We start from the raw sequence: 72089 nt of genomic DNA, 5'->3' as shown, positions 1-72089 counted from the left end.
TTAGTGATGCTTAGGGCTAGTGGCCGGCAATCACCTTAGTATTTCCTGTTTTTCTTGTTATTTAATGCTGGCAAATTATACTGTATTTCTTGTCTTTCTGATGCCTGATTCTGTATTTTTTTTTTCTCTCTAAGGTGCAAGGTGCAGCTCCATCCAGAGGGTGGATGTGGTATTTGTGCTGGAGACCCTCCTGTCCTGTGCACCAACAGCTTTTCCTGTATATTCATTTTGTGAAATGTTCTGTAAATTATGTCTGTAGCATGGCCAAGCAGATGGTCACCCCTTTGAGTCTGGTCTGCTTGAGGTTTCTTCCTCAGAGGGAATTTTTCCTTACCACTGCTGCTCTAGGGGTTGGTAAGGTTAGACCTTACTTGTGTGAAGCACCTTGACTCAACTCTGTTGTGATTTGGTGCTATATAAATGAAAATAAATTGAAATTGAAAAAATTTGTACTCTGCTGTCTGAATGTCTGTCCCTCCTGACTCTACCTCAAAGTCTGGCTTTTTCCCCCCATTCACCCTGATTCGGTCTCATTCATGCTAAGTGTGACGGGGGCTTTAGAAGAAGCCTAGCAGAAGATGCTAGCTGTTTGAACCTCTTCACATAGCATAAATTTGCAGTGACATCCTCAGTAGAAGTAACAAAACTGTTGATCTCATGTATCTGTGACGTCAGTCATAGAAGCGGTTAAAGCTTCCCAGCATCCAAATACTCAGAATGTAAAAACAGAGGAGGAACCTACTGCCCATCCATAACTGTAAGTACTTGAAGTAAGCAAGTGAGCAGTAGGACCCCAATTCAGACGCACTTTATCACCATCATCTTACCTGTCTGCAGAGAGTATATCTGTTTTCTGTAACAGCATGCTGTTTAAAACCATTTCTGATGTCTGTTTGTATAATGCTACAGCCCCTTGGATGTCACTGCTGTTTTTTATGTATGTCTAATGTCTTCTTTGAATTTTTCTGGGAAGTCCTTCTTCTTCGGGCTCCAGCTGCATCGTGGGATAGCACAGCGAAGTCACATTACGGAAGTAGTAGATCACGTGGATACCATTTGAGTACAAGTAAATGCATAGAGTATTCTGTACCCTATGGTGTGTGACAACCTGCTATTTTTTTTTTTTACTATAAAATCGCAATTTATTAAGCACAGTTGGATGCAGTGCTTGCGTTATTGTACATCATCTGTGCACAGATTATGTGAGGAGACAAAGGAACTAAGGTAAAAATTGGAACATAAACATCATATAGTCCGGCTTTACCTCTGCTTTTTCAATCAATCAATTCAATCAATTTTATTTATATAGCGCCAAATCACAACAAACAGTTGCCCCAAGGCGCTTTATATTGTAAGGCAAGGCCATACAATAATTACAGAAAAACCCCAACGGTCAAAACGACCCCCTGTGAGCAAGCACTTGGCGACAGTGGGAAGGAAAAACTCCCTTTTAACAGGAAGAAACCTCCAGCAGAACCAGGCTCAGGGAGGGGCAGTCTTCTGCTGGGACTGGTTGGGGCTGAGGGAGAGAACCAGGAAAAAGACATGCTGTGGAGGGGAGCAGAGATCAATCACTAATGATTAAATGCAGAGTGGTGCATACAGAGCAAAAGGAGAAAGAAACACTCAGTGCATCATGGGAACCCCCCAGCAGTCTAAGTCTATAGCAGCATAACTAAGGGATGGTTCAGGGTCACCTGATCCAGCCCTAACTATAAGCTTTAGCAAAAAGGAAAGTTTTAATCCTAATCTTAAAAGTAGAGAGGGTGTCTGTCTCTCTGATCCGAATTGGGAGCTGGTTCCACAGGAGAGGAGCCTGAAAGCTGAAGGCTCTGCCTCCCATCCTACTCTTACAAACTCTAGGAACTACAAGTAAGCCTGCAGTCTGAGAGCGAAGCGCTCTATTGGGGTGATATGGTACTAAGGGGTCCCTAAGATAAGATGGGACCTGATTATTCAAAACCTTATAAGTAAGAAGAAGAATTTTAAATTCTATTCTAGAATTAACAGGAAGCCAATGAAGAGAGGCCAATATGGGTGAGATATGCTCTCTCCTTCTAGTCCCCGTTAGTACTCTAGCTGCAGCATTTTGAATTAACTGAAGGCTTTTCAGGGAACTTTTAGGACAACCTGATAATAATGAATTACAATAGTCCAGCCTAGAGGAAATAAATGCATGAATTAGTTTTTCAGCATAACTCTGAGACAAGACCTTTCTAATTTTAGAGATATTGCGTAAATGCAAAAAAGCAGTCCTACATATTTGTTTAATATGCGCACTGAATGACATATCCTGAACAAAAATGACTCCAAGATTTCTCACAGTATTACTAGAGGTCAGGGTAATGCCATCCAGAGTAAGGATCTGGTTAGACACCATGTTTCTAAGATTTGTGGGGCCAAGTACAATAACTTCAGTTTTATCTGAGTTTAAAGGCAGGAAATTAGAGGTCATCCATGTCTTTATGTCTGTAAGACAATCCTGCAGTTTAGCTAATTGGTGTGTGTCTTCTGGCTTCATGGATAGATAAAGCTGGGTATCATCTGCGTAACAATGAAAATTTAAGCAATGCCGTCTAATAATACTGCCTAAGGGAAGCATGTATAAAGTGAATAAAATTGGTCCTAGCACAGAACCTTGTGGAACTCCATAATTAACTTTAGTCTGTGAAGAAGATTCCCCATTTACATGAACAAATTATAATCTATTAGATAAATATGAATCAAACCACCGCAGCGCAGTACCTTTAATACCTATGGCATGCTCTAATCTCTGTAATAAAATTTTATGGTCAATAGTATCAAAAGCAGCACTGAGGTCTAACAGAACAAGCACAGAGATGAGTCCACTGTCTGAGGCCATAAGAAGATCATTTGTAACCTTCACTAATGCTGTTTCTGTACTATGATGAATTCTAAAAACCTGACTGAAACACTTCAAATAGACCATTCCTCTGCAGATGATCAGTTAGCTGTTTTACAACTACCCTTTCAAGAATTTTTGAGAGAAAAGGAAGGTTGGAGATTGGCCTATAATTAGCTAAGATAGCTGGGTCAAGTGATGGCTTTTTAAGTAATGGTTTAATTACTGCCACCTTAAAAGCCTGTGGTACATAGCCAACTAATAAAGATAGATTGATCATATTTAAGATCGAAGCATTAAATAATGGTAGGGCTTCCTTGAGCAGCCTGGTAGGAATGGGGTCTAATAGACATGTTGATGGTTTGGATGAAGTAACTAATGAAAATAACTCAGACAGAACAATCGGAGAGAAAGAGTCTAACCAAATACCGGCATCACTGAAAGCAGCCAAAGATAACGATACGTCTTTGGGATGGTTATGAGTAATTTTTTTCTCTAATAGTTAAAATTTTATTAGCAAAGAAAGTCATGAAGTCATTACTAGTTAAAGTTAAAGGAATACTCTGCTCAATAGAGCTCTGACTCTTTGTCAGCCTGGCTACAGTGCTGAAAAGAAACCTGGGGTTGTTCTTATTTTCTTCAATTAGTGATGAGTAGTAAGATGTCCTAGCTTTACGGAGGGCTTTTTTATAGAGCAACAGACTCTTTTTCCAGGCTAAGTGAAGATCTTCTAAATTAGTGAGATGCCATTTCCTCTCCAACTTACGGGTTATCTGCTTTAAGCTGCGAGTTTGTGAGTTATACCACAGAGTCAGGCACTTCTGATTTAAAGCTCTCTTTTTCAGAGGAGCTACAGCATCCAAAGGATGTAAAACTATTGACGAGATACTCTATCTCACTTACAGAGTTTAGGTAGCTACTCTGCACTGTGTTGGTATATGGCATTAGAGAACATAAAGAAGGAATCATATCCTTAAACCTAGTTACAGTGCTTTTTCCTTCCTTAAAGTAAAAGACATGGTTGAAATCCTTAACATTACTTCAAAGCTGATGAAATTTTCTACCCCGTCTTTTTCCCAACCCCCAACTGTCTGTCTTCTGCCCATTTTGTTCTCCGTAGGGCTCATTGGGCCCTGACTGGAGTGTGTCTGCGTGCATGTGTGTGTGTCTGTCAGGAGCAGATTTCACACTCAGCAGCCTGATGGTCTCATCAACCACCATGTCTGCCAAATGGATGTGTGAGGTGTGTGTGCATATGAGTGTGTGTTGAGGTGTGGTTGTGGCATGGTGCTCACATTAGCAGTCGTGCGTGTCATCACCTTATAGTGCTTGCTTGACTTCATTGTTGTGTGTGTGTGTGTGTGTGTGTGTGTGTGTGTGTTGATCTTGTGGCCTCACTTGAATATTCAAACAGGATTATGTGTATTGAGAGAATCAGCAATAAACAATTCTTTGACAGACAAATATGACAGAAAGGGGAAAAAAAATTAACGCGCGCATTCACGTTAATGACTTCTTTGCTGTATGTGAGTGAATTTTTGTGTTCATGTGCATATCATCAAACTAAATCTGCATTACGTTTGTGTGCCTCCTCAAAAATCTGACTTATCAGGCCTCCAGTGGGTTTGTGTGATCCTCACATCTGAATGTATCGCTCACAAGACAGTGGGCCTGATTTTGCTGTTTTCAATTTAATAGATACATATGCTTCCCATAACATCATTGTTTGAAAGCTTTTCCATACCTTGGAATATCTTAGAGGATCTCAACTCAACCCAAACTCAACTGAGTTTGGGTTTTCAACATGTTCAAAAATTTGTTTGTTTATTTTTTTTGCACTGCAAACTATGAAAAACTTTCCACGGAGCCTGTAATGTTGTTGTACTTGCTGTGACATCACTGGGAGGTTTTCAGGATGCGCCAAACTTGTGCTGAAGTTATACTGTGTGCATGCTAAGAATTGGACATCTTTATTCCAGATATTCTGACGAGCTGCAGTACACAGATACACCGTATTTTGTGCTCCCATCACAAAAAAACATTTTGTAACGGTATCACGAACCATACTGTATGTTAGTTTACATTTACACTCTGTCTTGCGGTGTTAAAGTGCCTGATCAGCTCTCTGAGGCTTGGGTTAAAGTTACTGTATGTTAGTTTACATTTACACTCTGTCTTACGGTGTTAAAGTATCTGATCAGCTCTCTGAGGCTCAGGTTAAAGTTTCTGTATGTTAGTTTACATTTACACTCTGTTTTACGGTGTTAAAGTGTCTAATCAGTTCTCTGAGGCTCAGGTTAAAGTCACTGTATGTTTACATTTACACACTGTTTTACGGTGTTAAAATGTCTGATCAGTTCTCTGAGGCTCAGGTTAAAGTCACTGTATGTTTACATTTACACTCTGTTTTACGGTGTTTAAGTGTCTGATCAGCTCTCTGAGGCTCAGGTTAAATGTATGTTTACATTTACACTCTGTTTTACGGTGTTAAAGTGTCTGATCAGTTCTCTGAGGCTCAGGTTAAATGTATGTTTACATTTACACTCTGTTTTACGGTGTTAAAGTGTCTGATCAGTTCTCTGAGGCTCAGGTTAAATGTATGTTTACATTTACACTCTGTTTTATGGTGTTAAAGTGTCTGATCAGTTCTCTGAGGCTCAGGTTAAATGTATGTTTACATTTACACTCTGTTTTACGGTGTTAAAGTGTCTGATCAGTTCTCTGAGGCTCAGGTTAAAGTTATTGTATGTTTACATTTACACTCTGTTTTACGGTGTTAAAGTGTCTGATCAGTTCTCTGAAGCTCAGATTAAAGTTACTGTATTTTAGTTTACAGTTTTACACTGTGTTATACAGTGTTAAAGTGTCTAATCAGTTCTGTGAGGCTCAGGTTAAAGTCACTATACGTTTACATTTACACTCTGTTTTACGGTGTTAAAGTGTCTGATCAGTTCTCTGAGGCTCAGGTTGAAGTCACTGTACGTTTACATTTACACTCTGTTTTACGGTGTTAAAGTGTCTGATCAGTTCTCTGAGGCTCAGGTTAAAGTCACTGTATGTTTACATTTACACTCTGTTTTACGGTGTTAAAATGTCTGATCAGTTCTCTGAGGCTCAGGTTAAATGTATGTTTACATTTACACTCTGTTTTACGGTTGTTAAGTGTCTGATCAGTTCTCTGAGGCTCAGGTTAAATGTATGTTTACATTTACACTCTGTTTTACGGTGTTAAAGTGTCTGATCAGTTCTCTGAGGCTCAGGTTAAATGTATGTTTACATTTACACTCTGTTTTACGGTGTTAAAGTGTCTGATCAGTTCTCTGAGGCTCAGGTTAAATGTATGTTTACATTTACACTCTGTTTTACGGTGTTAAAGTGTCTGATCAGTTCTCTGAGGCTCAGATTAAAGTTACTGTATTTTAGTTTACAGTTTTACACTGTGTTATACAGTGTTAAAGTGTCTAATCAGTTCTCTGAGGCTCAGGTTAAAGTCACTATACGTTTACATTTACACTCTGTTTTACGGTGTTAAAGTGTCTGATCAGTTCTCTGAGGCTCAGGTTGAAGTCACTGTACGTTTACATTTACACTCTGGTTTACTGTGTTAAAGTGTCTGATCAGTTCTCTGAGGTTCAGGTTAAAGTCACTGTACGTTTACATTTACACTCTGTTTTACGGTGTTAAAGTGTCTGATCAGTTCTCTGAGGCTCAGGTTAAAGTCACTGTACGTTTACATTTACACTCTGTTTTACGGTGTTAAAATGTCTGATCAGTTCTCTAAGGCTCAGGTTAAAGTCACTGTACGTTTACATTTACACTCTGTTTTACGGTGTTAAAGTGTCTGATCAGTTCTCTGAGGCTCAGGATAAAGTCACTGTATGTTTACATTTACACTGTTTTACGGTGTTAAAATGTCTGATCAGTTCTCTGAGGCTCATGTTAAAGTCACTGTACGTTTACATTTACACTCTGTTTTACGGTGTTAAAATGTCTGATCAGTTCTCTGAGGCTCAGGTTAAAGTCACTGTACGTTTACATTTACACTCTGTTTTACGGTGGTAAAATGTCTGATCAGTTCTCTGAGGCTCAGGTTAAAGTCACTGTACGTTTACATTTACACTCTGTTTTACGGTGTTAAAGTGTCTGATCAGTTCTCTGAGGCTCAGGATAAAGTCACTGTACGTTTACATTTACACTCTGTTTTACGGTGTTAAAGTGTCTGATCAGTTCTCTGAGGCTCAGGATAAAGTCACTGTACGTTTACATTTACACTGTTTTACGGTGTTAAAGTGTCTGATCAGTTCTCTGAGGCTCAGGTTAAAGTCACTGTACGTTTACATTTACACTCTGTTTTACGGTGTTAAAATGTCTGATCAGTTCTCTGAGGCTCAGGTTAAAGTCACCGTACGTTTACATTTACACTCTGTTTTACGGTGTTAAAATGTCTGATCAGTTCTCTGAGGCTCAGGTTAAAGTCACTGTATGTTTACATTTACACTCTGTTTTACGGTGTTAAAATGTCTGATCAGTTCTCTGAGGCTCAGGTTAAAGTTACTGTATGTTAGTTTATAGTTTTACACTCTGTTTTACAGTGTTAAAGTGTCTAATCAGCTCTCTGAGGCTCAGATTAAAGTTACTGTGTGTAGATTTTGAACACAGCCGCAAACACTGCATTCATCCCATTCCATTTTAACAATATTTAGGACTAGTATATAACAAATTGCATGATATATAAAGAGATAATAAAATATGAAGTGTGCATCATATTTAAATTAAATTGGCTCCAGTTGTTGCTCTTACACTAGATAAAAAAACATTTCAAGTCTTAAATAATTTATTTGATTCTGCTTTGCTTTAACAAATTTCCAGCCAATTCTGAATGTGAAAATAGAATAATAGATCCAACAAATGTTTCATTTCAACACGGTGGACTTACAAGAAAACCAAATGTCGAATTCTATCTGATGGGAAGCCATCCGGAATTAAAATATTTGGGAAATACACCACAACCCTTCAAGTTTAACATATTCAAGGGTATTTCATCAGATAATAATACCATTCAGTATTTCAGAAATGTGAAACACTATATTGACCGAAATAGTAATCATAAATAATCTAGTGTGTGTGTGTGTGTGTTCATTTTTAGCAAAAAGACTAAAATGTCAACTGAAATGAGACTAAAATAGATTCAGTTCTCTTTTGACTTTGATTAACATTAACAGACTTTCAGTCAAGTAAAACATGACTAAATAAAAATGGTAAGTATCCGGAAAGTATTCACGGACCTTCACTTTTTCCACTTTTTGTTATGTTGCAGCCTTATTCCAAAATGGAGTAAATTTAATTTTTCCTTCAGAATGCTACTCACAACACCCCATAATAGCAACATGAAAAAAGGTGTTTGAATTTTTTTGTGAATTTATAAAAAATAAGAAAATCACATGTTCATAAGTAGTAACACCCTTTGCTCAATACTTTGTTGATGCACCTTTGGCAGCAATTACAGCCTCAAGTCTTCTTGAATATGATGCCACAACCTTGGTGCACCTATCGTTGGGCTATTTCACCCATTCCTTTTTGCAGCATCTCTCAAGCTCCATCAGGTTCGATGGGGAGCGTCAGTGCACAGCCATTTTCAGATCTCTCCAGAGATGTTCAATCAGATTCAGATCTGGGCTCTGGCTGGGCCACTCAGGGACATCCACAGAGTTGTCCTGAAGTCACTCTTTTGATATCTTGGCTGTGTGCTTAGGGTCATTGTCCTGCTGAAAGATGAATTGTCGCCCATGCCTGAGGTCAAGAGCGCTCTAGAGCAGGTTTTCATCCAGGATGTCTCTCTGCATTGCTCCATTCATCTTTCCCTCAATCCTGACTAGTCTCCCAGTTCCTGTTGCTGAAAAACATCCCCACAGCATGATGCTGCCACTACCATGCTTCACTGTTGGGATGGTGCCTGGTTTCCTCCAAAAATGATGCCTGGCATTCATGCAAAAGAGCTCAATGTTTGCCTCATCAGACTCGAGAATTTTGTTTCTCATCGTCTGAAAGTCCTTCAGGTGCCTTTTGGCAAACTCCAGGCAGACTACAATGTGCCTTTTACTACCCAGCTAATGTGTAACATTTTGGTAATGTTATATTATTCCTAATGTTATTACTTCCTTTTATATATTGACAAGTCATGTTTACAGTTGAGGGAAATTTGACAAATATATTAATTCTAGTCTCTCTGTCCAGTGTTTTTTTCATGTTTCTTGCTCTTGGTATTCATCTTGTGTGCTGACGACACACCTACCACTTCCCTCACAATATGAATGGTTCAGTGTTATGTTTTTTAACATTAGCTAATAAACCATTCATTTCTACACTTCCTGTGTGGTTGACTGTCTGCATTTTGGTTTCCATGTAACACAAATCTCAAATGCAAAACATTCTATACTTACATGGTATGGACTTCATCACAACATAGACCTAAAGGCCCAGTCAGGCTGGGCTTATATCGTTAGTCGCAGCATTGTTTTGCGGGTTGGGTGGAGTGGACAGACTCTCATGATTGTTCAGGTGGGTGCGTATTTAAAACCAAAATAAAAGCTCCTGACCTGCGCATCAAACATGCAAAAGGAAAGCATCACAAACATTTAGAGAGAGGAGCCAAAGGGAGATGACGTCCTTACTTTTGAAGAGAAGCTCCCTTCACGACCTTTGTGGGACTCAAACAGGTTAATTGAACCTCCTTCATGTCTGCTGTCATTTGCCAAAAAGCTGGTTATAAATGAATAATCCACCTCATTCATGCTGCAGCCATCCTCAGTCACTTTTCCCTCCAAACTTTCAGAAAATCTACTGAATGGCAGTGGACGTATAAAGGGCCAAAATAAATGAACAGTTCCCCTTGTTTCGAGTGCCCACTGTTGTTACAAACTCACAAAACTCTGAATATCTGCTGTCATTTGCAGAGAGCAAGAACAGCAGCAATATAGATAAGCGGGTGAGCAGTGTTGCCACAGTACTTTGTAAACTAAGTTACTTTATACACTTACATTACACAGTTACTCTATACAGTTACTTCATGAGCAACTGCGGACAACTTGTCGGTAGCTGGTGAATATAACTAATGAAGCAACTAGTAATCTAACTTGGTTATTTTTCAAATTGAGTACCTATTACCCAAAATAACTATTAGTTACTTTGCTGATTACTCAATCTTGTATGTTGCTGTCCATTCGGCTGCTCCCGGTTTTGGTCGGGGTCGCCACAGCGCATACAGCCAGATCCGCATGGTAATTGGCACAAGTTTTACACCGGATGCTGTTCCTGATGCAATAATGTGCATAGATGTCCTGATGCATAAATGTGTTTTAATTAACTTCTACATACAGAGTAATGTATAAGTATGGCTCATTAATTTAACTATTTGAAAGTAACAGCAGGCAGGAGACTGCATTTATAGTAAACACGTTAAATAGTTAAATTTCTTTCAGATGTGCAATGGTGTGCAAAATGTTCAATACCCAAATACAAAATAGAACCAAATGACATTCACATTATCTTACAGAAAAATAAAGTTGTAATCAAAATTAAATACTTAAATAATAAATACAATACTTAAATAATCTCCAAAATGAACATAGAAAATGTGTGTGCATAGCAATGCACAAACATTGTACTGGGGGCTACTGCTTTAACTTTGGCCTGCAAACCACTGAGAGCTGAGCTACTTTTCCCCACCTTTTGCACCAAATTAATCTGAGGAGTTGATCTGCCCTGCTGTTTAACTCTAAGTTTTTCTTCGTAAGGAAGACTATCAAATGGCTTCGCCAAAATCCGGTCCACAACATTCAAATTGTCTGCCATTATGTGCAGCTTGCTACCTAGCTAGCTCACTAGCTGGAACTGGCGCAAGGCTAGTGTGAAATTTGTCCGCCTGTGAGAGCTTTGTGACGGTGGAGAAGCTCAGCAGCACCCGCTGCTCGGTAGGGACAGAAACTGCGATAGAAGTCAGAAAGAGTGATAGAAGTCAGTCTCCAAACAAAAGCAGCTACAAAAAAAAAAAAACAACAAAAAACACCAGAAATAGAAGCTTGATTTGTCGCTTTTTTTTAAACAAAAAAAATGCCGCTAACAGGATTAAGAAAGTCCCCGGTTCAACTCAGAACAGAATGAAAATGCTTCCACGGATGTTTACACCAAAAGATCACTGATTCGCTCATTTCGCTGTCAATCAAAAAGGGATTCAGCCTCAGACAGATCATCCAATCATCATGCAAAAGCTGAGCGTCCGGGCCAGCCGAGGCCAGCCCACTGCCCCATAGACCCCCAGACACGCTGAGCGTCCGATGGGCGGGACAAAGCCCAGCATTTATCCAATGACTCGTCTCATTTCGCTGCATGCTTTGTGTTGCTATTGAACTCTGTGGACCGTTTAAAGCATTGTGAAGCTGCGGGTTTGAGTGAGAGGAAAGCAGCGTCGTTACCAGTGATAAGAAGCTGATTCTGAACAAAAGCTGAGCGCGTTGTAGCGCATATTTAGTCAATGACACGTACACACAACAGGATATATTTGATCACTTATTTTTTGACATTTTAGGGGAAGCTGAGCTTCCCTTGCAGTCTTAGAGCAATCGCCTCTGACTTTAAGACACCTAAAGCACTTTACACTAAACGAACGGAGCATTTCGCAAATAATGACAACAAAAATTGTAATATTGGACATGCAAACCTTCCTTTGTCTTGTTGTTTTTTCTCGTCTTCCAACTTGTTTTTTCTTTTCTCCGCTCCAGAGGGATAATTTCTTTTCTGAGACCTGACTTGCACTCACTTGTTCCTCATGATTAGTCATTGACCACCTGACCCAAGCGGTGCATCTAAATTTGCCAAACGGTGGCAGCAGCCAGCAGGAGGCATCAATTAACCTAGTATTGGTATTTTGTCAAAATGAATTTATTTTTTTCGGGTGTAATACAATTTCGTTTAAATTATTCAATATTATTTTAATTTCATGTATATATTTACTTTTTTATCACAACGTCTCAGTGCTCTTGGGGCCCCCTGGTGGCGTGGAGGCCCTAAGCGACCGCGTAGCTGGCGTATGCCTTGGGCCGGCTCTGGCTACACAGTTGTGCCAAATTTAAGGAAAAGTAAAAAAACTTTCCAAGCATCACCACCACCAACCACTGCAAAGCAACCAAACACAGTGCTGTTTGTGCTCTCAAATGCGAAACGCTTTACACACTGCTTCTCCGCGAACATTTCAAATAAGATAAATAAAATGAAATACACGCCAGAAATACAGATTCAACCTGTAATATTTTATTTATTTATCTTTTGTCTTTTAAACGTGTTTTATGTCAAGCAGGGCACTTCTTGCTGCAGGGGTGAAAGGCGCTGTGCTCCGGCTAAAGAGCTACTTAAGTATCAATCGTTTTTTTGTTATAATTTTGTTTTGACCTTGATGTTTGTCTCTGCCTCTGATACACCACCTCACCGTATGTGCTGCACTCTGGGTTATACTTTCACCTCTGCAAACAGTCATTACGCAATCAAATTTCTTCGACTTTTATATTGTTATAACGAGTAACGAAGATGTGAAGTAAAAGTTATTTTGCCAGAAATGTAAATAACTAAGTAAAGTACAGATATATCAAAATTATACTTAAGTACAGTAATGAAATATTTCTACCATGGGTGCAATTTGGTGGGGGATAGGGGGGACCCCTCCACCATTTCAACCAGGGGGGGACAGAATATGGTATTTCCCCCCCACCTTCTGACATATGTGTGTACTTGAAACATGCTATGCCAGTCTTATGTGCAAAACCATGTCAGAATAGTATCTTTGTTTCTGCAAGTTTGTATTTTTAGCAGCATTGACTTGTTTACAACACCTGTTTCTTGTTTGTCACATTTGGAATTTTCTGGGACTGCATTTGCCCAGATTTGAAACCAAAAATAGTTGCCTCTAGGGACTAGTGTCTACACATAAGTATCAATGGACCATATGCTAATTTACTAAATTCTGAAAGTTAGAAAAGGAAATCAAAAAAGTTATCTGGGACCTCAGAAAGCCCATCTGCAATTATTGCTTGATTTCCAAAATCAGTCTATGCAAGCGAAATTATGTTCAGTATGAGTGTTGTCATTAGTGCCACTTCGAAAATTAAATTCATGATAAGTAATTTATCCTAAACTTATGATCTGTTGTTTTTTCAAACTTATGCAAAAACAAATCTTGAGGAAAAAAAATACAGTATGCGATAGTTAATAATTATTAAAAGCCTGTTCTTTCATATTAATGAATACATTTTACCACATTGCAGTTGTTTTTTTAATTAGAACTCAACCTATCATTCTTTTTGAGTTCTACACATGTGGTGATACCTTATTTACACCAGGATGTTAATAAAATCAGTGCTGGCTATTCTCAGAATAAAGTACTTATATCCACAGTTTCAAATTGTATAAGTCAAATGGCGTCCACTTTATGGTCTTCTCAAAACATTAAAATTACTGTTCTGGAAGCTCAGAATGCATCTGAGCTTATCTAGAAACCGTTGGCTTCTGGCGGCCTATAGCAGCCCCCAGACCCCCCGCATATGGGTTTCGGCCCTGCAGGCCTCGCACTTTGTCCCCCCCCAATTTCTAGTTCTAAATTGCGTCCTTGATTTCTACTTTGTTACATTACAACACTGGCCAGATGCAACAGGGTCAAAATATCCAGTGGAAGAGAGGAAGTAAAACGGGTAGATACACTGTAGATATAATGTGTGGCTAGGGATGGAGCCAAAACTTTTCATCTCTACTACAAATTAGTGATGGTAAATGTGAAAGAAACACTACTCTAAAATAACCAGCTAAAAACATTGTTCTAGAGTCCATATGAAAGGCAGACATCACAAGCTGTACTCACAAATGCTTCATGATGTTTCAGTTGATTTACCCTCACTGGTGAAACATATGAAGACACAAGAGAATGAACTGTTTTTGAATTTCAGATTTAACGGCTACAGTCACCATAGGGTTTGTATGTGTTGGGAAAGTGAAATGCACGGACCCACGCCAGGGGGCGTAAATGAATGGCCAATAGGAATTCAAATAAATGACAATTTATTATGCAAATGTGCAACACAACCAAATATGCTTAAGTCAATCAGTAACCAAAAGGGTGACGCGTGGGCAGGCCCGAGGGTAGGAGACGCCTATCCAGAGAAGAGCCGGGACCCACGAAGTTCCACCGCCAACGGAGACCCGCAACACACCAGAGCCGCCAAGTCCCGATTCCCCCAGGTGGCCACCGCTCGTGGCTGTCAGACCCGGTACTGCTGGCAGGAACAAAAACAGGTTAGGGTGGGTGTGTGAACAACCAGCAAACAGTCAGCAACTCACAGAAATCCTCTTGTAGGAATAAATCCAAATACTCCCAGAGTGCAGAGGAAAAACTGGAGGACGTGCAGTGTCAATTACTATACTTAGTAAGTCAGAAGTGAGGAGTGGAGACGCCAACTCCTCCAACTTCCACAAACTCGGCTACAAGCTGCAAGTATAAGTCACAACTGCAAAGACTTCAGTAACAATGAATGTGCGTACTGCACAAAACGGCTGAGTCGTTTTACCTGCATGGTAAGCTGATAACTCGGCAGAGTTATGGTGTCTTTCCCAGGCTTTTAATGAATGAAGTGATGACTTTGAGGATGCGGTATGGTCCGATGTATCGGTCAGTTAACTTTGGGGAGTCCGTGTGCAGAGGGATGTTTTTGGTTGATAGCCACACCTCCTGCCCGGGCTGATAAGCTGGGGCCGGGGCTCGTCGGCGGTCTGCATGGACCTTAGCCCACGTCCGGGCCTTCAAGAGAGCAGAGCGGGCTTTCTTCCACACCCAACGGCATCTCCTGAGGTGGGCCTGGACCGAGGGCACCTCGACCTCTCCCCCCACTGCCGGAAACAACGGGGGCTGGTACCCCAAACAAACCTCGAATGGGGAGAGGTCGGTGGATGACGAGACCTGACTGTTGTGTGCATACTCGATCCAGGCCAGATGTTGACTCCAGGCCATCGGGTGCGCAGAGGTGACACATCTCAGCGCTTGCTCAAGGTCCTGGTTGGCCCGCTCTGCTTGACCATTGGTCTGAGGGTGGTACCTGGACAACAGGCTCACCGTGGCCCCCAGCTCCCTACAGAAACTCCTCCAGACCTGCGAGGAGAACTGAGGACCACGGTCCGAGACGATGTCTGTGGGGATACCATGCAGACGCACGACGTGGTAGACCAGGAGGTCTGCAGTCTCCTGGGCAGTCGGGAGCTTTGGGAGGGCCACGAAGTGGGCCGCCTTGGAAAACCGGTCCACTATCGTCAGGATTACTGTCTTACCCTGGGACGCAGGGTGGCCTGTGACAAAATCCAACCCGATGTGGGACCAGAGGCGATGAGGCACAGGCAATGGCTGGAGGAGCCCCTTTTCTGGCTGATGGGTTGCCTTGCCCCTGGCGCAGATGGTACAGGTCCGGATGTAGTCCCTGGTGCTGGCTTCGACTGATGCCCACCAGAACCACTGCCAGACCACTGCCACGGTTCTTCGCACCCCTGGATGGCAGGAGAGCTTGGAACCATGGCAGAAGTCCAACATGGCAGATTCCGGAATGATGGTGTCTGGTGGGTCCAACAGTCTTGCTCCAACTTCCTCTTCATGCACCCGGGACAGGGTGTCAGACCGAATGTTTTTGGTCCCAGGGTGATAAGTGATCTTAAAGTTGAAGCGTCCGAAGAACAGTGACCATCGGGCTTGTCTGGGGTTCAGACGCTTAGCGGTCTGGATGTATTTCAGGTTCTGATGGTCAGTGAGAACCACAAATGGGACCACAGCTCCCTCCAACAGATGTCTCCACTCCTCAAGGGCCTCTTTCACCGCCAGGAGTTCCCGATTGCCAACGTCATAGTTCCATTCCCTTGATGAACCTCCTGTAAAAATTGGAGAAACCTAGGAACTGTTGCAGCTTCCTACGATTTACCGGTTGGAGCCAATCTCTCACCGCCGCTACCTTAGCCGGATCGGGTGCGACGGAGTTGGAGGAGATGATAAACCCCAGGAAGGACAAAGAAGTGCAGTGGAACTCACACTTCTCGGCCTTCACAAACAGACGGTTCTCCAATAACCGCTGCAGGACCTGACGGACATGCTTAACATGAGTCTCAGAGTCCGGGGAGAAGATGAGGATGTCGTCTAGATATACGAAGACGAATCGGTGCAGGAAATCCCGCAGAACATCGTTAACCAAAGCTTGGAACGTCGCAGGGGTGTTGGTGAGGCCGAACGGCATGACCAGGTACTCAAAGTGACCTAAGGGGGTGTTAAATGCCGTCTTCCACTCGTCTCCCTTCCGTATCTGAACCAGATGATAAGCATTTCTAAGATCCAGTTTTGAGAATATTTTGGCTCCATGTAGGGGCGTGAACACTGAATCTAATAGAGGTAACGGGTATCGGTTGCGAACCGTGATCTCGTTCAGCCCTCTATAATCAATGCATGCACGGAGACCGCCGTCCTTCTTGCCCACAAAAAAGAAACCTGCACCTAACGGGGATGAAAAATTATGGATTAGCCCGGCAGCTAATGAGTCCTGGATGTAGGTCTCCATTGATTTGCATTCAGGACGTGAGAGGTTGTACAGTCTGCTGGACGGATACTCAGCGCCTGGAACCAAATCAATGGCACAATCATATGGTCGATGCAGGGGCAGGATGAGTGCCAGATCCTTACTGAAGACATCAGCAAGGTCATGATACTCCACCGGCACCTCCGTAAGATTGGGGGGGACTCTGACCTCCTCTTTAACTTCATCGCCGGGTGGCACCGAGGATCTTAAACACTCCCGGTGGCAGGTTTCGCTCCATTGAGACACAACCCCAGACGGCCAATCAATCCGGGGACTGTGCTTAACCATCCATGGAAATCCCAAAATAATCCTGGAGGTAGAAGGTGTTACAAAGAACACAATCTCCTCCCTGTGATTTCCAGAGACAACCAAAGTTAAAGGCTGTGTCTGGTGTGTGATTTCTGGTAGTAGGGTGCCATCTAGTGCCCGCACCTTCAATGGTGAAGGAACGGCCACCAGAGGGAGCCCTACCTCCTTAGCCCACCTACTGTCCAGTAGGTTTCCTTCCGACCCGTGTCGATCAGTGCTGGAGCGGTAAGGGTTAAATCCCCACAGAGGATTGTGACTGGGAGTCATGCGCATTTGCGTGGGACACCCGTATGGTTAGTATGGCTCACTCTTAGCCCAGTCTCTAAGGTTGAGCCTTGTTGTTTAACCGCCTGGGGCCCCTTATTCTGTGCATGTTCATTCGAGCCGCAGTAAACACACTCTCCACGTGCCAGTCTCCTTTGTTTTCCCTTTTCAGTCACTTTTGCCCTGCTCATTTCCATAGCAATGTCAGCAGGGGGAGCTGGTGTAACGCAGAGAGCCCTGGCTTTGGAGCAGGGAGAGGACAGCACTAACTCGGATCTGGATGGGAGAGGGACAGCGCGCATCTGGCCACGCCCTTCGTCTCGCTCCCGCTTGAATTCCTCTAACCGATTGTCCAAGTAAATAACCAGATCAATAAGCCCATCTAAATCCTGCGGCTGATCCTTAGCCACCAGATGCTCCTTTAGGGCCAGAGACAGCCCATTTACAAAGGCGGCGCGGAGTGCTACTGAGTTCCAACTGGCCCTTGCTGCTGCAACACGGAAGTCGATTGCATAATCAGCTGCACTCCGGCATCCCTGTCTCATTGACAGCAGCATATTTGAAGCGGACTCGCCTCTATTGGGATGATCGAACACCTGTCGAAATTCCCTGATAAACCCAGTATATGTTGAAAGGAGCCGTGAGTCCTGCTCCCAGAGCACCGTAGCCCAGGCGTGTGCCTTGCCCCGAAGCAAATTAATTACATAAGCCACCCGGCTGTGGTCTGACGCGTACATCACGGGGCGTTGCGAAAAAACGAGCGCGCACTGCATCAAGAAGTCCGCACACGTTTCGCCACAACCCCCGTACGGTTCCGGGGGGCTAATGTAAGCTTCGGGTGACGGGGGGGGAGACCTTTGAATGACCACTGGATTTTCTGTGTTTAGCGACAGGTTCACAGGAGGAGTGGCTGCAGCCGCGCCTGATGCTCGCGTCTCCACCTGAGCGGTGAGAGCCTCCATCCTACGGCTGAGCTGAATGTCCTGCTCGGTTAATAGATCCAACCGAGCAGTGAGGTTGGTGAGAATGTGTTGCTGCTCACCCAACGCACCTCCTGGTGGAGCCTGCGCACCTCTGGTGGTGGGCCAGCAGTACCTCCTCTTCGGCGGCCCACACAACAGTATGTGTATGTTGCTTGTTTATGTAAATGATACCTGTGATTCCATTCATGTAAACACTAGCTGGGTACCCGACTCTGCCCGGGTCAACCTGTTTTAGACATAAGCCAAATGCCAATCATTTTAATCAAAACAATTGCCCAACATTTATTTTTGTAATGCTGATGTCTTATAAATATAATAGTTAATGGGCTAAAGTTTGTCCAGCAGAACTATAAGAGGTGGACTCCCCAAACTAATTGGAAATACTTGGTTAAAAGACAAACACATTTGAAGTCCTTCATGCAGAGTCCTTCATGCAGACTTTGTTTTGCAATCAAATTTATAACAAAATAACACACAAAAGGTAGGTAACAGTAAATGTAAATATCAATGAATCAAAATTGAGGTAGTGGTGTATTTCACTGTTTTTACATTGCAATTTTACAAACATAAAATGAATGTATTCAGACAGGAAGGCAAACTGGGTTGTACAGGACAGTCAGGTGCTTAACAGGTGAGAACATAAAGTAGCTGAAGGAAGGGATTAAATAAACAGAGATGGCCAACACATATACAGGATTGGAAATTTGAATCTGCCTGGCCATACCCACAGCCTCAGCCTAAGCGTGTTGGTGTTTTGCTGAGTGTGCTGTGGCTGTGCTGTGCTGAGTGTGCTGTAGAAAGAGATTAAATAAACAGAGATGGCCAACACATATACAGGGCTGGAAATTTGAATGCCTGGTCTTACGCACAGCCGGCTATTTTGGGGTAATTTTCAGTTCAACTTTTTAAAAAATGGTACCAGTTTGTTCCCCATGTCATGAGGATTCAGAATATATATAGTTTTTAGGGCTACATATTATAGTTTGGGAGCTTATCCCGGACAGACGGACAGACAGACGTAGCCTTTTATGTATATAGATACGGTTCAAAAATGTAAACTCCATGAAAGGATAAAGCAATAAAACCACAGAAACAGGTTGCAATTTCAAGCATATATGTGGTAATGTGTGGCAGATTACATTTTTAATCCTTCTGCTTGCCCTGGAGGGCTGGCCCTCCAACCCAGCAATGGCTCTCCCTTTGCTAAAACCTCCAGAGGAACACTGAGCTCACCTTGCCCCAAGGCTTTGCTCCACTTTTCATTTGTCGACAGAGGACAAAGACACTTGTCAGCATCTTCATTTGCCCAACAACATGTACCGTTGCATTCACACTGTGCCGTGAGTGGGTGGGAAGTAGACGGTGTTTTTAAAAATCCTGAAGCAAACAGCGCTGCCTCCCTTCATAGAATAATCCTAGGTTATTTCTCTTAAATAATAATAATAATATCCATCATGCTGCAGGGAAAGTGTTACCTGCCAAACAACCCACGCTTGGCCTGTTTCTTGCCGACAGCATCACAGCCCTAATCACAATTTAGATGCATTCTGTTGAATTCAGTGTGAAGACGGGAGGTGACGGAACTGCAAATGATTAATTTTCACTTTTATGCACGACATCTAAAGTCAGTTTGTTGCTGATAAATTTAAACTTTATCATCACATTCGGCCACAACAAATGCAAATTCCCGGTGATTCACACTTTTTCCCCGTGCCTTTGTTTCCTCCTTTCCGATGGATTCTTTCCCCTCGTTTCTCCTCATCCTCCTCCTCCTCCTCATCCTCCTCCTCCTCCTTTCCAGCTGTTAAACCAATTAAATGCTCACATAGACTAGACTGCCCACTCTCCTGTTGAGGAAAAAAAAATGCAATAAAAGCTTCTCTGTGCAAAGCCATTGTGCAAAGGCAAGACCGCCATCTTTAATTATGGCCTACGCCCCCACCCTTCTCCTCTCTGAATAGAAGTGGGCTGTGGGTACAGACAGCCACTGGAGCTGGATCAGGTTTTTGTATTTTGTGTTGAGAGGAGAAAAAGAGAAGAGTCGGTGGATGGTGCTGGTTCCTGACACAAATCGGGGGTCAGGTTGCGTTTAACGGTGACTTAAATAGATTATCTTGAAAATATAGAATGAATAAGTTCAAACTGCAACGAGCTCACCCAGTTGGACAATCAACAACTCCTGGATCGGCATGGTCAAAAGTGCACGAAATAAGAAGTTTCAGTAAAAGGCGTGTAGGAGTGACCACGGAGAGTGAAGGAGAAAATGGATGTCGGAGAGTAAAAGCAAGGCATGTCTGACAGTTTTATGGCCAGGCAGAAAAACCAAGAGCAAATAAGAGCATCGGTGAAAGCTTTGGGTTGGCTCAAGAAACCATTAGAACGAAGAAAAAGAGATGTGGTGGTGCAGCAGTGGCAGCCAGGAACCAAATGGATGATAATATCAGAAAGAGAAAGGGAAATGGGGGCGTAGAGACGCCCATGCCCCTCCCAGTGCCCTGTGCCTCGAGGGGGGACCCTGGGCAGTTCTAGGGAATGTGAGGCATGAGTGTGGAACAAAGCCGACTACTGTCCCCCAGAGAGAGGCCTTGTTCTGGTCCAGGGGGGTACAAGGAGTCAGCCTCTCCATGTATGAATAGATGGATGGCGGAATGACAGGCTGTCTGGATGGATACTGGCTGTTCTGCGTGCCCACGGAGTTGGAGTGTAAGGGAACCAAGGCAGGTCTGGGGAATGCGAGGCATGATATGGAACAAAGCCGACCACTGTCCCCCAGAGCGAGACCTTCTCCTGGGCTACAGGGTGCAAGGAGCCAGCCTCTCAGGATGGCTGAATAGATGATAGACTAGCGAACAGTTTGGCTGAATAACGTGCACACAGGGGTCTTTTTGAATAAATATTTAAATCATGTAATCCTATTTTTAAACTAGAAAGGCAGTCATTGAAGTGTCTATTTCTACTGAGGAAATTTGTGCTGGAATTGATGTGAAATTCCACGTTTCTACCCCACAATTTAACAAAATCTCTTTCAGGCTAAAGTTATATAGTTTGAGTCATTTGAAAAAAAGCACAAATGGATGAGGTCAATAAATAAATAAATGAACCTAAATATATAAATGTGATTGTATGACAATGTATATTCTTTGTAGGACTATTATTTTCATAACTGAAGAACTGGGAAAATCCTCACCTGATTTATCACTTGGTAGTGATCAAGTCCATAAAATGTCAGAAAATGGTGAAAAATATTTATCCTTGCCCATGTGAAGCACCTTGAGGAAGCGCTGTTGTAATTTGGAACTGTATAAATAATGGAATTGACTTGAATCAATGTTTTCCAGAGCCAAAGATATTCAGTTTCTTGCCAGAAAGGAGTAAAAATGTAGTCAAATAAACCAGAAAATATTCACATTTAAGATGTTGAAACCACTCAAAATGAGTAATCAGTTGTCAAAATCGCTGTTGATTAATTCAAGAGTGGATACACAATTGCAGAGGTACCCGGATTCACCAATGTGAAGAATAAATAAGCCAAAAATTAATACCTGGACACCAAATACTTCACTGGCTAATTTTGCAGACGATAGCGCTCTTGTGGGGTTTTTTTTATAGCCTTTAACCACCTTGGGCTTACATTCTTCTATGCCTTTTAGTTAGCAAGTTTTACACATTTTTCCTTGGTGGAGCCATAAACTCTAAGTGCTGTAGTTTATTTATAGTCTAAATTGATGGTGTTCAAATGCTGCTTCCAATGGTGTGTTTATATTTTTCTATGTCCTGTAGTTCCATAGTTATAAGTGTTTTTCCTTCGTGGGGGTAGGCACTTTATGAATGCTGTAGTTTATTTATAGGCTAAAACCACCATGTTGAGGCTGGCACCAGAAGGGAGAAGATTCTCAGAGAAGCCCATGTTAAAATGTTTAACATTAAAGGAAAAATAAAAATGTTTATAGCCTGGTGCAAAAATGGTTTTAAGCTGTGTGGCCAATTCCCCTATCCAGGATAATTATGGGGTGGGGGATTTTTAGTTTATGGCATCTACATACATATACATACACATATATAGATACATATTTAACCCTCAAGCGACCACACTATTTTAGTGATTAATATGGTAGGATAATTATAGCATCAAATATAGAAGAACTGGTGACTAGCAAATATGTCAGTACTTTAACACAAATCTCAATGAACCCATCAGTCAATCGTTGGGAAAATCATGAGCTATTTTCATCCTCACTCTGGGCATCAAGAATCAGCTTGTGCAGCTGTAAATCTAGGTCTGTTGGCCATGCTTCCTTCCAAAATAGTAAAATATAATGATTAAAGTTGACAAATTACAATACCAGCTTCAAGATGACATATGACAGATATCAGTATCCAAAAGTGTATACATTTTCTATGGCTTTATTTTTGCGGCACTTTTTCTGGGACACACTGTACTTTCCACACTGATCAGCCAATCCTTGCAAAATTCTATGAACAAATGCAAAACACAGATTGACAAATTCATGGTAGGAAAGTTTTTTTCTGATTAAAATGAGAAAAATGGTGCAGAAAAATATATGAATATATACATATAAATGACCCCACCTGGTCGCTTGAGGGATATACATACACATATGGGTTGTCATGGTCTGGCCCATCCGAGGCTCCTGTTATAGTTTTGTCTCTTGTCGTTGATTTTCTGTATATGATTTGGTAGTCTCTGTTTTTATTAAGCATTCATCTTTGGTGTATTATACTTTAGCCAGGTATCTAGTTTCTGCCCAGCCTTTGTTTTCTTCCAATGTATTATGAGTAGTTGTATGTTTGTTGTTCTTTGGTCATATCTTGAATTATCTGTTTATTCTACGTCACCATTTTTGAGTCCCATTTTAGTTTAGTGTGAACCTTTTATTTTGTTGTTGAACTTTTTTCAGTACTTACTTTATTTCTTTGTTCTTTCAAGTTAAGCCTTCTTTATTTTGTTTCTCATTTATTACAACTTTTTGTTCATCTGTGGCCCAATTTGTTTAGATCACTGTGGTGTTAGCTTCTTCGTGAAGTTGGGTCCTCTTCACTTTGCTTTTGTTTTACTGCACTCTCTTGTCTGGTGTTGAGGGTTTGGTGTGGGTGTGTCCTGTCCCTTCTGTTTGCCACTCCCCCCTTCCAGACTGTTCCCCACACCTGCCTTGTTCCCCTAATTGGTACATTCACATTCTTGTTCCACAGTCCTGTTTTTTGCCTTGTTCTGCTGCCTTCTTGTTTTTTGACTCTGCCTTGTTTTGACTTTGAGTTTTGTCTCTGCTGGCTTTTCGTATTAAACCTTTTTTTTTTTTTTTTTTACTGCATCCGCTTGTGTGAGTTTGCATTTGTGTCCTGCGCTGGTTGTGCCACACCTCCGTCCAGCCTGACATGGGTGTGTGAGAGACAGTGTGCGTGTGTGTGTGTCTAGCATTCCACTATTGTAACTAATACATCAAATTTCATGAAGAGAAGTCATTTTTAATGGTAAAATTTCGTCTTTACAGATACTGTCAGATAGACAACTGAAAATATCGATTCACCAGATTCTTCATCTGCAACTCGTACTTCACCTTTGTGTGAATCGTCATTTGTGTTTATCTTTCCGATGAAAACCAGACTTCTTACAATACATAACACTGGTGATTTCCATAACCCCAAAAAGAAGGACATCTTTCAAGACTGAACAAAGTCAGGATAAAAACTGAAAAATAACATCAAACCCATAATATAATATGAATCTGGTGTACTCAACAAAGAGGTGAAGGTCTATTTTTGATATTTTTGGCCTTCCCTGGCTGCTTCCAAGAGTTTTTATTTATTTATTTATTGCAAGGAATTTAGATTAGATGGAACTTTGTCAATCCCTCAGGGAAATTGAGAACATGAACCAATTTGCCTCGATATTGTCCACATCCAGATGATTTCTCTCATTTCTCCATGCTGAGGTCACCATTGAGAAAGCACTGAGGATGGCTTCTACCATTCATAGAAGTCTTTCATTTTGCAGGCCTGGACTATACTCTTCATAAGCCACAGCAGTTGTGAGGCTGAACTTTGACACTTTGCTGTGAAAGCTGTTCTCAGAGAAGTCAGACCTTTCACTCACATATTTCTTTGCTCTTTCATAGAACAGAATGAAATCAGCCTTGCATTTCTTTGCCAAATCTGAACTTAGCTGTTTAAGTTTGTTGTTCATGGCAAAGCCAAAAAATAAAATAAAATTTGTCCTTCAGCTTCCTCTCAAGTTTCCCTTTTAGTTCAGTCATCACGTAACCGCAGAGGTTACGCTGAATGATTTGGCCTCAAGTGCTTTGATGCAGTCTGAGAACACATTCAGCATGTGACTGAGGAAGACAAACTACATCATAGATACTTCAGTGCCGTCCTCTGCAAAACACTTCCACAAAATCATGGGGCATTCTTCCTCACCAAGCCTCTGAAAATAGCTGGTCAGGGGCTTACAGTACTTCAGCATTCAGTTGATAAACGGCAGCTACCTTGTGTTGACGTGACGCAGTAGGTTGTGCTCATCCGCCTCCACAAACTCACACAGTTCCATCAGTTGCGCCGTTCTGCTGGCTGAGATGCTAAAATAGGTATTCACCTTTAACACTACAATTTCGATGTCCAGATCCAAGCTGCCAACTGCATATCTTGTGGCTTTGTGCAAAATGTGTGCAAAACAGCTTGCAGCGAGCACGTCCTTTTGAGCTGGTTTTAGCTTCTGATAAACTCTGTTGTGTTTTCTATAGTGAACGCTGGCGTTGTCTGCTACATATGCTAACATTTTTGCACATCTAGACCACACATCTTGAGTTTTGCCAGCAGTTGATTGGTTACAGGTTCCGACAACTTGTTACTGTCACTATAAAAATCTAGCAGTGCGTGCTGCACACCCTCCTCAAAGTTAAAATATCTCACTACTATAGGAAAACACATGATCGTACCTTTTTTTGATGCATCAGTCACCAATGAATAATGCAGTTCATTTTCTTTTATATAACAGCTGAGTGAATCTTTGTCATTTGATTGGTGCTTTGTATGCCACGTGACATGTATTATTCATCCCATTTGTGTTGCGTTGCTTTTAGCGTGCAATTTGGTTCCATTTATCGTGCAAATGTGGTTCCATACGTTTTGTACCATTGCACGCTGTGAACCCTGCCCACTAGTGGGGGGTGGCATTTAGGTAAGCATGGTGGAGTTTGTTTTGCTGACCTAATTAATTAAACCTTACATACCGGCCCGGGCTTTGCGTTCTCAGGGTGCAGGACTATTTTGTGTCCCTAGGGTGAATAAGAAGTCTGCAGGTCATAGAGCTTTCTCTTATCGTGCCCCTGTTCTGTGGAATGATCTCCCTGATTCAATAAAACAGTCAGATTCTGTGGAGACTTTCAAGTTCAGACTTAAGACGCACTTATTTTCCCTTTCGTAAGGCTAGCATACTAGCATAGTATAGTTCTATGCTTTTTACTCTTTTAATTCATTTTATTAGAAAACGGAGTGTGCCGCGGCCTCAACTTTACCGAAATTCTGGGTCTTTTAGTGAAGCTTAGGGCTAGTGGTCGGCGATCACCTTAGTATTTCCTGTGTTTCTTGTTTGCTGACAAATTATACTGTATTTCTTGCCCTTCTGATGCCCGATTCTGTTTTTTTTTTCTCTCTGTTTAAGGTGTAGCTCTATCCAGAGATGGATGTGGTATTTGTGCTGGAGACCCTCCTGTCCTGTGCACCAACCATTTCCTGTATATTCGTTTTGTGAATTGTTCTGTAAGTATGTAGCATGGCCCAAGCAGAGGGTCACCCCTTTGAGTCTGGTCTGCTTGAGGTTTCTTCCTCAGAGGGAGTTTTTCCTTACCACTGCTGTTCTGGGGGTTGGTAAGGTTAGATGTTACTTGTGTGAAGCGCCTTGAGTCAACTCTGTTGTGGTTTGGCACTATATAAATGAAAATAAATTGAAAATTGAAAGTGGATGACAATTTGAAGGAGCTAATTGACAGTGCTAATTCTTCTAACATACACACACATGAAAATAAATAAACTACGCCATAAGCTGTCTGGAGTCATGAGGAAGTACACAAAGTCTTTTTTTTTTTTTTGGAAGTACACAAAGTCAGTACACGGCATCACGGACTACATTGTCAGAATTATTTTTGAACCATCTAACTTTTTCTAAGTTGACTGAGAACAATTTTCTACTCCTATTTTAAGTTTGTGTTGGACTACTGACGTCAAAGCACCAGTAACAAACACCAAAATGTAAGTCCCCCTTCTCTTGTTTATAAATGAATAAAATATCAAATGACAAGGATCTATTTTAGCTATAATATAAAACAAATAATGAATGTTTTTCATTCTTTTGCCTTTTATTGGAGGAATATTTAATGAGGTGAAACCTAGAACGTACCATTCAACTAAGCAAAAGCCGAGCTGAATGGTACGTTCCAGCTTTCACCAAATAAACATTCATCATTTGTTTATTATGTAGTCCATGTGTCTGGATGGAGTAGTGTGCTAAGACATTTTCACACATAGCTTTAGCCTTTGTTTTTCCACAGGTTACCCCCATAGCTATTGACACGTTATTCCACATTCTACACTCCTGTTTGACTTGTGATGCTTGATGGCGTGATAAACTGTTGGGTGTGCATATGTGTGGGTTTGTTAATGTGTTTGTGTGCTTCCGGTCCTGGTTCTATGTTTGTGTCTTGTGGTTCTCTTCATTATCTGGGTTCATGTCAGTGTCTGGTTCCCCTTGTGGCTCACCCTTGGTATTTGACCTTGATCTGTCTTTGTCATCATTGTCTCTGTCACCCTTCCTCTATCTAGGTTTTATTATCATGTTCCCCTGTCTCTGTCTGTCAGCTGTGTGTGGCTTCCTTTTGTATGTTTGATCTGTACATTCCCTTGTCCCGAGTCCTCTGTGTCTGAGTGTTCCTGCCCCTTGAGTTCCTGTGTGGTGTTGCCGTAGTGTTCATGTCTTATTCTGCCCCCCTGTTAACACTGTGTCTATTTTTGTTGTACATGATTATGTACTTATGTTCCTGGTATTAGTTTTCAATTATGGTTTTGTTTTTCTGTTGCATTATTATCTGAAAGTATCCTTTCTTGTATTAGTTCTTGTTACTCCTGTCTTGGTTTCACTTTTGCACAGGTTGACTTCCACATTAGTTTCTGCAGTTTTGCACTTAGATTTAGATGTTTGTTTTTGTTACTTCTTCTGTTGTAATTTTGCTATTGTTGTGTTTATTGTTAGGTTCTATTTCTATTTACTCTTGAGTTCGAGATTTGTTTTCAGTTACCTTATGTTCAGTTAGATTCCCATGTATTTGTCCTTCTTTGCCTGAGTTGTTCGCACCTGTCACTGATTAGTTTGTTTGGTATTTAAACCCTCACTTGTCCGTGTTTGTGTGCAGATTGATTCACTGTAATCATTGTGGTTCCTGCATATCTGCTTCGTGAGTATTTTTGTGATTAACAGTTTTCTACTTCAGTCTTTGGTTTTCTTTCTGTATTACTGTTTGTGGACTCTGTTCACTCTGCCACTTTAGTTTTTTCACTATGTGGATTTTTGTCATGTTGGGAGTCTTTGTGTGGAAATAAATCATCTTGGTTTTTTTTTTTCCACATAATTCCCGTTAGTTGCTGCCTGCATGTTGTGGTTAGACTTTGACTATCTGAGATCCAAACTGTAACATAAACTTTACAAAGTTCTGCAGCAGAAATTTTGTCATCCTGGGGTGATGTGGCTTCATGGAAAATAGAAAGATGCTTGTCTGTGCTAGTATGTTGGTTGATGGTGCCTTTACCTTACCTGCATACATCCATATCACAACAATACAGTGTGCAATAAGCATGGAGGTCATCCTTTCTACTTTTGGAGATGAATCCATACTCTTCCAACCATTCGGAATTAAATTACATTATTCATTTCAGCATTTCAGCGGATTGCTACCGCTGCAGGTGGGTGTTTTCACTTGGCCTGGCATGATCCGACATTAACCACAATGCTAATTTGGTTACAGCTGTTGACCAATAAAATAATAGATATTTATTTGACACCGCTTTCATCCAATAATCTGTTAAAGCAAACATCTAAAGGGGATGTGAAATTGCTTGTAGTCTATTTATTATTTATTGTTTACTGATTTATTTTTATTTAGGCCTATTTACTTTTTCTTACATACAATTACATGAAATACAAAATCATGATTTTCTTAAAAAGACGACATATGCAGCATCGGCTCAAGGCTGCGCCGGTAAGTGGAGAGGCCTTTTTAAAACCGGACTGTCCGACTTAAAGCTGGATTATGGCCACCCTAGCTTCAAAACATTCAACATATAGTTTCTGAAGAATTCTTCTTTTTTTACTGGGCACCAACTCACTCACTCACTCACTGTCAACCATTTACTCAAATTACAGGTGACAGGAGGTTGGAGCCTATCCCAGCAGTCATAGGGCATGAGGCGGGGTACACCCTGGACATGATGCCAGTCTGTCACAGGGCCACATATAGACAGACAAACACATTCACACACACACACCTATGGACAATTTTAAAGTTTCCAATCCAGCTAACCTGCATGTCTTTGGACATGGGAGGAAGCCGGAGCACCTGGAGGGAGCCCACGCAAACATGGGGAGAACATACAAACTCCACACAGAAAGGCCCCGGGTGGGAATCAATCCCATCATCTTCTTGGCAACAGTGCAAAACACTAAGCCACCGTGCGGCTCTATTGTGCATCAATATGTCATAAAATTAATTGTGGTCATGTATTCTCTCAATAGATGTCCCCAACAGCTGTTGCAGTAGAGCAGGTAGCTGAGTGGCCTGGCAATATGTAGGGGTTCCAATCCCGGTGACGCTTCCTGTCTGTGTAAATGGGGAAGTAAGTTTTGTCAGACTGGCAGGCTGGCAACCCATCCACTGGGAAGTTGTACTCACCCATCTCCTTCATGCGACAGAATCCAGAGCTACGTATTGCACCAACAATCGCCTATATAGGACTTCTTCAACATGTAGTAAAATCTATTTTGGACATGTATTAGTTCCTAAATATGTCTCAGTCTACACTCAGGCAGCGTCACAGAGTTACACTTATGGATTCTCATATTCTTACTTTGAATTTCTCATTTGTTTTTTGCTTTTATTGTCTACTTTTTCACTTTCCCAGTTGCATGATATTGTATGGATAATCACATTATCTTTCATTATCTTTTTTCGTTTCAGCATCACAGTCGTTGAGAGTTGATGTTAAGAGATGACAGGATTACCCTATTAAATTGACCTGCTTGTAATAGTGTACTCGAAATTAACTGCTACATTTCTGCCCATGCAACATTCTGCTGTAGTCGTCAGATTCACTTCTGCATTAATGTCTTTATGGAAGTAATCCTGCATGTTGTTTGCCACAGCGATAACAAAGACAGGACAGAAGAGAAGTCTGTGGAACAGACAAACCGAGGCAAACTGTACATCTGGAAAAGGTTAAGAAAAGGACAATGTTCTTGTATAAAAGGTCCTTCATTACTTTTCTATATCTCTTCCTGTTTGCAGTTATGGTTTGGTGGATCGTAGCTGAGAACACGCTGGACAGAAGGACCTTAATCAAATGATTCTTCTGCTTTCGGCTGCTTGTGTTCAGGGTTGCCCCAGCAAATCATCTGTATCTATCTCACCCTGTCCTCTGTATCTTCTGCCAGAGAAACCACCCGCATGCCCTCCCTGTCCACATCCATATACCTCCTGTTTGTGCATTCTCTTCTTTTGGTTGACTGCTCCATCCAAAGCATCTTCCCCTTGATGCCACACATCCTTATTTTGCTCTGTCTCGCCTCTCACACTTTGTTTCCAAACCATCCTATCTGTGCTGACCCACTGATATCCGTACCTATACTAGCAGTTATTCGGTGAGAGGCATGGTCCACACTGGGCAGGCTACAAGACTATTGGAGGGCTGATACATGTAGACGGACAATCTGATTCAATCTACGCAAACACTGGTAGAACATGCAAACTCCAGGGAAAGGACCAGGTTGGAAGCGAATCTGGAAACTTGTCACTGTGTGGCAACAGTGCTACCTACTAAGGCACCATGATGCCCTCTTCCTTCAGTTCTGCTTCTTCTTGTCTTTTTGTTAGCACCGCCTCCTCAAAGCTGTACAACATACTTGGTCTCACTATCATCTTTTAACCTTTCCCTTTTACCCTTGTACATCAACGTCTATCAAAAAAATCACACCTTTTAACACTCTCCTTAAATTTGAATAGTTGACTCCATGTAGTTCAATTCATCTCTCTTCACCACACACCTGCAACCACATTGTTTCACTGCTGTCCCTCTCATTCACACACACGTAGACTGGCTTGCTGTGACCGACTTTCATTCCCCTTCTCTCCAGTGTGTAGCCTCGCCTCTCAAGTCCTGCTGCAACCTGCTCTCTACCTGCACCCCACTACAAATCACAATCCCATCTGAAAGCATCATAGTCGATGTAGACCCCTTGATGCAATCCCACCACCACCTATCCATTATTCCTGTTACTCACCTTACGACTGTCACAGTATCCTCATACATATCCTGCACCACCCTCACATTCTTCCCTGCCAATTCTCACTTCTTATACCACATCTCCTCTCTCAGCCCCTTGTCTTAAGCTTACACTAAGCCCACAGACACATAACGCCGTTCCTTCTGGCATTCTTTTTCCACACTATATTCTATCTACTGTACTGTTGTTCACAGATCAGGCAATACCATGGCTTAGTGGTTAGCAATGTTGCCTCCAGGTACTTTAGCTTCCTCTCACTTCTGAAGACAAATGATTTGACCATAGGTGTAAGTGAGAATGTTAATAAGTTTGTCTGTATACATGTATCAGCCCTGTAATTGACTGGTAACCTGTTGAGGGTGTACCCTTCTTTTTGCACAGTAGCTGTTGCAAGAAAATAAATGAATGGAAGCTCACAGATGTCCTCTCATTTTAATCTAACTTCTGCTGCACTTTCCTAATACTTCATGCTGTGGCTGATCAAATTTATGCCTCTGTGGTTGCTGCAGCTCTGCACATCACCTTTGTTCTTTAAAACAAGTTCTGGTACACTTCTCCATTCTTCATGCATCTTCTTGCTTTCTAAGATTTTATTCAGCATTCTGGATTAAAAGCTCCACGGCCATCTCTTCCTAAACATCTCCATTCCTCCACTGGTATGTCATCTGGGCTACCTGCTTTCCACTCTTTTTCAAAACGGTCCCCACTTCATCCTTAATAGTACATAGCACTTGTTGACTCATTCCTCCACATCATCCAACCATCTCTCACTCTTTTTTTTGGTCATCATTTCCTCAAAGTACTCTCCCCACCTTCTCACCAAACTCTCCTCACTTGTCAGCACAATTTATCTGCATCCTTTATCACCCTAACCCCTAACAAACATCCTTTGCCCCTTTTCTCCCACTTAAAATTCTGTATGTCCTCTTTCCGCTACCAAGTCTCCTTGTCTTCATTCCTCTGCTTCGATGACATGCCAAATACCTTCAACACATCTACAGTAGTTGCTCAGTTGTCCAGCATCTCTTTAACGCCTGTCTCACCCGCTCTGTATTTCACACAACAGTCCTCCTCCAACGTCCACCACCTGATCCATACGCATTTTTCAACAGGTTCAGTGATGCCCCTGTTCTCCCTGTTTCCAATGTTGGTACTGGCCAGCCCATCACCGTGTCCTCCCCACGACCAGTTCTCACATCCCTTCCTATGGGGGGTCCAGAGGCTGCTGGAGTCCTTCCATTGAGTTATTGTAAGGGACAGACATCCCCCACTACTCCTTCCCTCATGGGGGATAACTGCCCTCCACCTATTTCACATGCCCCCTCCCGTTCAGCTCTCCTTTATATCACAGAACATCAGGTGAGGAGGGAGCTGCACAGGTTAAACATCAGGAAAGCAGCCGGTCCAGATAATGTGTGTCCCAGGCTGCTGAGAGCTTGTGCAAATGAGCTCGGGAATCCTCTCCAGTATCTCTTTAACCTGAGCCTGCAGCTGGGACATATCCCCTCCCTTTGGAAAACATCTTGTATTGTCCCACTACCTAAGGTCAGGCATCCCAGGGACAATAATGATTATCGCCCTGTAGCACTGACCTCTCATATAACGAAGACCTTGGAGAGGTTAGTGCTGCAGTTGCTGAAGCCACAGGTACAGCATGTCCAAGATCCTCTCCAGTTTGCATATAGAGAGAGAGTGGGGGTGGAGGACCCTCTCATACCTGGACGAAGGAGGCTGTGCTGTGAGGGTGCTATTTTTTTATTTCTCCTGCGCTTTTAATACTATTCAGCCTCACCTGCTGCAGGAGAAGCTTATTGGAATGGCTGTGGAGCCACTCCTTGTGTCCTGGATTATGGACTATTTAAATAACAGGCCGCAGTATGTCTGCATGGGACAAAACATCTCCAGCACCCTGAGCTGCAGTGTGGGAGCCCCCCAGGGGACAGTACTGTCTCCTGCTCTATTCACACTGTATACATCTGACTTCCGCCATAACACTGCAACTTGCCATAGACAGAAGTTTTCAGATGATACAGCTATTGTGGCCTGCATCAGAGAGGGAGAGGAGAGACAGTATAGGCAGTTGGTGGAGGATTTTGTGGCTTGGAGCCAAAAGAATCAGCTCCAGCTGAATGTTCAGAAAATTAAGGAAATGGTTCTGGACTTCAGAAAGAAGTCTCCAATCCCTCAGCCGGTACGCATAAGGGGAAGTGATGTGGAGATGGTACCATCTTATAAGTACCTGGGAGTAGTGTTGGACAAGAAGCTGGACTGGACAGCCAACACAGACCTTCTTTATAAGAAGAGTCAGTCTAGGCTGTATTTTCTCCGAAAGCTGGGCTCATTTAACATCTGCTCTAAACTTCTGTACGTTTTATCAGTCAGTGGTGGTGAGTGCTCTCCTCTATGCTGTGGTCTGTTGGTGCAGCACCAGTAAGAAGAACATCTCCCGCCTGAATAAGATCATTAAAAAGGCTGGGTCAATGGTGGGACTGAAGCTGGCTCCAGTGGAAGATGTGGTTGAGCAGAGGACTCTGTCCCGGTTCAAGGCAATTATGAACAATGCCTCACACCCTCTATAAGAGGCCTTCAGAGAGAGGAGGAGTGTGTTCAGCGGCAGACTGCTGTCCCAGCGCTGCACCACAGACAGACTGAGGAAGTCCTTTGTGCCTCGTGCCATTAGATTGCACAACGCTCTGATCTAGCAAGAGAGTCTTGTGTCTTTTTATGTTTGTATAATTTTACAGTCTGTCAGTTTTACAACTGACTGTTTTTAATGTAATGTTATTGTATTTTTGTCATCTATTTTAGTTATTTATTTGTTGTATGATTGATGTTTTATGAGCAGCAGGCCAAATGCAATTTCCTTCGGGATTAATAAAGTTCTTATCTATCTATCTGATCCTTGATTTGCCCCTCACTCTCTTCCTGTTCTTCACTGCCAGTATCATCTGACAAACTATACTATGCTGTGCTGTCCTGTGCCACCTGCCACTTTACCATCTCCAGTGTCTTTCAGGATGTCATCCAGCTGCACCTTCCTCTACTCATACATAATCATGTGCTTCGCCATCTTCTTTAGATAAATATTCTACAAAGCCATTTTCATCCTTTGTGGAAAATACATCACTATCTACCATTTCACATTTCTTTCCTTAACACCATCTTTCCTTATCTACCATTTATTCAGTTCACATACATGATCACTGAAGTCCACACCAATCGCGACTATTTTCTTGGGGACACTCTCTGCAACCTCATCTCACACTAGAAATCTGTGAGACATATGCAGTGATGACATTTGTCATCACACTCATCACTCTGTCAACCACTCTCTTTACTTCCACTATGCTCTTATGGACCAGTTCCAATACTGTCCCTTCATCTTACTACGTCAGCCTTTCCATTTATATTCTAAGGTATTCTTTCAAGATTACCCTGTATTATGCCTCACATCTACACCACGATAGAACAGTTTAAAGTCTTGGTTGCTCATGGCCTTGTTTCCCTTGCACTTTGTCTCCTGTATACACAGTATGCATACCTTTTTCCTCTCCATCATATTAGCATATTTTGACCAGTTCCAGTAAAAACATTAAATGTTGTGACTTTTACCTCCACACTTTTAACCTTCCTGCTTCTCACTCTGCTGTAACGGCACCATTGAGTGACACACTACAACCAGGCGTTGACTGGTATGGAAATTCTATTTGTTATCCTCAAATTTGATTTAGGACAATTTATACCTGATGCTACTCTTGATGTTACTCTCCTCTTTTATCTTACATATCTTATACCTTATATTTTATATACTCAGAATGCCCTGGCTTCTGCACCCCTAGTTGGCATATTTACAGTCAATCAAGTGACTTTGTGAAAAAGCAAATTCAGAAGCATCAAAAGTAGAACACAGTGGTGTTATATAACTTCATTAACCTATAAAAGAAATTAGATAAATGTAATGTGTAAGAACAGTGACAGATGCAGCATAAAAGGTGACTGTTCAAAGAGCTACAAATTAAAAATGGCCTTAGGCAGGACTTAAAATCAGTGTCACTCTTGATGTTGAAACAAAAGCTGCCACACAGTCTGGAACCATGCCAGCCTCGGGTCAGATCTCAGACACCTGGGGCCAGATGAAAAAAAACTCTACATGGTACTTTGCATATGCACAAAGACAGGGGTACACATGATGCTGCATCCAACATGTCATGAAACTGCTCTGGGTCCCAACTGGTGAACCTCTTTGCCTTCGCTAGTCACCTCAGTCTTTTGCAACGAGGCAAGTCCATGTTGAATCCGTTGGAAAAACACACCTGTGTCACAGCGGATGATGTTTCATAATGTACATAATAATCCTCATCTGGGTCTCCTGAGATAACCGACACACGTAATTCCAGCAGTACTGAAAAGAACCTACTTTATACAGATTACTGAATAGTGTTTCCTCCCAGCTTGGATGGTAAGACATAATTACCACTTAGCATCTACTAATGACAACTTTATACCATAGTTCCCACTTTGTATTTCACAATAATAGTTTTTTAATAAGAATGAAACATTCATAATAATGAGATCCTTTCATTCCCAGAAGAGAGACAAAGCCGACCACAGGGTTCCCTTGATTAGAACATCACACTGCGAGTGTGGTCGATTTCATGCCTGTATTGGCTTTTTCATGTGCTTTTTTTAGGTATAACCCCTCCAATCTGTTTGGCCTCCTTTGGGAAAATACATTCTCTGTTATTGACATAGGACTAGGCAGAAGGGATATGTCCAAAATGGCCATGATTATCATTTTAGCTAGCCCACAATGAGAGTCGGACGATGATAGATGATCACACTGATGTTTGCCAGTAACGGGCAGGGCACACATCGTACCATACGATACCATGGGAAACTTTGAGATCATGCAACTGTGGCGACCTAGATCAGTGATAAGCCAGCACATGATGCAAAGGCAGGATGCCTGTTTGATGTTCTCCTCAGATCCAATGTGTTTTTTGGTGATAGTATAGTACACCAAGTTAGTCGGACCCTTAGTTATCCTAAATATACAAGTAAAGTTGCCCTGCTTTTGGGAAAATACTTCTCTGTTAATGCATACCATTCCTGTAAATGTCATATCGCTTGACAAGGAATTAAATGACAGACTAGGCAGAAGTAATATGCCCAAAATGGCCATGATTATCATTTTAGCTAGCCACAATAGAAAAATAATTGGTTTCCGAATTCAGAATTTTCATTTCGTTGTGAGATAATCCTAGATAGTAGTTCCATTCATGTCATTATTGACTGTTGTGGCCTTGCTGTTGAGCTTACCATTGCAACCTAGTATTGAGGACAGCAACCTGATATAAAGCACCAGTTATCACCATAGAGATCCGCCATGTTTGATCCAAACAAAAATGCCTGGACAGTATTGAACACAAGAGTATTTATTCACTGGTTACACCAAAACCTCATACACTTGTCCTTTTGAAATTGTGTTGACTGAATCACAGACTACCAAATGAAGATGAGTGGTTATCCCCCTCGCTTGATGAGTGAAAAGAAGGATGCTATATCCCAAAGAAGGCAGTCATTTGCTGGCTTATTTATACCCTTATACACTGGTTCCTATCAAATTAGAGTGTAAACTAGAAGCACTGAGAGAGTGCAAACCTCCACCAAGGCCATGGGGTCACTGACGCCATGACATCTACACGCCGTGGAATCATTGAACCTAAAAGAGTCTAACAATGATGTTTGCTCAGTAGTAAAAAAAAGTTTCATCTGCTGTGACTGGATAGCATGTATCCTTAGCGCTTGGCATCACAGTTTATTGCAACTTGCACCTTTCCCAGAAGCTACTGTCATCTGAGCACTGATATTGATATCGCATGTGCTTATAGACAAAAACAAATAAGAGACAAAATTCAATTTATTATTCAACTAAACTGCAAATATATGAATGTTTTTAACATTTATGAAACACTTCTCTAAACAAGGCCATAGTGTTGTGAAAGTGTTGTGACACGGACCCACAACAGGGGGCTTAATGAACGGACAATGGATAAGCCAAAAGTAACAATTTAATGTTGTGAATCGCACAACGACATACAGACAATAATAATATGGTGACTGTCAATCATACACCAGGTGACGTGTGGGCAGGCTCGACGATAGAAGATGCCTGGCGAGAGAAGAGCCAGATCCCACACAGCTTCCACCGCCAACGGAGCTGAAGAACACTGGAGCCGCCAAGCCCTGCGCCCCCAGGTGGCCGCTGTCTTCAGCAGTCAGACCCGGTACTGCTGGCAGGAGACCAGAGACAGTCCTGATGAGTGTGAGGTCGCACACTCAGTAATCCCACAGTCTGTACACAATTAGGAGGGAGAACCTCCACCTCAGCAACAATTTCACCCGTGCAGCTCCTGTTGGTCTCTTTCCTGGATGGAGTGAGAGGCGAAGAAACGTCGTCCTCTCACTGTCCGCCATCCAGCTCCGACAGAGCCCGCAGGAACACGGCTGCACACAGAACAATGTTTTGGACAACACTAATTACAGCAGAGAAGGTTACCTGAATGGTAGCTGATTTCTCGGCGGGGAGGTGGAGTTGCAGTCCGGCCTTTATGGTGGTGGTGATGAGTAGTGGATGAGTGACAGCTGGTACGGATGATGAGTGACAGCTGTCACTCCTGGTCGCTCCGACGCCCTCTTGTGCTTGAAGCCCGCACTCCAAGCAGGGCGCCATCTTGTGGTGGTGGGCCAGCAGTACCTCCTCTTCAGCGGCCCACACAACACATAGGGTCACTGACCCTAAAGAGATTCCCTCCTTGGCATAGTGATCTATTTCTTTTTGTCTCTTTCTCTAAAATTGTATATACACTCAACAAAAATATAAATGCAACACTTTTGGTTTTGCTCCCATTTTGTATGAGATGAACTCAAAGATCTAAAAACTTTTTCCACATACACAATATCACCATTTCCCTCAATATTGTTCACAAACCAGTCTAAATCTGTGATAGTGAGCACTTCTCCTTTGCTGAGATAATCCATCCCACCTAACAGGGTGCCATATCAAGATGCTGATTAGTGCACAGGTGTGCCTAGACTGTCCACAATAAAAGGCCACTCTGAAAGGTGCAGTTTTGTTTTTATGGGGGGGGGGGGGGGATACCAGTCAGTATTGGTTTGACCACCATTTGCTCATGCAGTGCAACACATCTCCTTCACATAGAGTTGATCAGGTTGTCAATTGTGGCCTGTGGATGTTGGTCCACTCCTCTTCAATGGCTGTGCGAAGTTGCTGGATATTGGCAGGAACTGGTACACGCTATCGTATACGCCGTCACAGAGCATCCCAAACATGCTCAATGGTGACATGTCCGGTGAGTAGCCGGCCATGCAAGAACTGGGACATTTTCAGCTTCCAAGAATTGTGTACAGATCCTGCAACATGGGGCCGTGCATTATCCTGCTGCAACATGAGTGATGTTCTTGGATGTATGGCACAACAATGGGCCTCAGGATCTCGTCATGGTATCTCTGTGCATTCAAAATGCCATCAATAAAATGCACCTGTGTTCTTCGTCCATAACAGATAGCCTGCCCATACCATAACCCCACCGCCACCATGGGCCACTCGATTCACAACATTGACATCAGAAAAACCGCTCACCCACACGACGCCACACAACTGTCTGCCATCTGCCCTGAACAGTGTGACCGGGATTCATCCTGGAAGAGAAACACCTCTCCAACGTGCCAAAACGCCAGCGAATGTGAGGCATTTGCCCACTCAAGTCGGTTACGACGACAAACTGGAGTCAGGTCGAGACCCCGATGAGGATGACGAGCATGCAGCTGAGCTTCCCTGAGACGGTTTCTGACGTTTGTGCAGAAGAAGTCTTTGGTTATGCAAACCGATTGTTCAGCAGCTGTCCGAGTGGCTGGTCTCAGACGATCTTGGAGGTGAACATGATGGATGTGGAGGTCCGGGGCTGGTGTGGTACACGTGGCTGCGGTTGTGAGGCTGGTTGGATGTACTGCCAAATTCTCTGAAACGACTTTGAGACGGCTTTATGGTAGAGGAAATGAACATTCAATACACGAGCAACAGCTCTGGTTGACATTCCTGCTGTCAGCATGCCAATTGCACGCTCCCTCAAATCTTGCGACATCTGTGGCATTGTGCTGTGTGATAAAACTGCACCTTTCAGAGTGGCCTTTTATTGTGGGCAATCTAAGGCACACCTGTGCACTAATCATGGTGTCTAATCAGCATCTTGATATGGCACACCTGTGAGGTGGGATGGATTATCTCAGCAAAGGAGAAGTGCTCACTATCACAGATTTAGACTGGTTTGTGAACAATATTTGAGGGAAATGGTGATATTGTGTATGTGGAAAAAGTTTTAGATCTTTGAGTTCATCTCATACAAAATGGGAGCAAAACCAAAAGTGTTGCGTTTATATTTTTGTTGAGTGTAATAATCATTAGATTATTAATATATAAACAAAAATAAATTTAAGAAATAGAGAGTCTTCCCAAGGGATCAATAAAGTTCTGTGTAATGTAATGTAATCAAATATAAAATAATATGATCTCTAAAGTTATTTAAACTTTCAGATGAGTTAATGCCACAAGACGTCTCTAGTTAAGTTGAAATAACTAAGTTGAAATAACTTAAATAAAATCAATGCAAATTGTTACATCACTTTTTCTCATTGAGACAGTGGATCATTTTTTAGAGTGTACACATGCAACACTTTCGAGCTCTGTGTAGATAAACATAACATTGATATATATGGTGAGCACAAAAATGCATCTTGATTTCAAGTAGCTATAATATCAAAACTTATTTGGATATGTCTATCAATATGGTGACCAAAAATACCTTAACTCAAACTTTTTCTTATGCACAGAATTTCTGTGCACCCCTCGATCACGCCGGATATACTATCATCTACAACCCCAATTACAGTGAAGTTGGGACGTTGCATAAAATGTAAATAAAAACAGAATACAATGATTTGCAAATCATCTTCAATCTGTATTCAGTTGAATGCACAAATTACACAATTACACAATATTTGCACAAAAACAGTAATGTTTATCAGTTTGAACATTAAATATCTTGCTTTGTGGTGTATTCAATTGAATACAGGTTGAAGAGGATTTGAAAATCATTGTATTCTGTTTTAATTTACATTTCACACAATGTCCCAACTTCATTGGAATTGGGGTTGTAAGTATCTCAGGATCTTGTACATGAGTCGGGCCAGTTGGAGAATGAGAACAGACTAGTGCGGTGTTTTGTGTTTTATGGATGCTGTACCAGATTGTTGTGGTGAAGAAGGAGCTGAGCCAGAAGGAGAGACACACAATTTATCAGTCAAGTTACGCTCCTATTCTGACCTACATATCATGAACTTTGGGTAATGACTGAAAGAATAAGGGCTTGGATACAACCTGTGGAAATGAGATTCCTCCATCTTGTATGTGGTCTTACATTCGTATACAGGGTGAGAAGCTTCACTATCTGGGAGAGACTGAGTAGAGCTGCTGCCTCTTCACATCAAAAGAAGCCATCTAAGGCAGTTTTGGCAACCTGATGAGGATGCTCCCTGGTCATCTCCCTAGAGAGGTCTTCTAGGCACTCCCAACTGGAAGGAGGGCCCAGGGAAGACCCAGGACACACCTCACAATCCCCTAAGAAGAGTTAGAGGACTTGGCTGAGGACAGGAAAGTATAAGATGAGCTGCTTAATCTGTTGCCACCATGATGTGGACCCGGATAAACATCAGAAAATGAATTAAAGAAATGATGATGGTGATTATTATTATTGATGGGGCCCTAAAAATTACACATCCTTTTCTATAATTGTAAATATTACAATACAGACCACATATTTATGCCTGGAAGAAACACTGCCATCACTACAATGGCTGATTTAAACTGTTACACAATATTTGTGCTGATTCCTTATTTTATGTTGATCAAGTATTTGCCTTTGTTATTTGATTGGAAGTCTCTGAGATCTGGTTTAAAGTTTAAACATAAGCGTTACGTTTCACTTCCATCACGCATGTGCAAATTTCAGATACAGGGAGGGCTCCCCCTATCTGTGAGAGCCAATAACATATAGACTAAACCACACCCACTGTAATGCCCACATAGTATAGAAGTGCTGTGATGGACGCTGTCTGTGAAGACCCAGGCCTGGTTTTCAAAGTGACCTTCAATAAATTCAAAATGAGGAATATATCGATTTGGTTATTTGTAAGGGACAGTAAATTACATAAAGGACCGGGAGAAATTACAAAACCTATGGTCCAGTCCGTGGTGCAAACCAAACATACTATAAAAATATGTTAAAAGTAGGTATCCATTTTGTCAGTTCCGCTTTCATTTTTTAGAGGTTCTGAATTAGATTGTGTCAATGTCTATGCAAGACTGATAACGTTAGCTTCTGACTTTTACCTTAAGTAGCTCATGCTAAGCAGCCAAAGCTAACTTTGCCTTACCTAACATTAGCTAATATTAGGTAAGCTACACGTGGTAGAAAGTCATTTTCTGGTGAACAAAAACAATATACAGTTGTGAAGTGTATTACGAACAATAAATATACAATAACTGACAGGCAAAGCAATATATCAATCTTAAACAGAATGAGAGAATGAAGCTTAACTTTTCAACTGTGCAAATAACATATCAACAACATGGAGACATTAGCAAGCTGCCTTCTCTACGTGTAGCTGTGTGGATGTAGACCAGTCACAAGAAACCAATTGGACAATCAGCAACAGCTGCCTTGGAAATAGCCAATTAAGCCTTTTTGTCTGTGAGGACAAACGAAGTGATATTGCAGAGTGATTGCACCAGCGTAAGAGTTTGAAAAACACGCTCAAAATGACACCTTGCTTGTTGCCTTCCAACCCTAATTTCCAGCGAAGCACAAAATCTTGATTGCATTGGTGCAGGAAAGAGAGGACGTCTCATTATTTCACCAAAACAATTGCCACCTCAGAGGCAAAAAAAAAGAGAGAGAGAGAAAAAAAAAATTTTAGTTTTCATTAGTGAGCTCTTGACTCACCAGCTCTCCAGTCGAGGCCAGTAGATGCACACGCATGAGTACATGCACTCAGATGTGTCGCGAAGCTGGAGTTGGTAGATTTTATTCAAAAGAAGATTTGCACCTTTCTCCAGTCCACTTAATGAAGCCGTAAATTTAGAGACACAAGAGCCTTCAGTGCTCCTCTGAGAGCTTCTACAATGATCCTGGGACCAAGCTGGTTAATTAACTGATTGTTTGCTTGGCTGGAAGCCACACAGAAATAGGCTCGGGGGTAGAGAGAGAAGAAGAACGAGAAGAGGAAAAGAGGCGACGTAAGAGGACAGAACAGGAGCATGTGGCAAAGAGGAGGAAAAATGTGAAATACAGCTGAAAGGCTGCCAAAAAACAGAGGGGGAGAAAAGGAAACTAGGGAGGAATAGAGGGTAAAAATAAAGTTGGCAGATGACAATGGATGAAGATGAGAGGAAGAAGGTGAGGAAAGAGATAAGTATCTCTGTTTACACTCTCATTTTTTGTTAAAGACAAAACAGGTGCACCTGTCCAGTCTAGTCATTGTGTCCAGATGGCAACATATCTAGGCTACCAGAATGTCCATTTTTGTGACATAATTCCAAAACCTTAGTTTCTCCACAAAATTAATTTTTAAAGCTCTTATAAATTACATTGTAAACATTAATATAGTTGTCAACAATCATTTTCTCTGTAAAGATTTAGTGGTGGAAAGGTGTTCTGTGCTGAGAATGAAGTACCATTCCCTCTGACGTTGAAATCTGAGTTTTTCTACTCCTTGTTTTCACAGCCAGACTGTTTAAATACACTCATCATAGGCATAAATGTCATGGTAATTTTGGGCTTTTAATGATGTCCTTGAACTGTTCTTTTGCCAGGGTGAAATGATTGTAATATTGGTATATTGTTAATGACCCTAAAAACAATAATTGGGTGTACAAGTTTGAATTTATTTGGAATCATCTCTAATCCACACTGGGTCAAAATTATACATACAGGCATATTATATACATAAACCCCCACAAATATTTGATTAAATGTCCCTGAGCAAGCTGCACCTCGACCAGACACATTTGGTAGACATCAACAAGTTTCTGGTATCATTCTGGTTGGATATATGTCCATTGTTCTTGGCAGAATTGGTAGAATTAATTGAAATTGGTTGTTTCCCTAGCATGGACCTGGCTTTAAAGAGTAGTTCACAGATTTTCAATTGGTTGATCATGGCTTTGGGAAGGCCACTCCAGAAGCTTAATGTTGGCCTGCTTTATCCAACCCACAACCAGTTTTGTTGTGTGTTTGAGATCATTGATCTGTTGGAAAACCCAATTGTAACCAAGTGTTAGCCATCTAGCTGTTGATTTGAGGTTGGTAAGTAATTTGGAGGTGGTAGTCCTTTATTATTCCACCCACTTTGTGGAATGCACCAGTACCACTGGCAGCAAAACAGCTCCAGAGCATGATGCTACCACCACTTTTGACAGCTGGTACAGTGTTCTTAGGTTTGAAAGCCTCACATTTCCTCATCCAAAGATACCTCTTGTCATTGTGGCCAAATAGCTTAATATTTGTCTCATCTGGCCATAAAACTTTTCTCGAGAAGGCATTTGTCTTGTCCATGTGGACAGCTGCAAGTTGTAAATTTTGGAGCAGGGGCTTCTTTTTTGGTCTGCACCCTCTCAGTCCATGGCGATATAAAACTCGCTTTGGTGTGGACAGCTGTTCCAGCAGTTTCCATTTCATGGCAGGCCTGAGCCTGAACATCCTAATCAATTTCCTCTCATCTGAGAGTCACGGTTTGGATCTTCTTCCAGACCTTGGCAAAGTGGTGACACATCCAACTAACGTGTACTTACATACAGTTGTTTGAACTGATGGTCTTGCAATTTGAAGTTGTTTAGAAATGGCTCCAGGAGACCTCAACTTGTGTAAATCTACAGTTCTCCTTCAATCTTCACTGAGTTCCTTGGACTTTTGAGTATTGGTCAGTCCAACGAGTGCTGTCAAACACATCCTTTTTATGTTGGCAAAGAGAAACTATTAGCTGTATTTAATCATGATCACCAACGAGGAGTTAATATGCCTTGGCCTTGTCACGTTAAAATGCATTGTAGAACCTTCAGTGCCACTTACTATTAAAAGATTTAAGTGAATGTATGTATATATTTGAGCTTGTATGTATAATTTTGATCCTGTGTGGATTAGAGAAGACCCAAAATAAACTCGTGAACTCAATTCTAGTTTCTTAAAGTCATTAATGATATATGCTGTACAATCATTCCACCCTGGCCAAAGACATCATTAAAAGCCCAAAATTACCATGACATTCATGCGCATGACAAGTGTATGTGAACATCCAACCACAGCTGTACCTGTGGCCGATCTGGATTTGAAAACAAGGAATAGAAAAACCCAGATCACAGCCCCAGCGAAATTGCTGCTTCATTCTCTGCACAGAACACCATTACGAGACTAAATCTTTCCAGAGAATGCATAAACTGGTGGAGTGTGAGAGGCTCCATATCTGATGAAAGAAGTCTGAACTCACCCCTCTCTTAGAGTCAGAACCAGCTAAGCTAACATGCTAACCTCGGTTCAAGTGCTTATTAAATCATATTTCTCCAAAGGATTTGCTTTGGGGGACATTAAAAGTTATTAGCTGCTGATTTTCTCAGCAGTCGAGCTCAATGGAGCTTGTATTTTGAAATTACCATATATGGAGTAATAACAGGGTACTTCAAAACATTCTGCAACTTTGTCAGAAAGAAAAGTATCTGAAGGCTCAAGATGTGACCTTATTCTGTGAAGGGACCAAGGGAGTTTCCATGTTCTCCATGTTGACATGTGTGCTCTGGCTTCCTCCCACTTCCAAAGAGCTTCAGATTAGGTGCACTGGTGACTCTGAGTTGACCATAGATGTGAGTGAGAGCAAATATATGTGTCTGTCTATATGTAGCCCTGTGATGAACTGGCATCCTGTCCTGGGTGTACCCCACCTCTTGCCCTATGACTGCTTGGGATAGGCTCCAGCTCCCCCATAACATTGAATTGGAATAAGTGGGTATGGAAAATTAAGTCAACTCAAGTTTGGTTTGGGAGCATCCGCTGGTGTTGCGCTTCACCACAACTACAACACAGAACTGCTTTGTGTCCTCAACCTCCCAGGTAGGTAATCAGTCCATTCCCACATCTCTAAATGGAAAATTAATGGATAAATAATTCTTTGTCTTTAAGTAACTACTAAGTAGCACCAGAGAAAGTCTGGCTTCTCTTTACCTTACTGTATTTTCCGGATGATATGTTGAATCGGAGTATTTGTCACATCTGTCCAAAAATGGGCTAATTAATGATATTGCATGAACAGACAAAAATGTCATTGCAGAGTTAAATGTGTATGTTTACCTCATTAAATATAAATAAACTTTGTAATTGATTATGCATTTTTCAAATGTTGTAGCTAGCCTTACCTCAGGGTAGTTGACCTCCTCATTGCAGTTCTGGCTGTGCACAGTGCAAGCAAGTCAAATGCTGAGTAGTACAAAGGTTCTTCCCTCTATTCAAAAGTGTGATCTTTCAGTTTGAGAACATGACTTATTAATTTAGCTCATTCTCTAAGATGAAGCAGACCCTCCTCATTCAGATCTAGTTTTTTAATGACAGTTGAGATCCCGCTGATTGGTGCATTCCCACCACCTTCTGAGCCAGAGTGTGGATCAGACAGTAACTTGTTCAGTTCAGTTTACAGGAGCAGCATGCCACACATGTAGAGAGTGCCATCTTGTGGCTGGAGATGATAATGCACTATTTTTTGGCATATAAGTCACATCACAATTTGAGTCACTGGACCAGACAAACAAGTTGAGGAAAAAAAAGCACAACTTATAGTCTGGAAAATATGGCAGTTAAAATGAGAACACTGCACCACTGTAATGTCTTCTAATGTTTGAGCTGAGAAAACTCTATTATGACATTACCTATAGTGATAAAATTATTAAATGAGATTTCCAAGTGACACAACACTTTAAAGCTGCACCATTCATCAAAATTCTTACCATAATAATGATAAAATATACCAGACAAGACAGGTGCAGATGCACACATACTAGAAGGTATAGATCATGACAAGTTTTTAATGAAGTTATAATTTTACTTTATTGAGTACAGATGTTGTAGATCTGAGGTTGAAACTGTTACATATGTCAAAGGTCATTCAAGCTTTAGATCTTCTTGCTGGTTCTTTTCAGCATTACAGACCCAGTTTTGGAGGTCTGCAGACATGAAAAGAGAAAGAAAAAATATATAAATAAATAAGTACAAACTGTAATATTCTAGTTCCCAAATTTTTGTACATTTTGTGCACGTCGTACCAGTGTAGGCTCAAGAAAAACGACACATGCAGAATAATTTTCTAGTGATGGCTGTATGTATACACAAACCCAAATGCTTCTAATGATCGCAAATTCAGTTCAAAGAGTGTTAAATACTATTAAATTCAGTGCAACTACATTACTCCATTATTAGCATCTTTAAATTGCCTTCCTGCACACGTGGGAGCAGGCTAAAAGGATTTGTTGTTAATGTATGAAATTTTGAATGGCAGTGTTGTGATCTGTGCTGTTTATGTGCAAGTCTACACTGTGTCCTCAAGGTCAATAAAAGTCATTGAGCTCTTTTATTGAATTTATTGTTTTCTTATCACATTTGGTTGATCCTTTTAAATCAATCAGTGTTATCATTGTGTAAGTTTTCAAATTTAGACTGACACACTGCAGGTAATCATTAAAGATTTGTTTACATTGATGGACCAGATCAGTGGGAAAAGCATGTTTGTTTGGTCTATGTAATATACCATAATACTTACTTGTCTGTTACCATGCATGATGGAAATTAGGCGCAGGTGCTGCTTTTATGCTATCAATAAATTTGTGACTGAAGTTTAATTATAGCTTGAAATGAGCTTGTTTGTCCTTCTCTTTCTTTTCTAAAGCCTAGGTGTGTTATTCACCAAGGTTAGTTCTGTTTGTTATGGTGAGTAAAATTTTGAGGTACACTGTAATTTCCATCATGCATGGTAGCAGACAAGTATAAGGCTATACGCCCAACCATTGGGCAGATAAATATATTGTCCTACCTTATTCGCCCAACCGTTGGGCAGATAAGTCATACATTGAACGTTACATGCACAACCGTTGGGCAGATAAATATAATGTCTTATCTTATTCGCCCAACCGTGATCGTGTATTTGACACATTTTGTGCATCTAAACTACGTTTTTTACACCACTTTTTAAGGCTCTATTGCGGCGTATGTTTGACACATTTAATGGCACTGTTACTATGAAAACACTGCAATGGATGAAAACAGACAAACTTCATAAGCATTGTGAATGGAAGCCTGTTAACGATGACGAAACAGTTTTTGAACAAAATGCTGCTTGTTGGCTGTAAGATGGTTTTAGTTTGACACTGTTCCCTGGGTGTGATGAGCCAAACAGAACCGCTTTAGATCACAGCTCCTCCGTGGGCTGCGAACCCTCCCGCAGCTGGCGAGAAAATATCCGCCATTTTTTCCCTCCCGCGTTGAAACCGGAAGTGAGCTTACAAGCGCGCTCATTGGTCGGTTATGGTTGGGCGTATATGCTCGCGTATTTACTTTATTGAACCAACGGTCGGGCGTATAGCCACTCTCATATATATATATATATATATATATATATATATATATATCTCATTTGTGATCGTTACAAGTATGCAGTAAAACTCACCTAAACTGTCATCGTAAAAACCGGATATTCGCAGTCACCGGACAAAAGCAAAAGTCCCAATGCTTTTGTATGGTTTTCCATGTAATAAACACCATATATAACAGATTTTGTATAACAGATTTTTGCTCACATCGGACAAAACCATCCTGTCGGATCACAATGCATTTTCTTTACAAACCCCTCGCATGTACCGGACAGAGCAGCCTGGACGTGGCCAGTAACAGAGGTTCAACGCTGACTCTCGCCGATGGACTATATGCATGCATTAGTTCCACTTTCTACGTGTGATGGCACCGGAATGTCCGGTGCGGTCTCGTTATGCCCGATCCACTACAGCTGGCGCCGCAGAAGAGCAGCAGCCGTGGTCAGGCAAAGTTACCTCCATCGCTGGTTCCTCCAGGTGATCAGTGAGAGGGTTTGGTCGCTCACTTTGCTTCGCTCCAAAAAACCGGGACGAGGGGCAGGAATGGAGTAGTTGTTTCACTCAAAAAGAACGGGGACCGCTTCTTTTTTAACAAATGGTGCACCTGTGTGGTTGATGGCTGGATCACATCAGCAGGCAGAAAATGCAGAGAACAGACTCTGGTGTTACTCGTTACTACAAAATGATCCCTCCAAATATTTATGACCCATTTCCTTTGCTGCTAAGCATCTTTCGGGAAAGAGAAAAAACTAAAACGGAGTTACACCGCGCGGAAGCTGTACATTTGGGCACACAGCAGTGATAGCTCGATGTGCTATCCTCACTCCTCTGGAAAGAAAACTTGGTCTTCATCAATATCACGACGGATACACACAACCATAAAATATGAACAGTGACAAAAAAACAAAAAAACAAACTAGAAACGTAAATTGATTAAAGTTTTTGGATGACACAACAATCTGAGAATTTTTAACGGAAATACATCACATCTCTCCATGCATATAGCCCATTTAAGGAAAGTGGGTACCATTTTTCCTTGATTGTAATCAATTGCATTTTTTCAGCGAATATGATTGGTTAATTGTGTGACATATCAGGTGTATAATATCTGTGGAACAGTGGCCAAAGATGTATTACTCCGCGCCCTGACCGGTGTTCTGTTGAATGTCATTCCTGTCCTCTGCGCGCAACAGCACATGTGCAGTATTGTCGGGATGCAGAACTGTCAAGATGCACAATTCATCAGAACACCGGCTGTGCGCTGTGCTAGTTGTTAGCGCTGTTAGCTCAGAGTGAGAGAAAGTCACGTGCCGCCGCCACCACCACCACCAAAATGGGTGAATTTAAGCTATGGTACAAAAGTATTGATGTGGATTGGGGGAGGTGATGGTCTGTCTTGTGGTTAAAGCATTGGGCTTCAGACCAGGAGATCCTTGGTTCAAATCCCAGCCTGACCGGAAAATCACTGAGGGCCCTTGGGCAAAGTCCTTAATCCCCTAGTTGCTTCCGGTGTGTAGTGGGCACCTTGCATGGTAGCAGCCTGACATTGGGGTGAATGTGCGGCATTTGATGTGTAAAGCGCTTTCAGTGTCTCATGCAGATGGAAAAGTGATAACCACTTTTTTTATTAACGAGTAATCTAACGCGTTAATCTTTCCAAATCAGTAATCAGATTAAAGTTACTTCTCCAAGTCACTGTGTGTTACTATTATTTTTGCATTGTGGGTCAATAGCAGCATTAAACTTGGTCCATGGGCAGGGGGTCGGGGTTCGACTGCACTGCCCACTTTAAGCGAGCTGTGAGCTTTTCATCCGCGGTTTTCTGCAGCAGCTACGACTCGTCCTCACCTATTAAAGCACAGTGACAACAGCACACCTGCACTGAGCTTTACAAAGACATTGTATGCTTTTTTTCTCCTTTATTTAGAATTCTGATCTGAGCTGCTCCGTATCTGCTGCTAAAAACAGATGATCCTCCGTGTCAACAACTAACACTATTTTCCTCTCAGATGTGCCTAAACTCTCTTTCTGAGGACCATATGATGTGAAAACGCAATAAAACTTTCTTACCTGTAAAACTGGTCATGTTTTCTGCATAAATAAATGATATCCATTCTTTGTGCTCAAACGCCAAAGCAGGGGCGAATCCAGATGGAATGGGGGCGTGGGGCAGGGATGTGCCCCCCCCCCACAACACCCCTAGATTAGATTAAAGGTCCAGTTTTGAAGCCATTTTTTTTTTTACTATAACTACTAATACTACTTAAAATAATAATAATTTCGACAAGTAAAATGTTTAGAGAGAATTTAAATGTTAGAAAAATCTTAGAAAGAATTTAATAGTTACATTTATAAACAATGTAGGTTAGAAATTGCAAGTTTTACTGTTACAGTGCTGTCAACAGTTAAATATGAGGTCAAGAAAGAGGTCTTTATTTTACTTTTTATAAAACAAGTATTTATTTTCATTGAAGTCAAGAAAGGGTGACTATAAAGTAAGTTTTGGCAAAACAGGTATCATTGTCATTTTGAAGTGGCAGAGGGTTGTTGTCGGCAGCTGGGGAAAGTAACTAAAAAAGTAACTAGTAATCTAACTTAGTTACTTTTCCAATTGAGTAATCAGTAAAGTAACTAAGTTACTTTTTCAAGGAGTAATCAGTAATCAATAACTGGATTACTTTTTCAAAGTAACTGTGGCAACACTGGTGATTAGTCACTTTTACTTTTTCACTCCTGCCTCTCCCGTCATATTTTAGTAGTTTTTGCAGTGCGCCCGCTGATTACATTTCAATCATGGATCACATACGTTTGGCAGAAGTCTGCAAATATGACCAACTTTACAACATGGAGTCAGCAAAAGATGCTGAAATGACCCTCAATTCATGGAGGAAAATTACACGTACCATAACACTGGTTTAAAGTTTTATCATTATATAAAGAAGTGGAGCTCATTGAGGGCCAAATTAATCCAGAAAAACCCACTGTTCCTGCAGTAAATTGCAATAAGATGTGACGGATAATTTTTAAGAGTCACACGTACATCAATGTCATTGCATGACCACGGAGTTATGGAGCTGGAGAAGCATAAATCAGGTTTTAGGATTTTACTACACTGCAGCAGACTTAGAAAAAAGAGTGACTCGACTAAATGCAATCTTTTTAATGCACTTAATGCCTGGCGCTTATTTAAGGCAAGCGTTTAATTTTTCAGAAGACGTTTTGAGCCCGTCATTAAATGAGGCAGGTATTCAGGGTCAAGTAGTTAATCAAGGAAAGCCTAATGGGTGCTGGGGATTCCGTGTAGACTATTTGGAGCCTCCTTTCTGTAACTAATCTGTGACATACATATAACAGATTTTGTCCATTTTATACACGTAATGGATTTCGATTATGACAGACAAAATTCGCTGGCTCACCAAAATTAATTATATGCGAGTTTTATTGTGTAACATCATTGTCGATTTTAATGGTCCTGCTTGTTTTTAATGCTGTGTGATCTTTCATGTGATCTTATTTTAATTGCGAATGTTTTCCTTTGTGCTATTGTCTCTCTCTTGAGGTTGGTAAGTGTTTTGTAGCACTTGATGGAACGTGCTGTACAAGTAAATTGATGATTATAAGAAGTATTTCACAGTGACTGACAGTTTACCTCAACAAGTTTACCTCCGATGATCTCAACGATGTGTTCGTAGTTGGGGAACACTGTGGTCAGCTTGCCTCCCTCCATATTCACTGTGGCCTGGAAGCATGCAGATGAGAATAAGACAAGGAAAACAAAATCCCAGCAAACAGTCTTACATTCTTTGCTTTCTGTCCTCACCTTTCATGCATTATTGGCTTATTCTTATTCTGAACAATAAAAGAAAACAAAACTGATGGAAAACTGATTTGTAGTTGGATAAAAGAACCTGCATTATATTATATAAATATATCAACAGATTTTTACATGTTATTTTCAAAGATGTGAAATAATTACATTTTTCCCCAAAATGAACTCAGCTTTAAGGTAAAAAAAAATTTCGGAGTGACAGCTATGACACTGACCTGCATCTTTAGTGTTTGTGACTTTGATAACGCATCACTTTCAGAAGAACTTCATTAATTCCTACCTTGAATTTCTTTCCCCCAATGGTTTGCATGTCACATTCTTTGCCGATTATGAATGTATTGGTGACCTTGGCGTTGGCGGGGTAATATTGGGTCCAGGAGAAGTTATCACCATCCTGGGTCACCTCTGTGATTATCTTGTAGTCACGGCCCTTCTCAATAATCTCATCAGGGATACCTGAAGTAGGACAGTTGGAGGAGTGTTACATTTTTATAGCCTTATTCAAGATCAGAGTTGGTAGAAATGTAACATCTACTCATCCTTGGATCCCAAAAAGGCTTCAGACTGTATCAAGAGTTCTCACCAATCAGCTTGCAGAATTCTTCATATCCCTCCTGGGTTTCAGTTTCCCACCTTCCAGCAAAAGCCATTTTTATAAGTGGATTTGTTGTGGGTGGAGGAGTGCAAGCACAGCTGCTGTGGCAAGCTAAGGGAAGAACAAGGTACTGGGACTCTGACTCTCCCTGCTTATATACCGTAAACCTCTCACCGCCGAGTTCTCCTCCCTCATCTGCATGGGATGACGCGAGGGTGCAATTACAACTGAATATGATGACTGCAATAGGCGAAGAGGGACAGGGCAATAACCCGCGTAAGTCGGCAAGGAACATTTATTGAGTTCCCAAGCAGTGAGTAAAACGCTGACTGCTCATCAGGGTGAACTAGTGGACAACCACTAGGTCAACGAACTCTGCAGCAATGGCTTTATGGTTGAACCCTAGAATTTTACTGCTGTGGGTTACAAAATCAAATAGAGAGCTGCATTTTCCTGTCTATTCAAAGTAGTTTGTTATCTCTAAAACATAAAAGTTGCAGCTTGTAGAAAGTAAATATCAGAGTTCCTTGCTCAGAGACTATCATCTAAACAGCACCAGATATGATGAAACCTGATGATGATCTGTTTTATGTGACTTTATAGCAGATTCAGATGTGAATGGGTTGCAGATACTTATCTTGTTGAACAGAGTCCGAGAATATACTTTGGATATGTTCACTTTGCACACAGAGTTTCAATGGAGCATCATTTACAAGCTAGTATGTACGTTCAACTTATTATTGTTATATTATTATTTGTAAATTTAGCCATGAAAACAGCAAAAAGGTCATTTTAAGACACACATACACTTTGTGCAATGTGCAGTGGCACTTAAGAGGACCATGAAGCTGAAGTGAACACAAACAGAATGCATCTGGAAAATATTCAAAGCACTGCACTTTTTCCACATTTTGCAGGTTTATTCCAAAACGGAGTGAATTCATTTTCCCCCTCAAAATTCTACTCACAACACCCCATAATGACAACATGAAAAAAGTATTTTTGAAATTTCTGCAAATTTATTAAAGATAAGAAATCACATGTACATATGTACTGACAGACTTTTCCATGAAGCTTACAATTGAGCTTAGGTGCATCATGTATTCACTGATCATCCTTGAGATGTTTCTACAACTTAATTGGAGTCCATCTAGGGTAAATTCAGTTGCTTGTGTTAAAGTGGATCATCATCATCTTCATCTGCTACCCCGACTAGGGCATAAGCCACGAACAAGGGATCTACAAACATCCAGTCCTGGGCTTTCCACTGCAGTTGGTTCCAAGTGTACCCCATTCTTTTGGTGTCATCTTCAAAATTTCTGCGTTCATGGTTCTGGGTGTGACTGGATCGCATCTCTTTGTAGTCATGGTGGGGTTCGAACATCAGTTCCCTTGCACAGAAGACCAAGGCTTTACCAGGTCAGCCAAAGGGGAATTCCCCATTGGCTAAGCCAGTAGGAACATCTTTTCACTCTGGACTTCACCTTGTTGCATGAGCCATCCTCTGTTCCTCTTTCCTTGTAGATTTCAGGTGATCACTTGTTTGGTAGTGTTAAAGGCTGGTAATGTTGTTCGTGGATGATATGATGTTAAAGGGGGTTATAAATGACAATTTGGTTGGTTGACTTTATGATATGCCTGCAAAACAGAGCATCAGGAGCATCAGTCGAACACTTTACAGCTTGTGTCCTGGTTTGCACTGATATGTCTTGACACTTAAATAACAATGTGCATTCACGTACGTTCCAAATGGGCAGTCCCCATGATGTATGTTAGGACAGAGCATGAAAACAGAGCATGAAAACTAGCCATGAAAACAGCAAAAAGTTCATTTTAAGACACTTCCAAAACCTCCAAATTTGAGAAAAAACCTTTGTGTACATCCTCGTAAAGTATATTTAATTTTTTAGAGTTTCAGAAAACACATCATGTCTTTAAGCCACGAGGAAATTGGGGGACATTTATCAGATTTCCAATACAGTAGTGTTCAGAATAATAGTAGTGCTATGTGACTAAAAAGATTAATCCAGGTTTTGAGTATATTTATTATTGTTACATGGGAAACAAGGTACTAGTAGATTCAGTAGATTCTCACAAATCCAACAAGACCAAGCATTCATGATATGCACACTCTTAAGGCTATGAAATCGGGCTATTAGTAAAAAAAAGTAGAAAAGGGGGTGTTCACAATAATAGTAGTGTGGCATTCAGGCAGTGAGTTCGTCAATTTTGTGGAACAAACAGGTGTGAATCAGGTGGCCCCTATTTAAGGATGAAGCCAGCATCTGTTGAACATGCTTTTCTCTTTGAAAGCCTGAGGAAAATGGGACGTTCAAGACATTATTCAGAAGAACAGCGTAGTTTGATTAAAACGTTGATTGGAGAGGAGAAAACATATATGCAGGTGCACAAAATTATAGGCTGTTCATCTACAATGATCTCCAATGCTTTAAAATGGACAAAAAACAAACAAAAAAAAAACAGAGACGCATGGAAGAAAACGGAAAACAACCATCAAAATGGATAGAAGAATAACCAGAATGGCAAAGGCTCACCCATTGATCAGCTCCAGGATGATCAAAGACAGTCTGGAGTTACCTGTAAGTGCTGTGACAGTTAAAAGACACCTGTGTGAAGCTAATTTATTTGCAAGAATCCCCTACAAAGTCCCTCTGTTAAATAAAAGACATGCAGAAGAGGTTACAATCTGCCAAAGAACACATCAACTGGCCTAAAGAGAAATGGAGGAATATTTTGTGGACTGATGAGAGTAAAATTGTTCTTTTTGGTTCCAAGGGCCGCAGACATTTTGTGAGACGACCCCCAAACTCTGAATTCAAGCCACAGTTCACAGTGAAGACAGTGAAACATGGTGGTGCAAGCATCATGATATGGGCATGTTTCTCCTACTATGGTGTTGGGCCTATATATCGCATACCAGGTATAATGGATCAGTTTGGATATGTCAAAATACTTGAAGAGGTCATGTTGCTGAAGAGGACATGCCCTTGAAATGGGTGTTTCAACAAGACAATGACCCCAAGCACACTAGTAAATGAGCAAAATCTTGGTTCCAAACCAACAAAATTAATGCCTCGCAGATGTGAAGAAATCATGAAAAACTGTGGTTATACAACTAGATACTAGTTTAGTGATTCACAGGATTGCTAAAAAAGCAGTTTGAACATAATAGTTTTGAGTTTGTAGCGTCAACAGCAGATACTACTATTATTGTGAACACCCCCTTTTCTACTTTTTCGATTCCCGAACCCGAGTCAATGGCTCTGTAGGAGACTGTCTCTAACCGCTGTGCCACCTGATCGGGATAGACTGCTTTATTTTTATTGTATTAAGAACAATAAAACTGTAATGAATATAAAATACACAAAATTTCTGGAGGAAGATCTGCAAAAAATAAGAAACTTTGAATGACCCTAATTATCAACCCAAATCTATGTACTCTGTGCATATATAAATTCAACACACCTGTATTTGTCGCTGTTGAATGATCTCTGTACTCATGATGATACATGTTTGTAGCGAACTACAAGACAGTCTGCAGTCCACTTGGGTGATGGAAACACTTCGGTTGATGTGTGGTGGCACAAAGTCAAACTTGCTTGCAACAACAAGGCTACAGTACATCGCAGCCACTCGAATAAAAGAGTTACTGGATAATGTTGCTTGCACACATTGCTGGCTGAGAATTGTCCATTAAGACGCCGATGTGGTTGAAGCACCTCGGGCTTTAATTAACTGTTGAAAACTATTCAAAAACTGTGAATAGGTGAAAGCTTTTTATGATGCACTTAACTTTACACAATATAGCCATTTTTCCAAAGCACTGATCGTGTTTCTGCACCATGAAAAGTCAGCATGGCCTTGAAGTGCTTTATAGATACATAAAACATCATATTAGGTAACGTCCTATAAAAGACACCCACGAGCTCTCTCTCTGCACGCTCACACACAAGGTCACTATTTTGAAGTGCACAAATGCAGTTAAGAGGCCACGCTATTCATATCTACATGGTATCCTCCGCTGTAATAGCTTATACTTTTCACACCAGCTGTTTGTGTTGTGCTTTGTGACATGACAATGGGCTCAAATTGTTCCAGCATGTTTTTCCTCTGTCTTAAGTTCTTCCAATGTGCATTATTTGCCAAACAGACAAGTGTTGTGATCTCACAACGGAATTATCACTGACGAGGTATTACATATGCTCAGTTCAAAAGTATTTGGCCACTTGGTATTTCACACATTTGAATTTGTTCATGCCATTTTAAACACAAAAAATACAAAAACTACAAAAAATAATCCAAGATTATCTTCCTTAAACTCAAAGTAAATCTCGACAGTGATATAAATTAATTAAAAATATTAAAGCCAAGATGATGGGTTGCATAAGTAGTGGGTCACTTTGGTATAATACCTGTAAATCAGTTTTATTGACAGTTTTCTTCAGACAAGTATGGAAGCGTATTGCATTCACTGGTTAAAAAAAAATTTGACTGCTTATCTCATAATTATGAGAAAAGAGCTCATAATTATGAGAAAAGAGGGACAAAGCGGGGCTCACTCCCAGCTGGACGCATGTCAATCTGGGTGCCCTGCCTCACTGGAGGAGTTTCATTCATCCAGGAACAGTTCAGGGGAAAATCCACACTGTGTGTGCGCGTGGTGTGCAATCACAGTGCAGTGTCGGCATTACAAATTTGCCAATTTTTGATTATGACTCAGGAATTCTCTTGACCCTGAACTCGTAATTACGAGATCTTTTCTCATAATTACGAGTTCAGGATCTCGTATTTATGAGATCTTTTCTTGTAATTACGAGATCCTGATCTCGTAATTCCCGTAATCTTTCTCATAATTATGAGATCAGCAGCCTAATTTTTTTAATCCAGTGAATGCAGTACACTTCCATAGACAAGCCAGGGGATGGATAATGAACATTTCCAAGTCACTGAATATGTCTTGGACTTTATTTACATCAGTTAACAAAGAAATACAAACATGTGGCACTCTGTGATCCATCTGTATGGAGTAGCTAGCTCTCAAAAACTGACTGTGCAAGAAGGAAAACAGCGATGACAGCTTCATGACAAAGCGGTATAGAGGATCATGTTCTTAAAACAGAAGACCTGAAAGTTCAGCTACAATTTGCCAGAAGGTACATCTGAGATACAAGTCTAGATTTGATGTTTTGGTGAAAGAAAATCCTCCTCTACACCACTTCATCATGAAGCTGTATAACTCAGTCACTCATCTCCAACTGCTTACTCCAGTTAAGGGTCATGGGGGCGTTGGAGCCTATCCTAGCAGTCATAGGGCGTGAGGCCGAGAAGACCCCCGGACAGGACGCCAGTCCATTGCAGGGCCACATATATTCAAACAAACACACTCACACCTGCGGACAAGTTAAAGTTTCCACTTCACCTAACCTGCATGTCTTTGGATGTGGGAGGAAGCCGGAGCACCCAGACAGAACCCACGCAAACACAAGGAAAACATGCAAACTCCACACAGAAAGGCCACAGGTGGGAATTGAACCCATGACCTTTTTGCTGTGACGTAACAGTGCTAACCACCAAGCCACTGTGCTGTATCAAAGCTGGGGATACAAAATACAAAACATGCACGATGCACTATACCTCCAATCACAGCCACAAAAGCCTATAACTTCTTCTGGGTTGGCTGGGTGTCTTGGTGGCTTTCCTCACTGCTTTCCTTCTTGCACAGTGACTCAGTTTTTGAGAACGCTACACAGATTTACCTCTTCATAACTGATGTAAATAAAGTCCAAGACATATTCAGTGACTTGGAAATGTACATGTATCCATCCCCTGACTTGTCTGAAGAAAACTGGCAATAAAACTGATTATTTACAGGTATTAAAGCGTTCCATTACTTATGCACCCAATCATATTGGCTTTTGTATTTTTAATTAATGTATATCAAGCTGTAGAGAACTGATTTGAGTTTGAGTTTAAGGATGATAATTTTATACATTTTTATTTTTGTAGTTCTAAAATGTGACATACCAAGTGACCAAATACTTTTGGACTTAACTGTATCTTCCCAAGGGAGGGGTGTGTGTGTGTTGGGGTGAGGATCATTTGATTGGACATACAACAAAAGAAAGCACCCAAACTTGAGGAAACCCTGAAGTTGGAATCAAGTTAGAAAAATATTCTTCATGTTGCATTTTCAAATTGCAGTTATTCGACTGTACTATACTTCAACTTTTCCTCAACTTTTAGGTATTAACCAAGCGGCAACACTGGAGCCTGAATTCTGAGATGGTCAAGTAAGATACATATAGAACCTGGTTTGCTCCCCCCCATCCCCCCCGAATCTTAACAGCACTATTTGGATTTAAGCTGGATTCTTTTCATCTCCGAGAGGTGGGTTTACACAGATTTGAGCCCAATTTGCTGAGGTCTGAACACAAATATGGCTTGACACCAGCTAGCTCGGGATCATGAAGTCATACTTCTGGATTCACTGGGTTAGCATTTGGGTTGTGTGCAAACTCTCACCAAAATTCTGAAGTTTACTTGTCTAACCTTTGTATAGCATCTTGTTCGTCTTTGGTAGTACTTGGTGATGGCCTCAAAATAATACAGATAGTACAAAATACAAAATAAGTTGGGCAGAATGTATCAAAATCAGAACGTATTCGAGGACATCACTGCCGTGCTCGCAAAGCATGGGTACAAGAAGACAGCAAGCCAGTGCTGTTGCAAGATACAGAACCTCAAGGAAAAATACAAATAGGTGATGGACCACAATGCAAGAAGTGGAAGAATTCAGCTTGAGCCGGACTGAGTTTGGACACGTGTGTAAGATGAGCCTGACTTGAAAAACATGTCTGTACACTATCTGAAAAAATAGCAATCTGAATAAAATCGAATGTGAGTGAGATTGCCAACCTCAATCTTAAGACGGTCTACATTGTGAATCGGGTCTATAAAAGACATCCTTTCCACAAAGAAATCTACTAATTGAGATCAATAGCTATTATTATTTTATTTTATTCTATTTAATATGGACATAACATTCACATTGGACAAACCAGATGCAATGTTTTAAGTGTTACAGCAAAATATGCTAATTTTCAACACCTGTCTATAGAGGGCATTTAGAATTAACACAATACAAAATTTACACATTTGCACCTACTAGTATATATGATACATTTCATTTTATACATCACCATGTGCACAGTTCTGTCCTGATTTTAGCCACAGTTTCACACACCTATTAAAGGTGGTCATATCAGTCTGCAGTTTTAAATGTGTGGGGAGTGAGTTCCACAGTCGGGCTCTAGCAGAGGAGAAGCTGGACTGTCCAAAAGATTTTGTGATTGGTTAAGATTCTGAGTTCATAATCTCAAATAACATGGTCACAACCCTGCGCAAAGCATTATTGTACGACTGCAATTGGGCAGCACAGTCTCGTTTGAGGCATTGACGCATTTGATCCAATAACCCTACATCCAAGGACATTCCTCATATGTTCTCATCAGAAACAGGGCACTTTCTCTGACTTTTTGGGCAAATTACACAGCAAACAAAGTGAAAATGCAAAGAAAATGTGAAAATGTGGTAGAAAGTGGACATGTGTTGCGGTTTGTTCATGACCCGGAACTCAAACATGTCGAGGCGGTTGTGCAGGCGAGAAAACACAGGGCCGGCCCAAGCCTTTATGGGGCCTTAAGCAGAATTTCATTTGGGGGCCCCCCTACCATCACCTCAGCACCAGGTGCCTCATTATTCCATAGGCTACACTGTTATGTGTGTAACGTACCCATAATCATTAGCATTATTTGTAATTATCTTACATCATACAGGTGTCATTCTTGTTTTTAACCTTAAAGGGGTAGCAAACTCATAAATATGTTTTAATTAACTTCTACATACAGAGTGATGTATAAGTATGGCTCATTAATTTAACTATTTGAAAGTAACATCAGCAGGCAGGAGACTGCATTTATAGTAAACACGTTAAATTTCTTTCAGATGTGCAATGGTGTGCAAAATGTTCAATATCCAAATACAAAATAGAATCAAATGACATTCACATTATCTTACAGAAAAATAAAGTTGTAATCAAAATTAAATACTTAAATAATACAATACTTAAATAATCTCCAAAATGAACATAGAAATCCACAACATAACAACGTGTGTGCATAGCAATGCACAAACATTGTACTGTGGGCTACTGCTTTAACTTTGGCCTGCAAACCACTGAGAGCTGAGCTACTTTTCCCCACTTTTTGCACCAAATTAATCTGAGGAGTTGATCTGCCCTGCTGTTTAACTCTAAGTTTTTCTTCGTAAGGAAGACTATCAAATGGCTTCGCCAAAATCCGGTCCACAACATTCAAATTGTCTGCCATTATGTGCAGCTTGCTACCTAGCTAGCTCACTAGCTGGAACTGGCGCAAGGCTAGTGTGAAATTTGTCCGCCTGTGAGAGCTTTGTGACGGTGGAGAAGCTCAGCAGCACCCGCTGCTCGGTAGGGACAGAAACTGCGATAGAAGTCAGAAAGAGTGATAGAAGTCAGTCTCCAAACACAAGCAGCTACAAAAAAAAAAAAAAACAACAACAAAAAACACCAGAAATAGAAGCTTGATTTGTCGCTTTTTTTTTTAAACAAAAAAAAATGCCGCTAACAGGATTAGGAAAGTCTCCGGTTCAACTCAGAACAGAATGAAAATGCTCCAACGGATGTTTACATCAAAAGATCGCTGATTCGCTCATTTCGCTGTCAATCACAAAGGGATTCAGCCTCAGACAGATCATCCAATCATCATGCAGAATCTGAGCGTCCAGGCCAGCCGAGGCCAGCCCACTGCCCCATAGACCCCAGACACGCTGAGCGTCCGATGGGCGGGACAAAGCCCAGCATTTATCCAATGACTCGTCTCGTTTCGCTGCATGCTTTGTGTCGCTATTGAACTCTGTGGACCTTTAAAGCATTGTGAAGCTGCGGGTTTGAGTGAGAGGAAAGCAGCGTCGTTACCAGTGATAAGAAGCTGATTCTGAACAAAAGCTGAGCGCGTTGTAGCGCATATTTAGTCAATGACACGTACACACAACAGGATATATTTGATCACTTATTTTTTGACATTTTAGGGGAAGCTGAGCTTCCCTTGCAGTCTTAGAGCAATCGCCTCTGACTTTAAGACACCTAAAGCACTACACTAAACGAACGGAGCATTTTGCAAATAATGACAACAAAAATTGTAATATTGGACATGCAAACCTACCTTTGTCTTGTTTTTTCTCGTGTTCCAACTTCTTTTTTCTTTTCTCCGCTCCAGAGGGATAATTTCTTTTCTGAGACCTGACTTGCACTCACTTGTTCCTCATGATTAGTCATTGACCACCTGACCCAAGCGGTGCATCTAAATTTGCCAAACGGTGGCAGCAGCCAACAGGAGGCATCAATTAACCTAGTATTGGTATTTTGTCAAAATGAATTTATTTTTTTCGGGTGTAATACAATTTCATTTAAATTATTCAATATAATTTTAATTATAACATCTCGGTGCTCTCGGGGCCCCCTGGTGGTGTGGAGGCCCTAAGCGACTGCGTAGTTGGCGTATGCCTTGGGCCGGCTCTGAGAAAACACATCTGCTCTGGCTAGGTGTGTGGGCTAACACTTACCGACACGACCTCTTCCATTTGCCTCGTCTTCCCTTCTCCAGTGGGAACCGAAAAAAACCTTATCTTTTCGCGACTGCTTCGTTGATTGCAGCTGAAAAGGAAAAACAGTACATCATCTTTCCGTGTGAAGTGATGCTGTGTTTGTGTTGCGCAATGACAATGCCTGTCCCCAGAAGAGGTCAAATCCCGCGATATCACGTAGGGGTTCAAACGAGGCTGCGCTGCCCTATTGAAGCAGACAATTTTTCTTTGCTTCTATGAACATATACAGTAGTGTGCAGAATAATAGTAGTGCTATGTGACTAAAAAGATTAATCCAGGTTTTGAGTATATTTCTTATTGTTACATGGGAAACAAGGTACCAGTAGATTCAGTAGATTCTCACAAATCCAACAAGACCAAGCATTCATGATATGCACACTCTTAAGGCTATGAAATTGGGCTATTAGTAAAAAAAAGTAGAAAAGGGGGCGTTCACAATAATTGTAGCATCTGCTGTTGACGCTACAAACTCAAAACTATTATGTTCAAACTGCTTTTTTAGCAATCCTGTGAATCACTAAACTAGTATTTAGTTGTATAACCACAGTTTTTCATGGTTTCTTCACATCTGCGAGGCATGGAGTCAACCAACTTGTGGCACCTTTCAGCTGTTATTCCACTCCAAGATTCTTTAACAACATTCCACAATTCATTCACATTTCTTGGTTTTGCTTCAGAAACAGCTTTCTTGATGTCACCCCACAAGTTCTCAATTGGATTTAGGTCCAGGGATTGGGCAGGCCACTCCAAAACATTAATTTTGTTGGTTTGGAACCAAGACTTTGCTCATTTACTAGTGTGCTTGGGGTCATTGTCTTGTTGAAACACCCATTTCAAGGGCATGTCCTCTTCAGCATAAGGCAACATGACCTCTTCAAGTATTTTGACATATCCAAACTGATCCATGATACCTGGTATGCGATATATAGGCCCAACACCATAGTAGGAGAAACATGCCCATATCATGATGCTTGCACCACCATGTTTCACTGTCTTCACTGTGAACTGTGGCTTGAATTCAGAGTTTGGGGGTCGTCTCACAAACTGTCTGTGGCCCTTGGACCCAAAAAGAACAATTTTACTCTCATCAGTCCACAAAATATTCCTCCATTTCTCTTTAGGCCAGTTGCCGCCGCCCTGCATTGCCGCCGCCCTGCACGCCTCCCTCTCCCACCTGGAAAATAAAGACTCTTACATCAGAGTACTCTTCATTGACTACAGCTCTGCTTTCAACACGGTCATCCCTCACAAACTCACCTACAAACTGTCTGCCCTTGGACTCCATCCCACCCTCTGTGACTGGCTCCTGGACTTTCTGACTGGCAGACCACAGTCTGTCAAAATTGGGAATAGGACCTCAGCCAGCATCACCACCAACATCGGTACCCCGCAGGGCTGCGTCCTCAGCCCTATTCTCTACACCCTCTTCACCTACGACTGTGCCGCCTCTCACCCCGATAACACCATCATAAAGTTTGCTGACGACACTGCTGTGATTGGACGCATCACCGGCGGAGACGAAGCAGCTTACAGGAGGGAGGTGGAAGGCCTGGTGACATGGTGTGGAGTCAGCAACCTCACCCTGAACACAGATAAAACCAAGGAAATGATAGTGGACATGAGGAGGGAGAGGGAACCTCATCAGCCACTGTCTATCCAAGGCCGCGAGGTGGAGAGAGTGAGCAGCTTTAAATATCTGGGGGTCCACATCAGTAGTGACCTCACTTGGACACTCAACATCACACAGGTGGTAAAGAAGGCTCAGCAGCGGCTGTACTTCCTGAGGAGGCTGAGGAAATTTGACATGTCACCCAAGATTCTCAGCAACTTCTACAGCTGCATTATTGAGTCCATTCTCACCACCTCGATTACTGCGTGGTATGGCAGCTCAACGGTGAATGACCGCAAACGCCTGCAGAGAGTAGTGAAGACCGCATCAAAGATCACGAGGACGCCACTACCATCTCTGCAGAGCATCTACCATCGGAGAGTCCACAACAGAGCTGCCGCCATCATAAAAGACCCTACACATTCCCAACACGGACTGTTCACACTGCTGCCTTCAGGACGGAGATTCAGGAGTGTGAAATGCAAAACCACCCGCTTCAAAAACTCTTTCTACCCCACTGCCATCAGACTGCTGAATGCTGCTAAGGACTGAGCAGACCCCCTGGGGTCACTTTACACTATTACTGCACCTTACTGTTACCTTACTGTTAACTGTTAATACTTGAATCTTGCTATTTGCACATTATTTTCATTGTTTTTTTTTTAATGCCTATTTTGACTATTATTATAGACACCCGGTGAGAGCAGCAAAGAAGAGAATTTCATTGTACAGGGAAATACGTTTCTTACTGTACATATGACAATAAACCTTTTGAACTTTGAACTTTGATGTGTTCTTTGGCAAATTGTAACCTCTTCTGCACATGTCTTTTATTTAACACAGGGACTTTACAGGGGATTCTTGCAAATAAATTAGCTTCATACAGGCGTCTTCTAACTGTCACAGCACTTACAGGTAACTCCAGACTGTCTCTGATCATCCTGGAGCTGATCAATGAGTGAGCCTTTGCCATTCTGGTTATTCTTCTATCCATTTTAATGGTTGTTTTCCATTTTCTTCCATGCGCCTCTGTTTTTTTTTTTGTCCATTTTAAAGCATTGGAGATCATTGTAGATGAACAGCCTATAATTTTTTGCACCTGCGTATAAGTTTTCCCCTCTCCAATCAACTTTTTAATCAAACTGCACTGTTCTTCTGAACAATGTCTTGAACGTCCCATTTTCCTCAGGCTTTCAAAGAGAAAAGCATGTTCAACAGGTGCTGGCTTCATCCTTAAATAGGGGACACCTGATTCACACCTGTTTGTTCCACAAAATTGACAAACTCACTGACTGAATGACACACTACTATTATTGTGAACACCCCCTTTTCTACTTTTTTTTACTAATAGCCCAGTTTCATAGCCTTAAGAGTGTGTATATCATGAATGCTTGGTCTTGTTGGATTTGTGAGAATCTGCTGAATCTACTGGTACCTTGTTTCCCATGTAACAATAAGACATATACTCAAAACCTGGATCTTTTTAGTCACATAGCACTACTATTATTCTGAACACTACTGTATGTGATTTTGAAGTGACACATAGCTTGAAATAAGGTTATTTGTCAGTTTGTTTCATTTCCAAAACCTTGGTCTGGTAGCCAATGCTACATGTGTTAATATGTCAAACATGTCATTTTTGTGTCCAGCCATGCAGAATATTATTGTCTTTCAAAGTCAAACCAAAGCAAAGAAAACAGCCAATCGTGGCCAAGGAAGAGTTGAAAGGTAAAATTTAGTGGCAGTGTCGAAACTTTATGGTCACACATTAAAAGCAGGTTGTAATTTCAACCGTCGATGAGCAATGCCTTTCTTTCTTTTTTAAACTCTTTGTCTCTGACTGGGAAATGTGTAACTAGGATTTTTTAGTCATTACCTATTGCACAATCACATGATACTCTCGGTGAAGTCACCCGTCTCCTTTTGCCTTTTCCTTCATGCGACACGTTTCTACATATCTGAGGATGGAAAGAAAAAGATACGCAAGAAAACAAGAAAAATGCAAGAATATGAACAAGAAACAGGAGAGGAGAAAGGGGAGGAGGAAGAAAAGATTCTAAAGAACGATACATATAGATAGATTCCTTTTATCTGCAGCTCTAAAGAGGGGATTTGTGGTGGAGGAATTAAAGGAGGGGAGGCCTTGATATGCAGATGAACCTGCTGCTAATCAAAGCAATAAGATTAGCCTTCCAAATTGAGATGAAGAAAGGCTCCATTATCTGGGCCGAGTGTCATGTTTAATAACGCGGAACGGCATGCTAATTCACTGACGCAACTGCAGCCACTGTGGGTGAGAGACGTCTGCATGTTTGTGTGTGTTTGAGGGAGATACAGAAATGACAGAGTGAAAGAAAGTTGCATGGTGATAGTTCAGTGCAGAAGCCTGTGAAGTCACTCAGCACTTTGTGTCACGTGGCTACGCTGTGAAGTTCTGCTGCTGTTCTCTTAAAGATCTCTCAAAGTATCCTGGGAGATCAAGCCTCAGCATTTAGATAAACATGGGAACAGTCTATCCCGCCAACACACTGAACCTTGAGTTGTAAGGAGATGGTTGGAAAAGTGTAGAGGGGATTTTAACAGCTGCTGTTGCTGCAGCACTTGGAACCGGTGATGAGTGTACACGCATCGAATATAGTGCTTTATACTTAGGGAATAACCCTGTTGTGTCTGTTGATTTGCAGATGCTCATGCTGGTTATACAGCTGCAAATAGAGCTTAGCGGCGATGCGTTAGCGGAGTCGGTATAACAGCATGAACGTCCACAAATCATCAGACACAAGGGGATTATTCCAATTGTAATCCAATTCCATCATTTGCAGTTTATTTTTCTGTAGGTAATTTGGTTGGCGAGGCTTACCTTTGAGCCGAGGCAGCATCGCTCCAACAGCGGTCAGGGCGCATCAAATGTGAAATGGTAATTCTGTATCAGAATCTACATCAGTACTTTTGTAAGGTATCTTAAATTCACCCATTTCAGCGGTAGTGGTGGTACACGACTTTCTCTCACTCTCAGCTAACAGCGCCAACAGCTAGCAGCGCAAGAGGCTGGTGTTCTGTCGAATTGTGCGTGTCGTCGCATAAATCGACAGTTCCGTGTCCCGACAATACTGCGCAGTTGCGTGGAGGACAGGTATGGCATTCGACAGGAATGACATCTCATCAGAACACTGGTCAGGGAGCGGAGTAATACATCCAAATGTGAAACGGTCAAATATTTTGCCACCATTACCCCAATATTATGCAGTCTGAAATCTCATATGATTAACCAATCAGATTAGCTGAAATCATGTAATTGGATTAGAATCATGTATGAATGTCATCTGAGGTTGTGAATCAACTATATGATATATACACTCACTGGTCAATTTATTAGGTACACCTCCTCAAATACTTGTTAACACAAATAGCTAATCAGCCAGTCAAATGGCAGCAACTCAATACAATTAGGCATCTAGACGGGGTGAAGATGACCTGCTGTTCAACCAGAGCATCAGAATTGGGAAGAAAGGGGATTTAAGTGACTTTGAACGTGGCATGGTTGTTGTTGCCAGATGGGCTGGTCTGAGCATTTCAAAAATTGCTGATCTACTGGTAGTGTTGGAATGTAACAAAGTAGAAATACTTCACTACTGTATTTAAGTACAGTTTTGACATATCTGTACTAAATTATTTACATTTCTGGTGACTTTCACTTTTGTTTCACAACATTTCCTCAGTAAAATGTATACTTTTACTCCGATACATTTCCCTGAACCATCTTCGTTACTACAGTATAAAAGTAGAAGAAATTTGATTGGACAATGCCTGTTTGCAGAGGTGAAAGCAGTGGTGCACTGTACCAGGAAGAGATACAGTCCTCTACAGCTGCAGCGCAGGGGTCCGCCTTTCACCCCTGCAGCATCAAGTGTCGTCTTTGACATAAAATAAGTTTAAAAGACAAAATAAATAAATAAAATAAAAGGTGACACGTTGAATCTGTGCCCCCGCTGAGGAAGCTGACTGGTGGGTGAAAAGGGGCCATCTGCGCTTTGGACTCCAAACGCGCACACGCCAAGGCGCACACATACACGGATCGGCTCCCGCTGGAGTTAACACACACTTAAGGGGAAAACTTCAATACCGACAAAATTGGCTGTTTCAGTTAATTTATTTAGATACGCTGCATAAAAGCGGCAGCCCATTTTGGATTCAAGAGTGCAAATAGCGCTGCATTTGGTTGCTTTGCTGTGGTTGGTGGTGGTGATGCTTACATTGTTTGTTTGTTTTTACTTAAATTTGGCACAACTATGTAGCTATAAATGTTGTTCTGTTTTACAAGAGCCTGGCTGTTGTGTTTAACAGAAAAGTGTGTGTGTGTCTTTCAGGAAAAAGAACAGCAGCTTTCTTTACAGGGGTCAATCTACAGAAATTGACTTTTTTTGATAAAGCAACTCAACACAGATCTGCAACTATGTAACTGATTTTATTAACTAAAATAACTAATTTAATACAGTCCTAAATGAAATAATTTGATTGGCCAAACAGTATAACATGGAATTCATGGAATTTTGCCAGCATATATGTCATTAATTCTAGATTTTTGTCAGTGGTGTTGTGAAAGTGTGGTGACACGGACCCACAAACAGGGGGCGTAAATGAACGGACAATGGAGGAAGACAAATATGAACACTTTACTGTTGTGAATAGCACAACTCAACACAGCAGATTACAGAATATGTACAAAAATCAATTAACAAAGGTGTCGTGTGGGCAGGCTCGAGGATAGAAGACGTCTGTCCTGAGAAGAACCGGAACCACACGATTTCCTCCGCCACCGAACCTGGAAAATACTGGAGCCGCCAAGTTCCGAGTCCCCAGGTGGCCACCGTCTCCGCGTGTCGGATCTGGTACTGCTGGCGAGGAGCAGAAGCAATCAGATGTGGGTGTATGAACACCCAGTAACACTTATGGTGAATATTCCACCTCCACCTCTCATTCAGAAAGCTGGCACGTGCAGTTGTAAGTGTACTTATCAAACGTTGGGGTGAGAAGGCGTCAGTCCCAACTCAGCCTCAGCGACAAGCACTCACAGAAACCCAACTGCAAAAGTAGCACAAGCAAAAATATTGTCTGTAACGGACAATCACAACAGCTGATAATTTACCTCCTTAGGTAGATGATATCTCGGCAACGAGGTGGAGATGACGTCCGGTCTTTATGGAGTGAGATGATGAAGTGTAGATGGGTGACAGCTGTCAAGAGATAATGAGTGACAGCTGTCACACCCGGCTGTGTCTGTGGCGGCAGCGCCCTCTCGTGCCTGAAGCCCGCACTTCAGGCAGGGCGCCCTCTGGTGGTGGGCCAGCAGTACCTCCTCTTCTGGCGGCCCACACAACAGGACCCCCCCCCCTCAACGGGCGCCTCCTGGCGCCCGACCAGGCTTATCCGGGTGACAGCGGTAGAAATCGGCCAGGAGGGCCGGATCCAGGATGAAGCTCCTCTTTACCCAGGAGCGTTCTTCGGGTCCATACCCCTCCCAGTCCACCAAATACTGGAACCCACTGGGGTCGGATGAGCCACACTGTCCAAGCCGGCTCCCTGTCGATGATCCGGGCAGGAGGCGGCGCCGGTCCGGGAGCACAGAGGGGTGAGGTGTGGTGAGGTTTGATTCTTGACACATGAAAAACTGGGTGGATCCGCAGTGAAGCTGGGAGTCGGAGCTTCACTGCGGCAGGACTGAGGATTTTGAGGATTTTGTATGGTCCAATGTACCTGTCCTTGAGCTTCGGAGAGTCCACCTGGAGGGGGATGTCCTTTGTGGATAGCCACACCTCCTGCCCAGGCTGGTAAGCAGGGGCCGGGGACCGCCGGCAGTCTGCATGGGTCTTCGCCCTCGTCCGGGCCTTTAACAAGGCAGAACGGGCGGAGCGCCACACCCGACGGCACTTCCGCAGGTGGGCCTGGACCGAGGGCACACCAACCTCTCCCTCCACCACGGGAAACAATGGGGGCTGATACCCCAAACACACCTCAAATGGGGAGAGGCCGGTGGCAGAGGACACCTGGCTGTTATGCGCATACTCGATCCAGGCCAGATGTTCACTCCAGGCCATCGGGTGTGCAGACGTCATACAGCGCAGGGCTTGCTCCAATTCCTGATTGGCCCGTTCTGCCTGTCCATTGGTCTGCGGGTGATACCCGGACGAGAGGCTCACAGTGGCCCCCAGTTCCCGGCAGAAGCTCCTCCAGACGTGTGAGGAAAACTGGGGACCACGATCAGAGACGATGTCGGTAGGTATCCCATGCAGATGGACGACGTGGTGGACCAGGAGGTCTGTAGTCTCCTGGGCCGTGGGGAGCTTCGGGAGGGCCACGAAGTGGGCCGCCTTGGAGAATTGGTCCACTATCGTGAAGATGGTCGTCATGCCCTGGGACGGCGGGAGGCCCATGACAAAATCCAGACCGATGTGGGACCAGGGGCGATGAGGCACAGGAAGTGGCTGAAGAAGTCCCTGTGGTGGTCTGCCTTGCCCCTGGCACAGGTGGTGCAGGCCTGGATATATTCCTGGACGTCGGCCTCCAGGGACGCCCACCAGAAGCGCTGCCGGACCACTGCCACGGTCCTTCGCACCCCCGGATGATAGGAGAACTTAGAACCGTGACAGAAATCCAAGACAGCAGCTCTAGCCTCTGGTGGGATGTAGAGCTTGTTCTTCGGCCCAGGTCCGGGGTCCGGGCTCCGTGCCAGGGCCTCCCGGACGGTCTTCTCCACGTCCCAGGTGAGAGTGGCCACGATAGTGGACTCCGGAATGATGGGCTCCGGTGGATCCGACAGCTCAGTCTTGAATTCATCTTCATGCACCCGGGACAAGGCATCCGATCTCTGGTTCTTGGTCCCGGGGCAGTAGGTGATTCGGAAGTCAAAACGCCCGAAGAACAGTGACCAGCGGGCTTGCCTGGGGTTCAGCCGCTTGGCGGTCCTGATATACTCCAGGTTCCGATGGTCAGTGAAAACCGTGAAAGGCACAGATGCTCCCTCCAACAGGTGTCTCCACTCCTCAAGAGCCTCTTTCACCGCAAGGAGCTCCCGATTGCCCACGTCATAGTTCCGTTCTGCCGGGCTCAACCTGCGGGAAAAATAGGCACATGGATGAAGAAGCTTATTGGTCTCTCCGCTCTGGGATAGCACGGCTCCTATCCCTGAGTCAGAGGCGTGCACTTCAACCACAAACTGGCGGCTAGGATTGGGCTGCACCAGAACGGGTGCAGTCGAGAACCGCCGTTTCAACTCCTTGAATGCGGCACCGCACCGATCCGACCAGGTGAAGGGGACTTTTGGAGAGGTCAGGGCTGTCAGGGGGCTAACTACCTGACTGTAGCCCTTAATGAACCTCCTGTAGAAATTTGCGAAGCCGAGGAACTGTTGCAGCTTCCTACGGCTTGTTGGTTGGGGCCAATCTCTCACCGCCGCAACCTTGGCCGGATCAGGGGCGACGGAGTTGGAGGAGATGATAAACCCCAGGAAGGACAAAGAAGTGCGGTGGAACTCGCACTTCTTGCCCTTCACAAACAGCCGGTTCTCCAACAACCGCTGCAGAACCTGACGTACATGTCGGACATGAGTCTCAGGGTCCGGAGAAAAGATAAGTATATCGTCCAGATATACGAAGACGAATCGGTGCAGGAAGTCCCGCAAGACGTCATTATTCAAAGCTTGGAACGTCGCGGGGGCGTTAGTGAGGCCGAACGGCATGACCAAGTACTCAAAGTGACCCAACGGGGTGTTAAATGCCGTCTTCCACTCGTCTCCCTTCCGGACCCGAACCAGGTGGTATGCATTTCTAAGGTCCAATTTGGTAAAGATCTTGGCTCCATGCAGGGGGGTGAACACCGAATCTAATAAGGGCAACGGGTATCGGTTGCGAACCGTGATCTCGTTCAGCCCCCTGTAATCAATGCATGGACGAAGTCCGCCATCTTTCTTGCCCACAAAAAAGAAACCTGCTCCCATCGGGGAGGTGGAGTTCCGGATCAGCCCGGCAGCTAACGAGTCCCGGATGTAGGTCTCCATTGATTCACGCTCAGGTCGTGAGAGGTTGTACAGCCTGCTGGACGGGAACTCCACGCCTGGAATCAAATTAATGGCGCAATCGTACGGACGGTGCAGGGGAAGGGTGAGTGCCAGATCCTTGCTGAAAACGTCAACAAGATCGTGGTACTCAACGACACCGTTGACAGATTGGGAGGGATTTTGACCTCCTCCTTAGCCTGTGAACCGGGAGGAACCGAGGATCCTAAACACACCCGATGGCAGGTCTTGCTCCACTTCACCACTACCCCGGACGGCCAATCAATCCAGGGATTGTGTTTTAACATCCACGGGAACCCCAAAATCACGCGGGAGGTAGGAGTCACAAAAAACTCAATCTCCTCCCGATGATTGCCAGACACCACCAGAGTTATTGGTAGTGTCTTGTGTGTGATCAAAGGGAGAAGGGTGCCATCTAGTGCCCGCACCTGCAATGGCGAAGGGAGCGCCACCAGAGGGAGCCCTACCTCCCAGGCCCATCTGCTGTCTAGCAGATTCCCTTCTGACCCCGTGTCCCCCTCCACCTCTAATACACACTCGTGCAGCTCCTGTCTAACCACTTATCTGGTTGGGGTGTGAAGCGAAGCCGTCGCTGATCACACCAAACGGCAATCTCTCAGATAAGGAACACCACAGGAAAGCGGCTGCAAAAAGTTCAGACTAAGACACAGTTTAGTGTTAAGGCTGAGACTATTACCTCCTTAGGTAGATGATATCTCGGCAACGAGGTGGAGATGACGTCCGGTCTTTATGGAGTGAGATGATGAAGTGTAGATGGGTGACAGCTGTCAAGAGATAATGAGTGACAGCTGTCACCCCCGGCTGTGGCGGCAGCGCCCTCTCGTGCCTGAAGCCCGCACTTCAGGCAGGGCGCCCTCT

At 42.3% G+C, this 72089-nt stretch overlaps 1 protein-coding gene and 1 long non-coding RNA gene across 2 annotated transcripts; one reads left to right on the top strand and one right to left on the bottom strand.

The window, feature by feature from the left end:
• Nucleotides 1-34190: 34190 nt before the first annotated feature.
• On the top strand, nt 34191-43324 carry LOC117522588. Its single transcript, XR_004564251.1, has 3 exons — nt 34191-34201; nt 36471-36475; nt 43230-43324. It is a non-coding gene; the product is annotated as an uncharacterized LOC117522588 (long non-coding RNA).
• A 2498-nt stretch (nt 43325-45822) lies between these two features.
• On the bottom strand, nt 45823-51961 carry fabp6 (fatty acid binding protein 6, ileal (gastrotropin)). The gene is made up of 4 exons (XM_034183291.1): nt 51796-51961; nt 51493-51668; nt 51033-51122; nt 45823-45964 (listed from the first exon to the last, which is right to left on the bottom strand). Exons 1-4 carry the CDS (start codon nt 51860-51862, stop codon nt 45914-45916), a joined length of 384 nt encoding a protein of 127 aa, XP_034039182.1. The 5' UTR covers nt 51863-51961; the 3' UTR covers nt 45823-45913.
• Between the last annotated feature and the right edge of the window lie 20128 nt (nt 51962-72089).

Source organism: Thalassophryne amazonica, chromosome 12 (genome assembly GCF_902500255.1).
Source record: "Thalassophryne amazonica chromosome 12, fThaAma1.1, whole genome shotgun sequence".
NCBI lineage: Eukaryota > Metazoa > Chordata > Actinopteri > Batrachoidiformes > Batrachoididae > Thalassophryne > Thalassophryne amazonica.
This window is presented reverse-complemented; position numbering and strand designations above follow the sequence as displayed.

Coding starts and splice junctions, on each gene's coding strand:
- fabp6 (XM_034183291.1), bottom strand. CDS start 51,862: ATGGCTTTTGCTGGAAGGTGGGAAACTGAAACCCAGGAGGGATATGAA. Junction 51,669..51,795: donor AGAATTCTGCAAGCTGATTG/GTGAGAACTCTT, acceptor GTCCTACTTCAG/GTATCCCTGATGAGATTATT. Junction 45,965..51,032: donor TCGGAGGTAAACTTGTTGAG/GTAAACTGTCAG, acceptor TCATGTCTGCAG/ACCTCCAAAACTGGGTCTGT.